The sequence below is a fragment of the Uranotaenia lowii genome, chromosome 3 (genome assembly GCF_029784155.1).
Source record: "Uranotaenia lowii strain MFRU-FL chromosome 3, ASM2978415v1, whole genome shotgun sequence".
NCBI lineage: Eukaryota > Metazoa > Arthropoda > Insecta > Diptera > Culicidae > Uranotaenia > Uranotaenia lowii.
Genome location: NC_073693.1, coordinates 1,332,852 through 1,396,956, shown reverse-complemented (window position 1 = coordinate 1,396,956; position 64,105 = coordinate 1,332,852). Strand labels below are relative to the sequence as shown.

General features: G+C 36.6%; 3 protein-coding genes and 1 non-coding gene across 4 annotated transcripts; 3 read left to right on the top strand and 1 right to left on the bottom strand.

Annotated features, from left to right (window-relative positions):
- Positions 1–8,930: 8,930 nt before the first annotated feature.
- Trnay-gua (transfer RNA tyrosine (anticodon GUA)) lies at positions 8,931–9,046 on the top strand. Its single transcript has 2 exons — positions 8,931–8,967; positions 9,011–9,046. It is a non-coding gene; the product is annotated as a tRNA-Tyr (tRNA).
- Positions 9,047–13,529: 4,483 nt separating this feature from the next.
- On the top strand, positions 13,530–15,959 carry LOC129754365 (acylglycerol kinase, mitochondrial). Its single transcript, XM_055750380.1, has 3 exons — positions 13,530–13,761; positions 14,656–14,791; positions 14,856–15,959. Exons 1-3 carry the CDS (start codon positions 13,652–13,654, stop codon positions 15,921–15,923), a joined length of 1,314 nt encoding a protein of 437 aa, XP_055606355.1. The 5' UTR covers positions 13,530–13,651; the 3' UTR covers positions 15,924–15,959.
- Positions 15,955–17,420, bottom strand: LOC129754366 (polyisoprenoid diphosphate/phosphate phosphohydrolase PLPP6). Its single transcript, XM_055750381.1, has 4 exons — positions 17,317–17,420; positions 17,163–17,239; positions 16,861–17,100; positions 15,955–16,504 (listed from the first exon to the last, which is right to left on the bottom strand). Exons 2-4 carry the CDS (start codon positions 17,184–17,186, stop codon positions 16,094–16,096), a joined length of 675 nt encoding a protein of 224 aa, XP_055606356.1. The 5' UTR covers positions 17,187–17,239; positions 17,317–17,420; the 3' UTR covers positions 15,955–16,093.
- Positions 17,421–17,759: 339 nt separating this feature from the next.
- Positions 17,760–36,508, top strand: LOC129757359 (ubiquitin-related modifier 1 homolog). The gene is made up of 5 exons (XM_055754560.1): positions 17,760–17,892; positions 30,356–30,552; positions 31,020–31,087; positions 36,192–36,322; positions 36,390–36,508. The coding sequence occupies exons 2-5, from the start codon at positions 30,491–30,493 to the stop codon at positions 36,456–36,458; spliced, it is 330 nt and encodes a 109-aa protein (XP_055610535.1). The 5' UTR covers positions 17,760–17,892; positions 30,356–30,490; the 3' UTR covers positions 36,459–36,508.
- The last annotated feature ends 27,597 nt before the right edge of the window (positions 36,509–64,105 follow it).

Below are 64,105 nucleotides of genomic sequence, written 5' to 3'. Positions count from 1 at the left end.
GTTCTGGTAGTTTCCGTAGGAGTTATTGAACAGCAACGATTGTCGCGGCTGCGGTTGCTGCTGATGTACCAGAGCCTGCATGTGCTGCTCCTCATTACCCACCGAGGTCGAACAATTAAGCAGCGTAATCTCGGTGTCATTCGAGAGGTCTGGCTGCGGTTGGTTTGGGTTTTGTTGCTGATTTTGTTGCTGTTGATCAGCCGCTTGTTGCATATTATTGATGGCGCCAATGTTATAGTAAGGTCTATCGTCAACTGTCTGGGTTTCCTGCAAGTTGCAAACCTGACAGATACAGTTTACCCAACCCCTCATATCGTCCTCGGTATCTGCGGCCAAATAATACGTCCGAGTGGGAGTTTTCACATCGAACATATGTGCGTATTTCTCCTTCTGCCGATCCAACCGCAGCCCAGCATCCACCTGCTCGCACTGATCCAGATCGATGATTCCCTTCAGCTTGCGGCACTTCCGATCCGTGTAATACTCGAGAAAAAACTGTCCGGGCAGTTCGCCCTGCTTCAGTGTGAACCATCGTCTTCGCCAGCGCTAGAATGAGAAGTAAGAAAACGAAACCGATGAGAAACAGGAAGAGGAACAGTTTTAATTACGAGACCGGGGGGGGGGGGGGGGGGGGGAGGGTGTTGGGTGCCTTATTGGTGGACAACGACAACAACAATAGGCCAAACTGGGAAAGGTGAGGAGGATGAGCCAAGAGCCGGGCCATGGTCACCGCATAAGGGGCGAAAGTAGGCAGGTTACAATACATAAAGTCTCGCCGCTTGCTTAGAGCCGTGAAGCAAAAAGCGTTCGCTTATCCAAAGCTAATCGAGAATAATAGAAGTGAGGTGAATCGCCGACCACTTGTATGGGTGCAGTATTTTTTTCAAGTACGTGCTTTGCTTTGTTATTTATGAATGAAACCCTGAATCGTTACAAACAGTTAGCACTTGAGCAAGTGACTCTAAACAACTGTTTTCCGTTCAGTCAATCATGTTCAATGTTTTCCGATTTTCGAGTAAATTCTTAAGGAGTTATGAACAAGAAATTTATGATTTGAACCGAGGACATTATCTACATTCCTCTCTAAGTAGTTCACACTTCTGAGAAAGGAGTGGATAGTTAAGAAACCACACCTTCAATAGACAACATCAGTCCACCGATTAAAAAAACAAGGAAAAGAAATGATGACACAGGTCCACCAAGACTCAGTGTGATAAAGAACATTGGCAAAACGTCTCCAGCCCGGCGAAGAAGCGCTCGTAAATAAATAATGAACACACATAAAAAAGCGTGCAAAATAAATATATCGCCAAGCTGAAGACACTCTCCTTTCCTTCTTCTTCATGATTCTATTCCTTGCAGTCGGGTAGTTGCAGAAATGTCCCGCGTGCGTGGAATCTGGAATGAGTAATTGCGAAAACATATACTCAACTTATACCTACTGCTGCAGCTACTGATTGTGATGAGATTTGTCTAGTTGGTTGGAGCTTGAGTGTTATTATTGCTTTGCGGATAACGCAGGGTGTGACTAACTAATGTAATTTAATTGCAATATGCTGCTAGAGTTATAGCTCACACGAATACTATACAGAAGAGAAAGGTCTGGTATTTATTTATATCTTGACGGAAATTATTACATAATCCAGGGAAGTTCGTGTTTCAAGTTATCCTTACGTAAGCACATTGAAACATACTTTTGTACGTATTACAACTTTTGCACTGCGATTACAGGAATATAGACGCCAAGTTCAAGTAAACATTGTTCAATCTTTTGACAAATTTTTTATGTCATGTTTGTTTTGTCACTTTAGTCATTTTAGTTATTTTTTAATATTTGTCAGTTGTGTCATTTTTATAATTTGTGTTATCATTTTTGACAGTAGTTTCTCATAATTTTTGTCATTTTCGTAATTATGTATAGTCATTTTTATTGCTTTTATCAATTTTGATCTTTTTTATAATTTTTATTTATCATTTTTAAAATTTTGTAATTTTTGTCACTTTAACAATTTTTTTTTGTCATTTTTATCATTTTAAATCATTTTTATAATTTTTGGGCTATTTTTACATTAATATCATTTTGAAGTTTTCATTTGACATTTTCATAATTTTTATTATTATTATTTTTTAAAGTTTTAATCAGAGTTTTAATAAACAGGAAGAAATAAAACACCTTTGGTAATAGCTCTCCCAGCTCAAGACATAAAACGCTTAGTTAGACACAGAATAAGAGCTGAATGGGAAAAATTAGGAACTTTTCTTAAAATTTCCTGAGAAGGATTAGGAAATGTGCCACTAAGTGGAATGACCGCAGGAACGCATCTGAACAGAATGTTTTGAGTAGGTTAAAATAGGACATACTCGTTTAACTCTTTCATTCCTTTTCAACAAACACTCGCCAGCTGTCAGTCAATTTTGTAGAATACGGATTACTGTTCAACATATTCTCGTTCATTGTGATGGATTCGATCAAGCCAGACGAGATAATCGAATAATCGGAGATGTTTGTGGAATTCTATACAACCATTCATCAAATGAAACAGCGGTTTTAAGCTTTATGAACGTCATTATAATGTTCAACAAAAATAAAAATTAGGATATCATTATGTTAATTACCTTTTAAGAAACTTTAAGACATGAATGCCATGAAAATATTAAAGTTTATTTAATAAAACTTTAATAAAAATAGTTTTAATAATTTTTTTTTTCAATTTTCATTATTTTATCTCTTTCATATAAAACTCAAATCATTTTGTCATTTATTTTATTTTATTTTTTTAATTCTATCATTTTTGTTATTTTTACTTATCTATGAAACTTCAATATCAAGAAAAAATCTCTATGTATTTATCAAAATTTCAACTTCCTACAATTCTTTTTTTTAGAAGTTAGATTGTGCTATTTGACGATTTCAGTTGAAAAGTGACAAAGTTACGTGCATTTGTTGATATATGAGTATTTTTTCCAAGTAAAAATCAGATTTTTGCCAAAATTTCAAACTTCAACCATATTTCAAATACACGTAACGTTACTGGAAGTATTATGATATTTTTTCCCCTATTTTCTTATTTTTGTCAGTTTTTCAGGGTGGCCAGCGAAGTTGAAATTTTCAAATTCCTGGTTTTACCTGTTTTGGCGATCGAGATTTTATGATTTTTCAAGGAAAAATACACATAGGAATAATTACGTTTATCAGGTTTTTCGACCAAGTACGACATTTTGATATTTTAATTGATATTTTAACTTTATTTTTTCCTTTGTAATGTTGAAAACAGTTTGCTACTACTGAACCGATTTACGAGAAACGTAGCATGTGGAGACTTCTAAGGCTTAAGTAACAAGTCTTCATAACACGAGAAATGATCATGCGAATAGAACTAAATTTGGAACGGGGGTGTATTTCTTTACGAGGAATGTTTTTATGAACCCCTTTCTTTTTCCAGTAGGGAAATAGGAAGGGGGATGTGGCTCTACTAAATTTTTTTACATAACTCGAGACATGACCGTAGAAACGAGGGGGGGGTCCTCCATGAGGGTCCAAAATGTTTTCCTCTAAACGAAAAAAATTCCTTATTCCAAATCAAATTTTAAATGAATGACTAAAATGATTCAAGAGTAACAATCTCGACTCAAAGCCTTGAAATCTTATTCCAGGTCAATAATTCTACTGCAGTTTTTCAAAAAATGTCTAACTTGTTGATAGAAATTTAGTCCCAAATATCGAATTCCAATATCATTAGACTAAGCCCTCTAAATCGCCCAGATTATGTCTAAATTTTTGCGCTTTATTTGCGAAATCAAACAAAAGTTTCAATTGAGACATAAAAGTTATGTAGTTTGAGCCTGAATTTTTTGAGTAAATTTTATCAAAATTAATGTGAAAAATTTTATTAAGCTAAAAATATGATTTTAAATTGACTGATACAATTCGATAATCAAAAGTCAAGTGTTTTTCTTCATGAATTTTATTTAATAAATTTGATATTGGCGGATTTAAAAAAAAAATCCCGGATTTACACGGCCCGTATACTTGGGGAAAAATATCTAGAAAGCTTAAGCTAGAATAGTTCTAGCTTATCCTTTCGGAATATGAAAAAAAATAGTTAAAATTACAAACCATTTTTAAGATTTGAAATTTGGATTTTTGATTCTTCTGCAGAACTGGATCTAAAAAAACTTTCATGATGATCCAGATTTGAAATATCTGAATTCAAATATGAGATTTCTGGTTGAGAGATCTGATTCAAGTTTCGCTTTTTGGATCATAATTAGTAAGAATTATTATCCGTAACTTAGATTCCAAAATCGTTTTCTAATTCGGAATTTAGATTTTGAACTTAGGTTCAAAATGCAGTATTAAAATTTAAATTTGAAAATTTTACTATGAATTTAAATTACAGGCGATCGCAGTTTCATAATTATGATTCTGGATTCAAAACTAAAATTTTACATTCAATCAGATTTAGTTTGAAGCACAAACCAGTAGAAATCACAAATACAAAAAAAAAAGTTTTTGATTTTAAAGAAAACAAAATATTTTATTTTTTTAATTCAACTGAAAACATAATTTACTGGTTTTTTGTTTAACATTATTCAGATTCTTATTAAACAAAGTTTTAAACTAAAATCTAACATTTTGGTAGAGTTTACAAGAGTAGAAAATAAATCTGATTTGAACCGCAAACCTTATCTCTTTCATTTATTCCCAAATATTTGAAGTTTTTTACCAATGCTTCAAATTGTCATGCTTTTAGTAAAAAATAACCAGCTTACTACTTTCTTATTTAAGAAAATATAAAAAAATTCTTTTTTTTTTTAAATGAAATCTTTAAATCCAAAATTTATTTTCTAAAACTTCTTGAAAAAATGGCTACTTCTAGGACTTATTTTCGAAAGTTAGAAATTAAAATAAATACCTTGCTATTTATATCAACTCAATCCTGAATAATTAAAAAGAACCTTCATTTTTTTACTATTCTTTATGTATGCATTGTTAAAGTAAAAGAGAGCTAATCAAGCAAATGGAACCAAACTTAGCGTATAGGTTTAATTGGATACGAGGAATGTTTCTATAATTTTTTGAGGCACTCACTGATTTAAGGGGAAAAGAAGGGTTTTCATAAACATTGGAGTCATTTTTTTTTTCTTAAAACCATGTTCAGTAACAAATATATTATAATATAAAACTTGTTACATGCATTGTAAACCTAAATATTAAAAGATCAGAGTTTATCGAAAAAATAAATAAATTGGGTGCCAGGCGCGGATCTAGAGATTGCTTTTAGGGGGGGTGATTTAGTAAATTTTCAAAAAAAAATTGACCAAAATTTTTTGAGTGATTGGGAAAAATAAAAACTGTGACAGGAAAAATGTTGATGATACAGATGAAGAGAATTCTGCAGCATGTAAATAATGTTAACAACAATTTAAAAAAAAGTTTGTTCAAAGAATTATGTACATCTGTTTGTGGCTGGCTTAGTCTTAGGCAAAACGCAGAAAAATGTTTTTTTCACTAGAATGAAGTTGATTTTACGTTTATTTATCTAGTTGAGGATATGGAAAGACCATTTGTTTATTTTTATCAGATTAGAAATCCATAAGCAATTTAATTTTGACAATCATAATTTATTTATTTTCGGTGATAAATAAATCTGTTGGTTTAAACTTACTCAAATGAGCATCTCTGGTTTTATGGTTAAAACTACGTCTTATTAAATTTGAAACCATTACAATATTCGGGTAAAAAAGTCATTTACACAAGTTTCAATTAAATTTAATCGAAATATTTTCTCTTTTGAGTTCCAATTTCAAACCGTATGCTACTTCATCACTTATCGAAACCCGTCAATGTATTTATTCAATAATATTACTTATTTTTCACTTAAAGTTTTATCAAAATATCAATTTAAAGATGTGAATCAAAAACCAATCTAAAACAAATAAACATTCAAAACACAAATAAGCACGTATCCAGACAAATGAAATATAGATTGCTAATCATTATATTTGATTTTATTCGTCTCTTTATATTTTATCGAATACTTCCAGCGTTTTTTTTTTTTTGCTGTGAGTTTAGAAAAATGAGTCAGTGGCTTAGTAAAAGCAAACGCACCAATACGGAAGTAAACGCGGCCCAGTTTGCTCATTTTAGCGGACCGGTTTTTGGAAAATAATCTCCAGAATTTTAGTTAACAAAACGTTAAAGTCCGTTCAAGGACATGATCGCTTGTGAGGTTATTTTACCCCAGTTAAAAACTGTTACTGAAAATGTCAGAATTGTGTCACAAATATTTTTAGTCGTAAACTGCCGTTCTAAGCCAGAATGTCCCATGTGACTTTTGGGTCATTCTCACTTTTTTGCTGGAAACGGTCTCTTTTAGTGTTAACTTTCGAATAAAAACACAAACAAGTATACTTTGTTCTGAACTTATACGAAATTTTCATGAAGGTCTCTATGTTGATAGTTCTACGCAAGAATGTCACACTAGAGTTTTCTCTAGTTTAGTTCTATGAAAAATGCAAATTTTATCAAAAAATTGTCTTAAGATGAGTTCAAACTGTTCAATTTAATGTTATTCATTGAAAAGAACACTAAAATCGAGGGCAGAGGAGGAGCGAGATACCTTGAGTGTTTTATTCAAAGAAATTTTAAGTAAACACTTTTCGGTAGGCACTACTTACAGGATCAATACTCAACTATACATTTTTATAAACAAAAAGGAACGTATTTTTCAAACTACGGTTTAGCATGAGTTTTTGGGAAAAAAATAAACTACGCAAGCTTTTAAAATGATAGAAAAATTGTAGCCGTGTGACAGTTTTTCGTAGAACTAGCATCGGCATGCGTTCTGATTCTACGCAAAAGTGTCACACTGAGCATTTTTGGCTCTAATTTGCTGTTTTTCTGTAGGAAATGTAATTTTTTTGGCAGAAAACATTGTAAAATGATTAACTTGAACTGTTCACTACGAAAAAACTGTCGGTGAATTTTTAGTTTGAGAGAAAAATTGGAAATATAGCTGATATTTCAATCGCGTTTTTCTCGTTTGCACGTTTTTCCACATGGGACAATCTTGCTTAGAACGGCAGTAAATAGAACAATAATTGAAAATTTTCATTTATGGACCCAATAATTTTTTTTTTTTAGAAAACCGTTAAGCTTGGTAAACATGCATAAATTAGAAATCACTTTATGATCAACTTGAAAATAGATGTTGACTTCTTTCAGGCCCTTTCAAGGAATCATTCAGAATTAGTCACTATCAACCGACGCTTACAACAACTCTGGATATCGGATAATAAACACAACCAATCTGCTGTCATGCTTATAGAAATTAATTAAAGAGTGAGGTGCAAGCTTTATCCTTTTCGCACGGCCGAAGTTTATACTCAATTCAAGCTTATTTTTAAACAGCTATTGAATTCTTATGCACGCGTAAAAATGGTAATGTCAATGTAAAGAAATTTTGACAGTTGAAAAGTTATATTTCATCTAAATTGATTTAAAAAATTTGTGACCATTTTACTGATGATTTATTTTTTGCCGCTTGGGTTGGGGGGGGGGGGTTGATCACCCCCCACCCCCCCCCCCCCCGTAGATCCGCGCATGTTGGGTGCTGTTCAATTGTACTTCATAAATTACTTCGTTATTTGTAACTAACTTTTAGAGATTTATTGATATATGATACTTTTTCTAACATTAAAAAATAAAACTGGAAAATACAGTACAGGCAAGCTTAAGGTTCACAAATTTTTATTTGTATAAAGCAAGGACATAAAACTAAATTGATTGAGATAGCCTAATGGTCGTATGATAATTTTTTTTTTCTAAAATTTGTTTGTTTATATGATGAAATGGAAACTTTTCTTCCAGTAGCAAGGTGAATTAAGGCGGATTAATTGCCTGTTTTCCGATGGAGCTATCTAAAGGATGTAGGACAGTTTTTCATTATTTGAAACTCTAAATAAATAATAATTCTATGCAGAACTTCAACGGATACGAAGTAAACATATTTTTGAGGAATAAGAACCTAATTTTGCTTTCGTTTTAAATTCTTCATTAAATTATGCTATAACTTTGCCGTTGATATTCAATTTTGGTCTCCACATGCAATCAAATGAAAATACAAGATGAATTCCTAATGATGATGCCTAATTTTGCTATCGTTTTAAAAGCAGCAGCAAAAGATGCTTTGGTTTGGTTTGGTATTTTGGTCTTAGTTTTCTATCGATTTAGCCATCAAAGTCGGCTCGGGTGTGTATTGACAGTGAACATGACAAGTTTAAAAAATTCAAGGAAATTTGTGGTTAAGTGGTTTAGAAGATTTTTACTTGCCGGCTGATGTATTTGTGACTCATTGCAACTGAGATACAATGAGTCTTGAAAATTTTTAATTCCTTTTTCATAGAATTACAAATTGAAAAATGTAGAGATTTTAAATGAGTTAAAATTGTATATCAAAGCAACACGACGTGAACGAAAGGGCACAACTTAAAAATAGACCAACAATTGTTCGTTTGGAAGCCCCACCATAATAATTCAATGATTTCTGGGGCCAGCGAGCAGAGCATACACTTCGCCGTTATGTTGTGTTTTTATTTTGCATTCGAAGCAAAATAACGCTGCTATCGTCGTCGACGTTGTTGCTGACTTTCGCTTTCTTGAGACAACCGCGTCAAGTGGCCCGATCGGTTTGCTTCGGCTTGAAAAATCCCCACTCAGCGTTATCTTTAAAAACATGCTGCTGAGCCGCTGCTAGCTAGTTGGTTTGTTTTTTTTTCACCCATCGGAATGCTTCATCGAGCAGCTAAGCTAGGCTAGCTGGTTGGTCGACCGAAAGCTGAGGGGTGTGCTTTTCTTGTTTCTGTTTCGGTTGAAGTGAGCGGATTTTCTGATTGTCTTACAGGTTCCAACCTACCCCTACAACTCACCTTCGATAGCTCAGTTGGTAGAGCGGTGGACTGTAGACGGTAACAAATAGTAGATTCAGCGAATCTACTACAAGCAGTAATCCATAGGTCACTGGTTCAAATCCGGTTCGAAGGATAATTTTTTTTTAATTTTTTGACCATACTCGTCGATCTTAGTTAATTATGAGAATCAAGATCTAGTTCATCTGCACGCGAAAAAAAAACATTTTTGATTATTTTTAATTTATGGAAAACTTAATACGTACATCGAAAATAAAAGAGGACTTAGAAGAGACCCTTAAGGAAACAAGGAGCCGTCATAGTAAACTTAGGCCTTAAATACTGCATATAATTTTATTTTATGGAATAACAGAAATCATTCGTTTCCTGGTTCGGAAGAAAGCTTAAATTACATGATGCAGGATTTGTCTCTTAGGATGAAAACAAAACCTTGAGACCACGCCCCAATTTTGCTTGTTTGTGAGATTTCAGAAATAAGGAGATCATCGCTGTAATTATGTTTATTTAATGGAGAGGTGGCATTTATCGGGTTGCCCACGTTTATCACTTAGACATTATCAAAAAAATAACACTCTCCCATTTCTTTACTGATTGGGACTGATAAAAACGTAAAGATAAATAAAATACCAATACAAGCATTGAGCCAGAATGATGCAAATCGACACTCGTTTGGAAAAAAAGACTTGTTAAATATTTTGAGGTATATCAAATTTATGATTGACTAAGCGTCGGTCTGGAGAATTAGAATAATTCTTCTTCAATTAAAGTAAACGAAAGAGAGATCCGTTTGTTCGTTTGTGAACCATATCTTTCCAAGAAATCATTTAGTTCTGCGTAATGTAATTAAACGACCCTTTGGGAGGTACTTCCATGAAGCAAAAAAACTGAAACAGAAATCAATGTTTATACACCAGCTGCTATGCCAAAAAACTTTTCCAACTAACAACATACATGAGAAGAAGGAGAGCTTCAAACTTAATGAAGCGGAAGAATCAGTAAATAAAAACTAATAAACACACGATGGAAAGGAGACATATCACATCGCCAAAGTCTCGGCAACTTGAGTAGAGAAGTCGAGACTTCTAACCCCTTGAGAGGAGACATAGAGAAAGAAGAAGAAACAGCGAATGGGAAAATATGATTTGGATCCATAAACAAAATGAGCGGTTAGTTTAGTTAATTTTACGGTGGTTGATGGTAGGATGATTCTATCGACTTTTTCTGTTTAATCTCACTGAGATTAATTAAAACAGAGAATATCTTTGAATGGAGGAATCAAGGGATACGAAATGTCAGCAGAGGTACTTGAATATTCCAAAAGGTATTGGGTCAATCAAGATCTGGAGAAGTTCCAGGGCATTATTGGAACCTCTACCATGAACCAGAAGATGTTTTTAACTTGTTGAGTGACTCACCGCTCGCCAGATTCGCTTCGTCGGTGGCGATTTGATCAGCCAGCCCTCGTGATAAACCTCCTTGTTGGTCGTCATCTGGCTGCTACTTTTCTCCCGCTTCAAATGAACGAACTCAGCTCAGCTCAGCTACCAACAACGCGCGCTGCGCTATCTGTTCGTTTTCTCACTCGGCAGCAGTCTTGTTTGTATACATTTAATAATACTCTGGACCGGCTATGGCAGCGCCGCACTTCTCGATTCTTCGACGCACTTCCCAACAACACCCCCTGCGTCACACCACTACAGCACACAACATCGATCGGATCGCGTTCAATCGTTTTGCGTGATTCTTCTCCCGGGCAGATTCCGCACACTGGTTTTACATGATGTTGTTGATGATGATTGGCTCTTGAGGTTTGGCACTGTTTTTCTAGGCGAGGAACGCGACTCTATGTAGATATTATATAGGAGGCTGTCATGGGGAGGAAATCTAGATAGATGAAAAACCCTGGCCTCGGTTGGAAAATTAGGCGTTGTTCTGAGAAACGACTTCCAAACTGGCAGTGCACTGTTTCAAGTGAGCTGAATTCCTAAATCACGATGAACTTGAACGCTTGGTGAGATTACTGCTGCACTTGAACTATCACTATTTATGTATTAGAAAAGCCTCTATATTTGTTAGTATATTTATATCAAAATCTAATTGAAACTTCAAAACTATGATTTGGTAAAAACTACTTGAATATTCTTTTTAAATTTATTTTTGGTGGAATAACATTGATAAACCTATACGAAAACACTGTGTTGGAAGTTAATTCTTTTGAGCTTGAACTTGTTAAGCACTTTTTTGGCTTTTTGGCTTCAAACCACAATGAGACACTTGAATTATGTTATGTATAAAATCTGGCGTGCTATTTCAACGAGATGAAGCAAACAGGCTTTATTTTAAATTCAATGCTGACTTGGGTGAACTGCTGAACAATGATGATGGTTTTACAAATAAGTCCATTAAATGATCTATAAAAAAATATCTTAAAGGATCGGCAGCTTTTATCATCCATACTCTCTAGTAATTTAGCAATTGAGTGTTCAAATGTTAGATTACTCAACGTCAATGTTTCCTAAAAAATACGTTTAACAATTATAGAATATTGCCCGCGAATTCGAGCCTAAGAGTAAACATCGAGCACAGTAGTACCGGATGAGTTTTTCAATAGCTGTCCACCAACTGCAACGTTGATATAAAGTCGCGAATGCCATAAAGATGGTTAAACGACTATAATCGAAACAAACAAACATGATTGAACAAAGTTCAACTAGAATTGTACTGCTAGAATCTTTGTGTTCAATTACAAAAGGCAACTGAAATGATATTTTTGGAAAAAAACAAAGAATTTAAAATCTGATTATGACTTGTTTCAGGTCGCTAAGTCCAAATATAAAATTTGTTTTTCTAGCTTTTTCAGCTCTTGTTTTCCAGATATTTTTGAATAAGGTAAACATGCATTTCACAAATTCGTGCATTTTCTCTCCTACGAGTTATTTTGACTCCTGAATCAAAAGTTATAGATGCCTTCTTTTTGTTTATTTTCCCTGTTGTGTAAAAGAGAAAAAATTGAAAAAAAATTTTTATTTCTTTATGCATAATTAAAAACGGCTTACTTACTTCAGCTAAATTATAAAAAAAAAAATTATCAAAACGTGTTTTTGTCATCACCAAAAAAGACGCGATAGACAAAAACTGACCAAATAATTTGAATTCAGGAAGCGAAAAACATTAAATTCAGTTTTTAAAATATAGGCACCAAAATGCAGTTCCCCCGTTATTGATTCAAAGTCATTGTTTTATAACAGAAATTAAGTAAAGGTTTTAATACTAACATATTTATGCAAATAAATCATATCAATTCCAAGTTGTTGAACGGACTTTAAAAATGTATTACAGACATTTAAATTGCAATAAATTCGCTGATTCTGAAATGTGATGTTGATTATCTTATCTATCTAGTGCTTTCATCCTAATGTGAAAATTTTAAGCATCAGTACGTTTAAAGTAGTTCATTAGGAAATTGACGAAACAACATCACGAATAAATCTAAAGAGAAATCTTCTGGTAATATTATAATGCAATTCCATACATAACGGTTATTTTCTATAAAAAAAACCCCTTTTCTGTCCGTAAATATTAATCAAAGTATGCAATGTTGATAGAACATAGTAATTTTGATAAACCATCCAAGTAATCTATACAATCTACATTAGGAATGCTTCGAATGACCTAAATATAATGTCGACTATTCAAGTAGGCATAGATATTAATTTCGAATTACGGAATACGTTTAGTTCACTTGTTACTTTTATCAATAAAATGAACAAACACAGCAATCCAATTTCCAGGCCCCAACCTCTAGCCGACAATTTTGTCGATATCGATGTCTTTCCTCTCGTTGTATGACTCAACCCTGCCCGCAACCAAAAAGTTGGACGGCCGATCGAGACAACTTGTTTTTCTTCTTTTCTTCTGAGAAGAACCCATTACAGTTCACACAGCAGAGTCCAGAGTCCAGCCAGCAGCTTAGGGTTATTACTTCGACTTGGACTTGGAGGAGATCGCGAATCCAAACGGGAAATTCTCGTCTTTGCGCAGCACTTACACCTTTCACACTTCCGGCCCGGCAAAACCGAAATCGACAATGCACAAAAGAAATAAAACAAACCAACACTGAACGGACACAAAATGTCTCTTTTCAGAACATGAATTTGACCGAAATACCGAAACGAACGAACAAAACTTCCGTCCGACCCGAGACAAACGAATGCGAAGATGGCGAAGAGATTTCTGATCCGATGATTTCCTCGCAGCAAGCAGACAAGCTGCCAAGCGGAGTGAAGGAATCTCTAGAGTGCTTCATCGGAGAAAAGACATCTAAAGCTTTTGGTAGATTTTTGATCATATTTTTTTAACGAGACAAAATTTAATTTACTAATTTCGTTAAAAAAAGCAAAAAAAAATTAATTTTTAAAATTTACAAGGGAAACAAACTTTTCTCTTATGAAAAAGCTTTCAAACCCAAACCCGATTGTTGATTTTCAACAAACCGATGACGATGATTACGGGAACTGTCAAATATGCGCGAGTCAGTGGCTTCAGTGGTGCCCAAGACTTTCGTTTCTGAAGGGCACAAACATCGCAAAACAGTGTAATCATCATCATCGATCGTGCGGACCAAAACATGCCGACCGTGTGAGAAGCTTGTGCAACATTTTTTTCCCTTAAATCTGATGCTCGATGGTGTAATTTGTTGAAATAAAAACCCGATAAAACAATGGCATTTGTGATACGGTTTGCCAAAGGTGTGCGAAACCACTGGAAAAAGTCGACTGTGTTAGCCGGTGCCGTCTCGTATGGGGTGTCCTACTACAAGGAGAAATATGAGTAAGTCCTTGCTGAGTTTCTTATACAAAATAATAATTTATCGATTCTATTGATTTTAGCAAAGTATTGAAAGTTTTTTAAATGACATTGCTGGACCAATAAATTTGAACAAAATCTTTATATTCAGAAACATATTCAATTTTCAGATACTCAATAAAATTTAGGGTTTCTATCAAATTTCTGATTTCAGATTCTTAAATGATTTCAAATCTAAAAATTGCAATTTTTGAATTTTTTCAACTTCAGATTCCGGAGTTCATTCAAATCGCAGATTCATGTTTGAATTTCAGTTTCAATTTCGAACTTCAGATTCATACTTTAATTTTAAATACGAATTCAGATTTAGGATTCCCAAAAAACTAAAATTCATAAAATTAAGATTTACTTCAGCTTTACATTCAAATTTGAGATTTCCATTTCAGATTCTTTTTCATATCTCAGATTTACATTTAAGATTTTTGAAACTTTCATTCTAAGTTTAGATTCTCATTCATACCTACATATTTGAGATTCTTATTTGATTTCCAGATTCTCATTCAAATTTTAGGTTCTCATTCAAATTTAAAGAATCTTTTTTAAATTCCATGTTTTCATTCAAGTTTTAGATTCACATTAAAATTTTAAATTCGTATTCAAATTTAGGATTCACATTCAGATTAAAATTTCAGATTTTCTTTGGAACAAAAATTTACATTCCAATTTCAGATTCACATTTAAATTTTAGGTTCACATTCATTTTTTTTAGATTAAAATTTAAAATTCTCATTCAAATTAAGGATTCGCATTGATTCTTAATCAAATTCCAGGTTCTGATTCAATTTCATCGAATTTCATCATTCGGAAATCATCGATCATAAAAGATTACTTATACAACTTCTTTACTCCACATTCCAGGATCAAACAGCTCATGCGACACTACTGTTCGGAGGCTTCCAAATATGGCGATGTCACGACCACGTTGGATAAAAAGCTGCAGAAGACGTTGGTTCTGCTGAATCCTGCCGCCAATCGCAAATCCTCCGAAGAGGATGTAAGTTGGTGAATAGAATATCTTAATCCCTAGTTTGAAAATTTTTCCTCTCATTCGTTTACAGTTCCATGACTACTGTGAGCCGATTCTACACCTAGCAGGTTTCGAGGTGGACATTGTGAAAACCGACTCCGAGGGTCACGCGAGACGATACATTGAAGAACTATCTACATTGCCGGACGCAATTTTGGTTGCCGGTGGTGATGGAACGGTTTCGGAGACCATTTCCGGTTTGAAGCGTCGCACGGATGGAGCCCAATGTCCGGTGGGTGTGCTTCCGGTTGGCAGGACCAATACGATTGCTCGAGCATTGTTCCGCTCTAGTGAAGAAACAAGCAAGCTAGAGGATGTACGAAGTATGGCAAATGCTGCCTATGCTGTGGTCGCCGGAAAGAAAGAAAAGATGGATATCATGAAGATTGAAGTGCTTGCAAATGAAGCTGATGAAAAAGTCCCGGAGAAACCGGTTTACGCCCTGGCAAATTTGCAATGGGGTGCCTTCCGGGACATCCTCACCCTGAGAGATAAATATTGGTACACCGGAGGTTTCAGGGATTACACAGCATTTTTGTTTAATGCGTTTGATGGGAAGCATTCGTGGAACTGCAAAGCTCGAATCAAATTTACGGAACCTTGCTCGGGATGTAACCAATGCTATAAAGATTATCATCATCAGGATGGTCCCAAGAAGGAGCAAACTAAAAGATGGTGGTCAGTCTTTCTGCCAAAGTCGAACGTTCAGGGTACCGACTACAGCAAAATTTTCAACGTTCAATGTTCGGTTGCACACGAGGTTGAAGTGGATCCATCGGAATTGATTCTCCACACGAACAACATCGTTCAAGAAGATGGTCAAGCAAGCATTCCAAAACTACAGCTGAAAATTGGTCCTTCGGTAGATTCCGCTTTCAGTTTCCTGGGAGACAGTTGGTCGAGGCTTTGGAACCGAAATTACAATGATTGTCAAACGGAAAAACTCATCGAGGCTCGCACAGTTGAACTGGTACCTGCCAAACTCAAAATCGAAGACGACCAGCCAGATCTGTACTACTCGATAGACAATGAAGCGTACGAAGTTCGACCCGTTCGAGTTACGCTGATTCCCAAAGCAGTGGAAGTGTTCACCTTTTAGTAAATAAATCTCTATGTAAATAGGCTCAAGATTGCAGTTAGGCTTACTTATTTCATGAAAAGAAAGAAAAACAAAATATTTATTAACGTTCTTTTAGACAATTCAAATCTTAACGTAAACCACAGTTCAATAAAGCAAAATCAAATAGACTTATCTCTTTGGTCACTTTTCTAGACGCCATATTCGGCACCGGATATTTTCTCATCGGTCATGTAGCTGATCAACCACTGGCAACTCTCCTGGTCTAGCCAAAGAATAGAAATCAAGAAAGCATTTGTCAACCCAACGATTATTCCTCCGAAGACATCCAGAATGTGGTGACGGTACAGCAGCAAACGGGACAGGCACAGAGCGACGCACCAAGCCAACAGCGGAGGCCACAGGACAAATGTTACCGGGTCGAGCCAGGTCAGGAAGGTTACGATGAAAACACCACGCGAAACGTGTCCCGAGGGGAAACTAAACTTGTCCGGACCGATGCAGAAGGGATCGTCGTTGACAGCTGGGCGACGCCGACGGGTGGCCGCTTTAATGACGGCAACGACGACTATGTCCGTTAGAAGACCGATGAATAAGTTGACCTGCAATTAGAAATCGAAGAAATTTAAATTTAAGGTGTACCTAAGTCATGTAGTACGACTTGAATACTGATACTGATAAACGTTCGTATTATACGTATACACGTGTTATGTGCGACGTGATCGTTTCATATAATTTTCTTCTAATTTATGTTAATCGTTACGTTCGATCTAACGCAAGTAGGTACTTATCAATCGATTTCTTCGTTTCACAGATATTATCTGATAATAAGCACAAGTATTTGGCATCATCGTCAAGTTACTGTGATACGATTTTATTAAAGCGACTGTGTCTGTAATCGGTTCCATTTTTTTCATCTCGAACATTATAAATTTGGAATTATCTCCCTTCAATTCACCTGCATCTGATACCAGTCGGATTTGTCGATCATCCAGCAGAAGGCCAACCATCCGGCCAGCCAGGCAATGCCATGGCACGAATATTCCAGGACTTTGCAGTGGGTCCGGAGTGAGCGGAACGGCACGAAGTTGAGCATGAAGCTGACGAAACGTTTGGTAGCGATGACATCCCATTCGAGCAACTTCCGCAGCGCCGGTGGGATGTCACGGCCCTCATCCAGGCGCGTTTTGCTATCCATCTGCATAGAAAGAGATTTTTATTTAGCGATGAATCACATTGGCAAATATTGCTTCCACTTACCTTATCCTGCTGATCCGTCTTCATTGAGAGGCAGCAGTTTCAAGAATTTGATGGAGTGAACTTTTTATCTTGTGCTTCTAAAAATACAACTAACTTTAGTCAAATGGATACTTGTTTGTGAGCCACGCTTCGCTATTTACAACCAGTTATTTACCTTTTGTGATACGCGTTTAATACTTTCAATCGCACCGTAACTATTTCCGATCAATTCTGCCGATGACTGTTGATTTTCCCGTTTCAATCGCACCGTCATCAATTACCCTTCAGAAACAAGCGTTCAATGTCAGCTGTCCGCGATACCGCTGATACCGTTATAAAAGATCGTAACGGTCTAACGGGAAAATGTGTAACGCTTCCATTTTGACGTTGATTGAATCGCCATCATCTGAAGCGCTAACATAGATAACGGTTATCACAATTGTTTTGGAATAAACTTTCTCGAGTTTTAAACAAAATTATTCGTAAAACTACTTTTGAAAACTGATTTAAAAATCTTTTGTTTCTAATGTTTACTCTACTCAACAGTTTGATCAACTTCAACAAACCAATATACCACTTGGCTACTCTCTGATGAAATAGCTCCAGTCATTAAACCCTGATGATTGTTTTGTTTTCAAAAATATTCACACGTGTGTGATTTGCTGCATAAGCCGGTGGTATTGCTTGCGGGATTTTATTTTTGTATTATTTCGTAATAATTGCGTTGGTTGTTGTTAATTTTTCATTTCAGGTGAGTAATTTGATGAATAACAATTTATTTTAAACCATGATGTAAATTTATTCTATTAACAACAGGTGTACTTGGCTTAAACTGTAATACCAAGATTTCCAATTTGTTAAAATGTTAGAAATTGAGATTCTATTGTTTATGTCGTATTTTATATTACAATAAATACGTTGAAAATTGTAAGTAATTTAAGACAAATTTTGTGTAGAAGCTTTACTTTTAAAAAATGGGGGGGGGGGGGGTCCAACCCCCCTTTTTTAGACCTTTTTCTTTACGATGCTTACTGTACCGTTTTTTTTTTTAATATTAAGTCAAATTAATATGGAATGGAAAGCCGGAATACTCGCAGTGTCTCGAGCTTAAAAGTTAAGTTCCTCCAAATTAGCCTTCTTCGTGTAGAGATAAAGATCAGTATGTTCAATAAATCAGTATTTAACTATAATAATTAGTTTAAAAAAATGTTTAGAAAACATTTCTAAGAAAGAAATTCAAATTAAAAGTTATCGAATGGTATGATTTGTTTTCCCGTTTGCTTCTTGCCCCTCACTACCCATGATTCGCTGAGTTCCCTGTCAGAATTCCCCTACGCTGTTTCCCCTTTTTGATTGATTCTGATTGGTCGAAGCATGAAAGCCGTATGAAGCATGAAAGCTATAAAAGAAACCAACAATCCACGCGCGAGCTCATTCAGTTGTCGAAAGCCGAGAAGAACGGAGCAAAAAAAGCATCCAAGCAGCAGCAGCCGAGACGAATGGAGCAAAAGACATCCAAACAGCAGCAGCCGAGAAGAATGGAGCAAAAAGCATCCAAACAGCAGCAGCAGCAGTCCGCAGCAGGGCCGAGTGCAGAACGGCAGCAGCGAGCCGAGTTGGGAGAGGCCATTACCCGCTTCATGCGGCGTTTGCCGGAGGCGGGCAAATTTGTGAAACCGCGTCCACCGGCAATTCACGACAATGGCGCAGCCAGTAGTGGAACCAAAACTCCGGAAAAATTAAAAAAGTAAGTATGTTAAACAAAATCATTGAACCCCGATAGGAAAGGCGGTGGTTTCAATAAGAATAGACCCCGATTGAAAAGGCGGTGGTTATTTGAGAAATTGACCCCGATTGGAAAGGCGGTGGTTACAAACGAAATGGACCCCGATTGGAAAGGCGGAGGTCAGGAGATAGAAATAATTTCTACTGAAAGAGAAATAGTTTTGTTGAGAAAATTGAACTTTTTGAACTGAATTGAAACTAAGACGAAATATTCTTATATTGTTTGACAGGATCTCAAAACGGGTTACAAAAGAGCAACTCAACGAGGAGTTGTCCAAACTTAGAGAGGAACTCGAAAGGACCCGCAAGGAGAAAGAAGAACTGAGCCAGATGGTAGTCTCCATGGATAATGTAGGATTCAGCCAGGCGAGATCGAGTACGGTACGGGAGGAACCAGCCAGCTCAAACGAGTCACTGCTGATGACAGTGAACAACATGTCACTCAGCAGTGTCAACATACCTGGCTGCCTACCGTCTGATGGGGAGATTGAAATAAATTCTCGGGCTTTTCAACATTGGAAGCAAGTTTTTGAAGCTTCAATGAGCTTGATCCAGGTTGAAGACGAGCTAACCCGAATTAACATTTTCCGCATCAAAGCTGGCCCTTCGCTACTCGACCTGCTTGACGGCACTACCACGAAGCCAGGAATGCCCGATGAAAAGCAGTTCCCGTACGCAAATGCAATCGCGCGACTCGATGCTCACTTCGGCTCAAGGGCATACATATTATCGCAACGTAGTAAGTTGGCTAATATGGTGCAAAGAAGCGGTGAGTCAAACATGGAGTACGTGAAACGGGTGGCGGCAGCATCGAAGCTGTGTAACTACAGGCAAGAAGAGGAATTCGAAGCCATCTCTCGAACAGTGACCCGAGGATCGGTAGATAGCCACGTGCGGACGCTTGCCTATCGAGTTTTGATAGACGGAGGCTCCTTGAACGAGTTGATGGATCGTGTGCGCATCCGAGAAGTAGAGATGGAGAACGAAAACGACTACCACAGACTACACCAACAGCAAGTCGCTACTGTAGCAGCCGTTTCACGCTATCCGAACGCTCAAGTTGGGCCAAGAGCATACAACAACAGTCGTGGAAGAGGATCTTTCCGACGTGGACAAATGAGAAGGCAACAGGATGTCCAATCATGTTGGAGGTGCTTGAGCGCATTTCACTCTGCCGACAAATGCTTCCATGCCGACAAGGTATGTCGCAATTGTAATATTCGAGGACACCTTGTTCGCGCGTGTCCAACTCCGGTGAAGCAAGAACCTACCAGACGTCGTTGGACTGGAGAAGAAATGGAACCGCCAACAAAGATCGCAAAAGTTCAGGAGGTGGATCAAAAATCGGAACCTGTGGAGGTAAATGAAATTGATCTTTAAGACTACCTTGTGTGGAAATTCAACTTTATTTTTCTTTAACAAGAATAAAAATCAATTTTGTTTGACTGTTGAGTTCATAAATAAAATAGAAATTTGCAATAAAAGAAAATTAAGTGTTGTATTATTTTGATGCGTTCATTACAGGTAGCCCAAAATGCACCAAGAAAGCAAGAAAATATGGTTGTTGACAAAGTGGGATCTTATGTACCAGATGATAGAGCAGCATATATCGTTGCTTATGTTGCTGGTGTCAAAGTGAACTTTTTTATTGACTCAGGGGCACAAGTCAATACAATCACGTCAGAATGTTTCAACGCAATCCTCCAAGATCAAACTGCTAAAAACAAAGTGCACGAACTTATTTACGGGTCGGATAAAGTGCTCCGAGGGTACGCATCACAAGGAAATATTGACGTGGTGGCCACTTTCTCAGCAGAGCTTTTTGTATCCAAAGAAAGACCGATAATGATAGAGAAGTTTTATGTAGTGTCCGAGTCACGGGCATTATTAGGTTACAATACCGCTGTTCGATACAGTTTACTGACAGTAGGTCTGGATGTGCCTGTTAAAGAAAACAACGATCCCGATTGGCGATGTGAATTTAACATTAATGAAGTACATGCAAGCCCACTTAATGAGTTTCCAAAATTCAATATACCGGCAGTGAAGTTGAGTTACAACAAATCCATGCCCCCGTCCAGGAATGTTTATACGCATATCCCGGCAGCCTTTAAGGCGTTGACTAACCAAAAACTGCATGAACTGCGGCAAACTGGCATAATTGAAAAGGTTACAAAAGATATGGACAGAAGTTTTTGCTCTTCCTTGCTGGTAATACCGAAAGGTAAATCTGACATCCGCCTCGTAATCGACCTACGGGGTCCAAACAAGTGTATCTTTAGAACACCTTTCAAGATGCCAACGTTTGAGTCGATATTGTTGCAGCTACACGGAGCAACATATTTTTCCACGTTGGACTTAAAGAACGCGTTCTTTCATATTGAACTGGAAGAAGGTTCAAGGCACCTCACGAATTTTTTCGCTGGTGAAGCGCTCTACAGATGTTGTCGACTACCATTTGGGCTCACGAACGCACCGGATATCTTCCAAGAAGCGATGCAAACCATAATTTTGTCGGATTGTGAAGGTACCGTCAACTACTTGGACGATATCATGGTATATGGACGAACGAAGAAAGAACACGACCAAAACCTCCAAAAGGTAATGAAGAAGCTTGAAAACCATAATGTGAGAATCAACCATGCAAAATGTTTCTTTGGCAAGGAAGAAGTGAAATTTCTTGGCTTCAAAGTGTCAAAAGACGGCTGGCAAATCGAAAACGAAAAAATAAGAGCAATACAGGAAGCTCGCAGACCTATTTCTACAGCAGAGGTAAAAAGTTTCTTAGGGCTTATTACGTTCATTGACCGATTTATCCCACAAAGAGCGGACAAGACACGTCATTTGCGAGAACTATCCAATGCAAAGGAATTCTACTGGAGCCATGTGCACGAAGTAGAGTTTGATTACCTGAAGACTGAGGCCTGGAAACATATCAAAACTTTAGGGTTTTTCAACCGTGATGATGAAACCGAACTTTTCGTTGATGCCTCACCTTACGGGTTGGGAGCTGTTTTAATCCAGTATGATGCCGACTCCAAGCCACGAATAATTTCCTGTGCATCGAAAGCGTTGTCAGCGGCTGAAAAAAAGTATCCGCACACACAGAAGGAAGCCCTAGCCATGGTTTGGGGCGTTGAGCGGTTTTCTATTTATTTACTGAATATCAGCTTCACTATACGCACAGATGCGGAATCCAATGAGTTTATTTTTGGAGGCCTGCACCGGATCGGTAAGAGAGCGGTATCACGCGCCGAGGCATGGGCGCTTAGATTACAGCCTTACGATTTTAAGGTTGTTCGTGTCCCTGGAGAAATTAATATGGCCGATGCTCTGTCTCGACTTGTATCAGAAACACAATCCGCTGAACCATTTGATGAATCAAATGAAAAACATCTTTTGTACTTTCTGGATACGGGTACATTGGAGATTACATGGGGGGAAATTGAAGTCGAGGCAGAAAAAGACTGTGAACAAATTATGGTTCGAGAAGCTATCAAAAGTAATCGCTGGAGTAAAGCTCTAAAGCGGTTCGAATCAGAAGCTAAGAACTTGAGAGTACTAGGAGCTCTTATATTCTTGAATGACCGAGTTATTTTGCCACAAGATCTTCGCGAAAGAGTTCTAAGCTCAGCTCATCAAGGACACATGGGCGCATCTTCAATGAAGAGAATTTTAAGAAACTATTTCTGGTGGCCCGGCATGGCAAAACAAGTGGAAACTTTTGTTAAAAGCTGTGAGACATGTTTCCGAATGTCTAAGAAAAATCCACCCGTACCCTTAACCAGCCGAAAATTACCTGAGGGACCGTGGGAAATTCTCCAGATAGATTTTTTCTCGTTCAAAGATTGCGGTACAGGAGAATTTTTAGTTGTGGTAGATACTTACTCACGATACTTGCATGTAGTAGAGATCAAAAACACAGATGCGAACAGCACTAACGCAGCATTAAGTAGAATCTTCGAAGTATGGGGTTATCCCATCGCCATTCACAGCGACAACGGACCACCTTTTCAAGGGGAAAAGTTTGTTAAGACCTGGGAAGACAGAGGTGTCAAAATCAGGAAAGCAATCCCTCTAAGCGCTCAGTCAAACGGAGCGGTTGAGCGTCAAAACAAAGGACTCAAAGATGCCCTAACAGCTGCCAAAATGGACAACGTCAATTGGAAACTTGCTCTTGAGCAGTATTTGTATATGCACAACAAGGTAAGATACTAATTAAGTTATAACGTTCCAACTTGTTCAATGAGCATTTGATACGATTAGGTACGACCACTGTCAAGACTCGGTGTCACGCCTTTCGAACTACTTGTGGGATGGAGGTTTCGTGGGACGTTTCCGTTTTTGTGGGAATCACTTTCGACAGATCAAGTTGACCGCACAGACATTCGAGAAAAGGACGCTACGTCCAAGCTCGACAGTAAGCAGTACGCAGATTTAACCAGAGGGGCAAAAGAGTCGGAAATAAAGGTTGGAGATAAGGTTGTTCTGGCAAAACATCAGAGGCAAAAAGGAGACCCAACGTTTTCGGAAGATCGTTACACAGTTTTGACAAGAGAAGGTGCAAAAGTCGTGATAATAAGTAACAGAGGTGTACAATACTCAAGAAATGTACAAGATATCAAGAAGGTTCCCATTACGGTGGCAGAGAGTCAGACAAATGTTGACTATGGCGCAAACAGCGACGATACATTTTCATCAACTGTTCAACTACCAGATCATTCTTCAGATGTTGAAGAAGGAACTGAAGAAGAATCGAGACGACCAAATCGAGTAAGGAGGATGCCTTCTCGTTTTAACGAAATGATTCTATTTACCGTATTTGACTAAAGAGTAGAGACGCGGAGTATTGTAGAGATAAAGATCAGTATGTTCAATAAATCAGTATTTAACTATAATAATTAGTTTAAAAAAATGTTTAGAAAACATTTCTAAGAAAGAAATTCAAATTAAAAGTTATCGAATGGTATGATTTGTTTTCCCGTTTGCTTCTTGCCCCTCACTACCCATGATTCGCTGAGTTCCCTGTCAGAATTCCCCTACGCTGTTTCCCCTTTTTGATTGATTCTGATTGGTCGAAGCATGAAAGCCGTATGAAGCATGAAAGCTATAAAAGAAACCAACAATCCACGCGCGAGCTCATTCAGTTGTCGAAAGCCGAGAAGAACGGAGCAAAAAAAGCATCCAAGCAGCAGCAGCCGAGACGAATGGAGCAAAAGACATCCAAACAGCAGCAGCCGAGAAGAATGGAGCAAAAAGCATCCAAACAGCAGCAGCAGCAGTCCGCAGCAGGGCCGAGTGCAGAACGGCAGCAGCGAGCCGAGTTGGGAGAGGCCATTACCCGCTTCATGCGGCGTTTGCCGGAGGCGGGCAAATTTGTGAAACCGCGTCCACCGGCAATTCACGACACTTCGCACAAGCGCAAATGAAAAAAAAATCAGAAATTTGTATGGAAGCTTCTTTTTAAAACAGTGATAGCGCTCTTCCTATATAATAAATTATTTTATTTCCTTGACCCTAACTATGATTTTATATCGATGGGCTGACGTTAAATAAATAAAGCACAATTACAATTACAATATGAAAGCATTTACCTAATATGATAAAAATAAATTAAATATTATTCGAGTTGAGTCATATTCAAGGTTTTCATTGATTTTTCATGGAAGACATCCTTTTGAAAAGTATGAGTGCTCATTCTTCACAATAAATCGATTTAAGAAAATGGAGAAAGCATCTGGAATTGCTTTTTATAAACATCGCGAACAAAAAGGCGGAAGTTTTGTGTTCCACGTAGGACTACAACAAAATTTGCCAAAATTTGCTAATTCTAACGTAATAATTTTTCTGAATTTTCAAAGATCTGCATTTATACCGATTTTTTTGTTATGCTTCTTTTTTGAATTATTCAAAGGACTCAAAGTGAAATAAAAGTCCTGGAATGAATAAAGGCGATTGCATTTGAGCAAAAAGACAAAAGCAAAAGGGCACAAAATGATACCTAGTGTGGTGTTCATGGTTTAGACATTATCACAGTAAGCCGGTGTCTGACTTGTAAAATAAAGTTTATTATAAATTATACTTCTAAAAGAAACGGGTGTTATTTCTCGGTTCCCACATCTGGCGACGAAGGTAAAATTCTGGAAGGAGTTCTTTAAAGGTAGGAACCAATTCAATTTATTTAAAAAAAAAAAAGAGAACCTAGTTCGAATTTCGATTTTTTTTATCAGGCAACAGCCGCTGCTATACGCAGAAAAGAAAGGCATAAGCCGCTGCTTTTCGCAGAAACCGAGGCACCAGCCGCTGCAATTCGCAGAAACCGAGGCACCAGCCGCTGCAATTCGCAGAAACCGAGGCACCAGCCGCTGCAATTAGCAGAAACCGAGGCACAAGCCGCTGCATAACGCAGAAACCGGAATCGCTGGAGTTCACAACGTGATCTGTGATTCGTAAAGAAAAACCTGGTCCAACAATCCAACTTTAGTGGAAGACATATCCAACCACCGGTTGCTAACGTATATTATTTTTCACCAACAACCCGTATCCAAGGTAATGTTTTTAATATATAAAATTTATGAGTCACCAAGTAGAACCAAGTAGAGTTTATTATGGAAATTTCAACGATTTTCTTTTTGTATTCGATTCAATTCAAGAATGGAAAGTTGGAATATTTCACCATTTAAATTTAATCATCTTTCTGATACAAAAGTAAAAAAAGAATGGTTACGCTGGCGTAGAAATTTTGAAGTAATCGTTGCTGCTAGTGGAGAAAAGGATAAAAGAAGGAGAATTCGATGAAGCAAATGGTTTTGAAGATGGAATGAATTCTACCTACATAGGACCACCACTCTCGCAGCATAGGATTTCGACAGATCCTGAAAATGATCAACCCGAATCTATTAACCACAATCCGGAAGAACCAATAGAAGATCCAGTGAATACTACTTCTGGTGTTGATACCAGAGAGGGTTTGCAAGATGGAGCAACAGCTAGTTCAGACGAAGAATTCAAAGGATTTGAAGAACCAAAAGAAAAGCGAAGTCGAATTAGGAAAAAGCCAAACAGATATGATAACTTTATATTGTAATTGTTTCAAACAAAAGGAGAGATGTGGTGTTCATGGTTTAGACATTATCACAGTAAGCCGGTGTCTGACTTGTAAAATAAAGTTTATTATAAATTATACTTCTAAAAGAAACGGGTGTTATTTCTCGGTTCCCACACCTAGTCATTTTTTTGACGATCTTCGTCACACAAATCCAGTATAAAACAGCGCCGAAGTAAGTGACTTGTTTCACTTTTACTGCGAACAAGGTAAATTCTCTTCTAAAAATATTGGTTTTTCAAAACATGAAAGTAGCTTAGCTTAGCTTAGCTTGATTGACTACTCACATCCACCTTAAATCATTGAACTCGAAATGAATCATAAATAGTTGTACAGTACAGCATTATTTAATTCAACGCAACAAAATTGTCTCATTGTAATTTAAGCACATTCATTTTCTCATTGTAATCAAAACACTTTTAAAACATTTCGAATTCCATGATCGCAGGCGTGGCTCAGTAGAACAAGTTCCACATCGCCAATGGTTGCTACTCCGTGATTGACCGAGGCCATCAATTTTGTCCAGAGGTCAAAAGAATGGTGTCTGGGATTGACAGCACACTCACAATGAACAAAACTGATGCTCTCTCTTTAAACATCAATAACGGCGCCGGCCACGTCCTAGTAGTCAATAATGGATAGTTGGGAAAAGGTAGAAAGGGATGAAAGATCAATCTTGTGCTTTAGGACCGAGGTCACCTCTGCATCCTAGCAAAACAATTTTGGTTTGAAGGTTTGGGTTAAAGGATATGATCGGAAGACACTTTTGACTAGTGTGATCAAAATTATCAAGACTATTCCGCCGCTCAAAGCAAGTCCGTCCCATTTACGTTTTTGTTGAAATGAGAAAAACGGCAATGAAAAATCGTAAAACGGCTCAACGATAATTCGGCACTTATATGCTTTTTAAATCAATGTAATCAACCAAATCTGTCACTGCAACGGCAATCAAATGTTTTTCGCTTTATAAGGTTTATCTTTTCGTTTTAATTCTGTTGAAAAACATTTGCTGGGCCCTTCTGGTAGAGAGACCGACTGGCGATCATTTGTGAAATGGGATAAATTGACTTTTTTTCAATGTGCATCAGAAAAAGAACATACTAAAAATACAGTTTTCTCTTGATACTACAGGTAAAATTAAAGTGTTTCCAGCGATAAACTAAAAAATGATAAAAACGCAAATGAAACGGTCCCTTTCCAACATATTTTATGTAGAAAATAACGAAAATACTTAGCTTCCATATTTCCCAGAGTTTCTTCCCCGCTTAGTGTGAACGGCCGGCAGCATTCAAGAAATTTAGAGATGTTATATCAAGCTACACCGTCTGGATCACGCTCTGGTTGTCTGATGATTTCTTGATATTAAATCGAAATGGAAATGTGTTTCTTGTCACATTTCATAACTTTAAAGCACAAATGAAACTTTTATATTTATGGTTTGAGAGTCTTGAAAATTTTCCACCAAAACAAAACACAACCGTCATCGACGGCCACAGCCTACTCCGATCAAAGTGTCGTTTATTTGTTTCTATTGGTTTTCCAAAACATGAAAGTAAAAGATAAAGTAAAAGGTGTTGTTTTGAATTTTTTGAAAATTTTTAATTTTTCTTTCTCCTTTTCTTTTTTGTATTTTATGTTTTGTTCCTTTTTTTAATCTCCATGATTTATTATTTTTGTGGATTTTTGTTTTTAATTTTTTGTTTCTTATTTGGTATTTTTAATGTTTGTCATTTTTGTTATGTCTGTCATACTTATTCACGTTTTTTTGTCACCTTTAGGTTATTTTTTAGATGTATGTTTTTGTTAATTATATGGATTTTTTTCTTGTTTTTCAAAGACTTTTGTCTATTTAGATGATATTTTGGCAATTTTTTTTTATTTTCGTTATTTTTTGTTAATAATTTATTTCGTTTAGTTATTTTTACACGTAGCGAAAAGATTTTTCATTTCAAACGAAAGTGCCGCAAAAACAAAGGAAAATTTTCTTTGGGATAAATACATTTCATAAATAAATGAAACACTGGGTCACAAACTGGTTCACTTTAATCGAATCATCCGGTTTTAACTTTCGTGGACCTGATTGCTGGATTCGAACGGTGTCACCCCGGTTGAGGCATCCAGGGACTCTTAAAAACCATCCATCGACTGTGGTCCTGTAAAATTGCAAGCACTTATTGAAAATCTCCAATATTCATTCTTTAATTAACATACACTTACCATACTTTATCTTGAATCCTCCTAACTAAGCTAACTCTGTTCCTCATTTTCACACGACCAGCCAAACTTGAACCGAATTTTCGTTTTAAATTCAGGAGGAGGAGATTGAATCGAAAAAATGAATTTTTTTAATCAAAGTCAATTTTGTTTTGTTTCAAAATCCAAGTTTTCTCTGCGTGTAGTTTTTTTTTTAAATTTAGGTTTTTAACATTCAAAACAATTTTATCTTTATATATTTTGTTTCAATCTTGACTTTTTAGTGAATTCTGCATTTTTTTCTATTAACCTTCCAAACCTGTTCAGTTAAATGTAACCTGATACGAACATTAAGATCATCTTAATCTTAATTCAATTATACTGAAGAACTGAAATTTTTAAGAGAAAATGAAAATGGTGATCAAATTAACGAAAAAAAAACACTAAAACATTAGTTCAAAGAATCTGTTCATTGAGAAATGAGGTACAGCGAAACAAAGCTTAAAGTGAATATCATTTTCAAGTAATATTTGTTTCTAGCAGAAAATCCGGGATAGTGGTCAAAATTTTCATTGGACCCCAACATCCATCGCCGAATGGATTCATTCTTGACAATTCCTAAGATCAAAGGAACATTTTAATACAGCAAACTTTGCTGAGCAAAGCTTTAAAAAATTACGAATAATTTAAAAAAAAAAAAAAAATCGTGACTTTTTCGTTTGGACGAACTACTAAAACTTAGTGAAACATATCTACTTTGTTTTAAAATATCAAAAATAAGAATAAATTTCGTACACAATGACTCTAATATCATCAAAATCGGTCAACATTTACGGTCAGGGGAACGCCAACAAACTACAGGTCAAATTTTCCCGAAACATATTTTGCGAACAGCTTTGGAGGGTTAATCACTTCAACACCTACTTGTTGAAAATTTTTTTGTTTCATTTTTTTTTTGTCATTGAATTTTATTTAATTTTCGAAGTTATGTTTTTTTATCTTGGTAGTTTATTTGTGTCTTTATGAATTTTAGCGTTCATTTTTAGTTATGTTTATATTTTATCGATATCTTATCTATATTTTATGCAATTTGAATCATTTGTATTGCATTTGTTTTTTAAATTTTCTACACGTCAGTGTCTCAAGCATATTTTCTATTGCAACACTATTGCTAAACTAAACTTTCAAATTATAAATTTCGAAACATAAACTAATTTTATTTGTTAAGATTTCTTTGTTAAAGTCAGCGTAAATTATTTTAAATCATCCCAAATTCGTTCATTCCCCAGTAATCAATCTTCGTCAAAGAATAATAATTATTTACACAGGTATTTTTAGAATTAATTGAATTTATACATTCGACTGTTTTTAAAATACCTTTATTTTTTAATTAGAAACAACTAATAAACGTTTTGAACCTCATCCCACAAAACAGCTTTAGTTCGTGTCACCCTAAAATATGACACAACATGTCATTTAAAAAAAAGGTTATTAATCTATGAACTCAGCAGAGTAAAACGCACGTTTGTTAACAGAAGAATCAGTGGGAAAACCCCTCTGTGAGGATCCATCATGGGTTGTTGGACATGTTGCCTGCGTTTCCGAAAGCTTCTGACAGGTTATGATTTCCGTTTGCCGTCGAATAATAAATGATATTTTTTCCATGTCATAGTCGAAGAACGATGGATAGTCCGCACTACAGCACAACCAAACAGAATTCGTGACACGATCACACTATGCACACTTGTATGAGCCGTTCGGTTTCCTTAAAACCGTCTTTTCTTACCTGGCGTCGTTCACGATCGCGTTCTCGTCTCGCTGCTTCTTCGTGACACGATCGTGACGTCCGGCCGGCTTGGCGGCTCTGAAGCAGAACGGTTTAAAAAGCCAGTCCGGATCGGCCGCCCATTCCCAGTCTGTTTCGGGCGTGTGGCCAAGTAGCTAGCAAAGCCGGAAAAGAGATTCGCGGGACCGTTTTTCGGTTTCTCCGAGAGTGTTTTTAGTTTGCTCTAAAATAATCTTTGGCCCAGAATTTACCTGCCTGTGGGTTTTTTTCTTCGGTGGAACAGAACATCTAACATAAAGTACTCGAGAAAGCCGTTGTGTGACAGTAATTGGACTATATTCGCAGATCAGTGATTAGCAGATTCGCGTAGACGTTGATCGAGGCCGTGATCAAGTGCTCGTGAAGATCATCCCAAGTGGGGATTAATTAACAGTGGCTACCTTGGTGCATCTGAATCAACGTTTCCAGAGTCATCCGGCCATGGACGACACAATCGATGAGGAGGTGATCTCGGCGGGATCGACAATAACGGTGGAGTTTAGGTGAGCCATTTTTAGCACCACTCGAGATCGAGTCCGGCTCGTAACATTTCAGCTCGCTCCGGAAAATTTGTGTGAAATGAGGTGTGATCTTTTCAACATGTTTGGAAAAGTGGAAAGTAATGACGCCCACCGGCGACCTCCCAAATCAGTCAAAAAAAAAAAAAAAAGAAGAACAACATGAATGGTGGAAGATCGAATTGACGTAATACCTTCGAGCGGATTCCTAGCCGCGAAAAGTAGAAAACTGTGCTTTGTTGTTGATCCCACACGCAGAAAACTCAAAAACAAAACCTGTTGTAAGGAAGAAGCGTGAAATGTTACAGCTGACTTTTGCCTTATGATGCCGTTGTTCGTGGGGATATACGGTTTGAGTTTAATTTTAATCCTCGATTTTTGTGTGTTTTTTTTCTTCCTGCCTTTTTCTATTTCTTCTCACCGATCGCGCATCGATGCTGTCTGTGTTGCAGTGGAGGCGCCGAAACGCTCTTTGGCGGCGTTAAGGAACATGTGGTCCCACTTGATGGGTCGAAAATCGGTAAGTGCTTTTCAAGTTTCTAATAAGGTGAAGAGGAATTTTCCATAAACCATATCTATGGGAGAGTGGGGAATCATGGGCCACTTTTTTTCGTTGTTCCATAACTTCTTTATTATAAAAGTTAAAATGAAAATAAAAAATGGAATGGTTTTCTACATTTTCAAGGTATCATAAGGTATTTTTTTTGAATTTTAATAAGTTATTTTCCTCAAATTCTGACTGTTTGAAAAATAGCAATATTTTTTGGATTTTGAAAAATGGTGGGGAATCGTGGGCCACCAAATCCAAATTGACCAAATAACATGCAAAGTTTATGAGTTGACCCAAAACTATGATTTCCTTATTCATTTCGTTATTTTAAAGCAATTTCAGATGATGAAATAAAAAATAGAGCTGTGTATGATCGCATGAATTCCAAAACCTGGCTCGCGAATGTTTTGGCCAAATTTCTTATAGGATGGACAAAATATTTTTCATAACTCTTCATTTGGCATAAGAAAATTTTACAGATAGGTAAAACGTATTTTAAGTTCTGAATGTGAATAAAAACATAAAAATATAGGTGATTCAAGATGTGTGGCCCACGATTCCCCACAAGCTATGATTTGCAAATTGGTTGCGTTTGTGTGACTTATTGATGTTTCATTAAAAAATCCCTTTCCATGTGAAAGATCATGACAAAACTAAGATCACAAGCGTATGAGCATATTTTTGTTATGCACCTTAGGTTCCCCATCGATGAAATTAGCGGGTGTTTTTTTAATTATGTAAGTAAATTTTTCTAACTTTTTTTAGCTTGATAAATAAAAGAAGCATATGATGCGTATTTCAGTAAACAACGTATAGGAATATATACTCACGCAAAACGGCGGCGATAACAGTTGGTTTGAGATTTTTATCTCAACACACATCTGAGATATTAAAAGTGGCCCACGTTTCCCCATGGCCCACGATACCCCACTCTCCCCTACATATTTTAACTAATCAAAATCGACAATTTATTATTTCATGTGAAAAACTGTTAATCAGGACTATCAAATTTATTAAATTTCCTATTTCTTTGTCAGCCTGATAAAAACACAAAATCATAATCAATTGTAGGTATAGCTATTTTTTTTACCGATGAATACCGATTTCACATTTGATCAGTTTTGAGACCATACTGTGACCCTAATGCCGCTTTTTTTTAAACGAACACACACACACATATAGGATCTCAGTGAAACTTCATGTTTCTTTGAAGAGATCTAAATTCTACTTAAGACTAAGCGTACATCTTTCAAGGATACTAATGCTAACACAACCAGCCCACAGAAAGAGTACTATGTATGCCGTGACTAAGAATTGATCTCATGACCTCTGGCTTAGAAGACTTAAACGCTATCCTCTAGACCACGGTCGGCGTCAAGTCCTCATAACGCCAAATCCGTGTCTTACGCTTGAGGAAACCCGTTATTGTCCATCGCACACTGTTTCAGTAAATCGCGAGTATAAAGCCTGATTGTGAGGCTCTTGAAGTATTTCTTCATGATTATTTTCAGATTTCTCAAATCATTCTTGATTATCCATCTAAAGTTGGTTGATAATGTTTGAAATTTTCTTAATATCATACAGCACAGTTTATGAAGCTTGCAGGAATTTTATCAACAAGGGTGATTTGCCAATCATTGCACTGCTATGCACATGAATTTGGTTTTTATGCAGTTTTTTAGTCATTTCAACCGAATTTGCTCGATTTTTTTGTCGATTGTATTCATGTAGGTTTGAGCGATAAAATCCAAAAGTTCAAATGTTCGAAAAAGTGAGATAAAAATTTGAAAAAATCATTAAAACATGTTGTCTGTGTCATTTTAAGTCATTAAAACTCCATAAAACGTACTAGAGGCTTTTCAACACTCAGAATACTTTAAAAGGGACGATATACTGATGAAAAGTTAATAGGATGCTATCCATTTTGCCCCTCTTTATCCCTATGAAAAAAATGTTATTTTATGAAATTATTGCTATAATTTATGTCTCACTTGGAAGATGATCGATTTAAACATCATGAATATCAATTTAAAGCTTAAAAATGTATTCAACAACGCTCAAAACTTCAATTAGTTTGACTGTTTTATGCTCAAGATATGCACTTCGTATAAGAATTTATCTTTTCAAAAAGTATTTGATTAAAATACTTTTTTTCACGAATGTAGGATTATTTCTAATGAATGTAACCTTTTCGGTCGGATTTGCCCGGTTTTTGAGATTGATTTTAAAAACCCCATTTCTGGATTTTGCAAGGTTTTTATGTTAAAATAAGCGGATTTCCCCTGGCATTTATACAGAAAAACCTGACAAAGTCCGAGCATTGGTTTTCAAAATTTCCATCTCAAAAACTAGGCAATATCCGGGTAAATCTAACCCAAGTCCAGGTATTTCACATTAAAAATCGAAGAAAACGTGAAAAAAATTAATTTTTTTTTTCGACACACAACAGCGGCATTCAATTTCAACTACACAATCCAGAAATTCATTTGCAAATCCATTTCGATGGAAAAAGCTACAAAACTTTGTTTTTGACGCAAAAATCATAAATAATGTAAAATAGATTCAAGTTTTTGGTTAAGATTCTGCAGATATTGTGAATAAATTCGGACAACATCCGAGCTTTTTCGCTTTATTTCCGGACTAGTTGTCATGTCATGATACGAATAGGTTGTCATGGACATGAGAATTATTGAAAAATAATTTTTTTGCTGCACTTTTCATCTATAAAGAAAATTCTTGCTAAGGCTGCTCAGAGAATAGACAGGTTGCCATAGATGCAGAAGTTGTTGATTAAATTTATTTATTTTTTTAAATGTGCCTGTGTTCAAAGAACATTTTAGTTCAAATAATAGACTTTCACTACGTATCCCTTAAGATTCTTTTATCCGTTTCCTTTTTTTTAAACCTTTATTTAACGTTTCTTTTGAGACTGCTCTGAGCTCTCCTTTGAAACTACTTTGAAGCTAAGGTCTCCTTTGAGACTTTTTAAAGCTCTCCTTTGAGACTATTTTGAGCTTCCTTTTGAGGCATTGAAATGTCTCCTTTGAGATTATTTGGTTGAATCTTTTTCAAGATTCATGTGTATCATTGTCTTACTCAGTATTATTACTTACTCAGCAAAGACATTCTTGGAGCACTCCGTGCCCAGGTTTCACCTTGTCGCCAATGTTGTGATCTGTATTCTCCAGATAAACTAAATTAAACAATTCTTTAAATTTAATTTGAAGGACTTGCTTTTATTAATTTCAGTCTGACCACTTTGACTGACTAAGAGCAAGTTCACCCGTGTTAGGAAATAGAGGTAGATATTTTGACACTTGAAGCACATTTTGAAAATTTTACAATACACAGAAATTTTCAAGATCTGCGGCCGTAAATTTTTTTTACAATACTAGTTAAAAAGTGGTAGAAATTTCGATACTTGTAGCAGATTTTGAAAATTTTACCATGCAAAAATGTTTTCAAGATTTTTGGGCGTTGTATTTTTTTACAGCACTGTTTCTCTTTGAGCCGTATGTGATAGAAATCGAGCTATTTTTGCATCACAGCATGCGAAAATAGAACAAAAGTTGTAAAAAAAATTGAAGGTCGAACTGAATTGAGGATCTGAAATTGAAATTTTTACCACTTTTTCCCAACACCAATGAACTTGCTCTTAGCATACTGTGATGCAAAAATAGTTGGATTTGTATCACATACAACTGAAAGATAAACAGTGTTGTAAAAAAATTTGACGGCCAAAGATCTTGAAAAAAATTGCTTGGAAAAATTTTCAAAATCTGCTACAAGTGTCGAAATTTCTACCACTTTTTCCCAACACGGGTGAACTTGCTCTAACAAAATTATTTTTATCTAGACTTCTCCGATTACTTCGAAAATTGGAATCTACCACACCTAGTATTTCTCAATAGGGCGGAACTGGGGGCAGTTGGGTGGATTAAGGTTTTTCCGAAAAAGAACGATCCCTTTCTCTGCATACCATTCTTGAACGACTTTGCTGTGATGACAGCTTGCCAAATCTGGCCAAAACATTACGGGATGGTCGTGGGATCGAATGAACGGCAAAATTTGTTTTTGGAGACACTCTTTTTGGTATAGTTCCGACATCAATGTCTTATTTGTAAAGAAAATTTTCTTTTTTTTTGCCGCAGCTGCAAATGCTCTGCCAAATCATAAATTTCCGTGCAGATTTGTCGACAACAAGAAATTAAAATGTGGCTGGAACATCCCCCGAGCCTTCGCCAAATAAAATTTTTGACCTGGGATTTGCCCGAAGTCAGCCTCAACATAGGTTTCAACAGAAGACACCCGTCGAACTTGATCAGCACTTGTTCGTATAGCTTCTGAGCACGGATTTTGGCCGCAATATTCTGTATTATGGTCCGATTTGGCTGTTTGCTAGCTCGATACGACTTGATTCCTTCCCGGAGTCGAATTCTCCTCACGGTACTACGGGCAGCACCGAATTTTCTGGCCGAATCACAGTCCGAGAGATTGGAGTTCCTCTTAATTGTCTTCAAAATCCTACCACACAGTTTCCGGTCGACAGTTTAATTCCGACGTGCCATACGCTATTTCTGGGCAATTTCAGCTGTTTAGCTAGCCTAGATGCAGACCACAATATATTTTCCAAATAACTGTGCACAAAACACATGTGGAAAACACTACCTGGGCTCACTTTGATCCCTTCTTGTGTTGTAAACATTGTCACAGCAATGGTCGATTTCGTTATTTGGCATTTAATACCTCCCGTAGATATATACTCCCTGGCCAAGCCCCCAGAATCCCAGACATTGTGCAATTTTTGGTAACCCTAATACATATTAGATCGGTGCATTAATTGATTTTGGCTCTCATATAATTAGTAATATAAATTTGTTGAGCAGATTTTCATAGTATTCACAGTATTTTCATAGTTAAAAAAGATAAAGTTAAAATAGGAAAAATCGATCAAACCTCAGCCTACTTACTTCACGAATTTTTACATGCCTATTTTGGTTTATGGAAAATTTTATGTTCTCTTCTATTCAACGCAAAATGATATTCTAACCAAAAGCTTTTAAACAAATTACAGTACTGCTGGAGGAGATGCTGCGGTGGCTTCGGGACAATCTGCTAACCGGCGATCCAAACCTATTCCTCCAGGAGAACTCGGTCCGACCGGGCATCCTGGTCATGATCAACGATACCGATTGGGATCTGATGGTATTATTTCTGTGACTGATTTTTTATCTTAAATTTCTAATTTCAATTTTTTTTTCTAACTCAACAGGGCGAAACCGAATACATTCTGCAACCCGGCGATCATGTGCTGTTCATTTCCACCCTCCACGGAGGATAAGGCTGACTCCCGGGGGAACCGGAATCTGTGATACAATTCGAAGTTTGGGTCGAACAAAAAAAATCCAAACTACGATCATCTTCGCCAATCTTTTATTGCATTATTGTTTCTGTTCTGGTCTTCGGTTCAGAGAGAGATTGTTTTTTTGAGTAAACATTACTTCTAGAAGAAAGAGAATAGTTAGCTTATGTTAAGGCAGGGTTCATACTTCAATCGATTTTTTTTTGCTTTCATCACCAATTCATTTACAATTTTCGATTATTTGATGTTTCAAAAATAATTCAAGGGTGTTTTTACTAGTTTATTGATAATCTTTTTTCTGCAAAGATTAAGTAAGGACAAATATAAAATGGAAGAAAAAACTAAATACTAATTAAGCTCGGCGGTATCTTTTTAAAGAAAGACTACGTACGATAAAATAATGAACAAAAATGTATAAAAAAAAAAGAAAAAAATGTCATAAATATACTAATGAAAGTGTTGATCTATTTGTTTGCGTTTTCTCGTTTCAATGTTTTGAAGAAAAACAAGCCATAGTTCAAGTTACAGCTAGCTGCCAAAGAAAACACTTAGATACGACGAGTATGTACGAGACAGTCTCGAAGCGCAAATCGGCCACAAACCGATTTGAGGAGTAACGAAAACGACGATAATTTTTCGCGTCAGTCTGCCTTGCCTAGCTGTCATCATATTTAAGCAGAAATCTCATCGACGGATGCTCGTTTATTTTGCTTTCTTTTTTTTTTTGTGCTTCTCATTTCGGTTATCAGTAAGTGTGGAGAGTTTTCTAGACGGATTTTTTTTTCGCTATCCGACTGCTTTTCAATCTGTAAATTTGGGATTCAATGGTGTTTTTTTGGTTCTGTTTCTTGACCCAAGTCAGGGTCGGATATTTTTGGAAAATTTCCCCCCGATGCGAGTTGCAATTCTTCACTTACGTCATTCAATCTTTCGCGATTTGGTTTGAAAAATTTATCTTTTGTAAACACCTTCGTTCGACTAGACAAGTGTATTCGATTCAGATTAACGACTGAATCCAATACATTGTTGTTCTGATTGTAGCGTTTCTCGATGTTCAATCAGAAAATTCAACCGGAGATTAGGTCATGATAGATTTTGTATGAATTCTAAATGTATGTACCTCGCGCTGAGCAACATTATTTGAAATTTGTTGCAGAATTGATGTGCATAAAACAATAAAATGCAGGACCACTCGAGGAAAAAACAGAAAACAACATCGAGATCTGGTGTTGTTTCGAAACAAAATTCTAGCCGAAAATCGACTTTCTGGTGTCGTGATTTGAAACAATCGTAAAATTTTGTACATAAATTCATGGATTGGCCTCTAAAATGACTCGAATTTCTCGTCATTTAATCTAAATAATATAAATTGATAAAAGTGATAAAAATAACAATCACGATGAAAAGGACTAAAATTTCAAAAATAACAAATGAAAAATAGTTTAAAAATAACAAAATTCACAATAATATTCAAAAAGACTAAATCCTAAAATTTATACCATCGATCAAGTACTAAAACGAAAAAAGACAAAAATTAATGACTTGATCAAATCGGCAAAAAATACGTTTATGAAAATTTGCCAAAAAAACAGTTATGTCAAAATAAAAAATCACCAAAATTTTAAGATAAAAAACTTATTTAAAAAAATATACAATAACCGAAATTACAAAAATAGACAAAATATGACGGAAATTTGAAAAATAATAAAAATGGCAAATTTAAAACTAATAGACACGACTGAAAGAAATCAACTGACAAAAATAAGCTAAAAGAAAAACATCACAAAAATTATACAACAGACAATAGAAAACTTCAAAAATATAGAAATATCAAATAGAAAACTACCCAAATGTGGTTCTTGTCTCAGGTCTCAGATCTCAGATCTCATGCCTCATGTCTCATGTCTCATTTCTCAGGTCTCAAGTTTCAGGTCTCATGTGTGATGTTTCATGTGTGATGTTTCATGTGTGATGTCTCATGTCTCAGGTCTCAAGCCTCAGGTCTCAAATCTCATGTCTCAGGTCTCATGTCTCATTTCTCATGTCTCAGGTCTCCATTCTCATGTGTCTTGTCTCAGATTCATCCAGTTTTAAAAAAAAATCCAAGTATTTTCCTTTAAATGTTTTTCTCAAATACCGCGTTGAAAAATCGCGTAAAAAAATCTTACTGTAAAATGAAAAAAAAAAAATGACAAACAGGACCAAAATATTTAAAAATAACACAAATGAAAATCACGAAAATTACCAAAATGGCTGAAACCTTTAAAACGACAAACACAGTATGGATTAAAAAGTAAAAATAATCACGAAAGTAAAACAATACAATAGCCAAAATGAAAATGACTATGAAAACTTTGAAAATGACAAAAAAATACCTAGCAAAATGAACAAAATGTCAAAAAATACAAGAACGACTGAAATGAAAAAAAGGCAAAATTATAAAAATTGCACGAAAGGATAAAAATGACAAAACCGACAAAAAATTACATTACCGAAAAACGATTTTTTTTTTAAATCACAAAATTGACATAAATGATATGAAGAACGAAACAACCAAAATGTCAGGAATGACAAAATAAAAAAAATTGAAATGATGAATATGACAGATGGATCAATATAAGTTAAAAATATAAAGAAAAAAATAAATTAACTGAAATATTGAGAGCGAGAAATTTATGACAAAAACTAAAAACTTGGATACAGAATGGCAAATTCCCAAAAACTACATAATGATCATAAAGACGAAAATAGTTTTTTTTTGTTATTTGTATAATAGTTGTTAACTCATAAAATTTTTTTCCAAGTACTATCCCAGATTTTTTTTTTCAAAAAATGTAGTTCATGGAGCCATTTTAGTTTTTTTTTTCATAATGACGACCATTAAAAAATTCGTTGAACGAAATGGATTTTTTTTTTGCTTTCGACTGTGAAATTTTGATAGTGGGTATATTTTCATCGGCTTTTTCAGTCTACTGGGCTGTGAAAACGAACATTGTTTTTACTCTCGACGTTTCGGTGATTTATTTCACCTTTATCAAGGATTGAGAACAGTGTTTTCTTGTCTGAATTAGGTTTTTCAAAATAGTGAAACTGTCCATTTGGGTGAAAAACGTCGGCTTTGTACTGTCGGAAAATTTGGTTTTTGTACGCCAATAGTTAAGACAATTTTCGAAACGACCAGTACAGTTCAGTTTCAAACTACCCGTTAGAATATCCAACAAAAAATAGTGAAATAACCAAATTTTCCGACAACACAAAGCCGATGTTCTTCACCCAAAATGACAGTTTAACCATTTTGAAAAACCCAATTCAGACAAGAAAACACCGTTCTTAATCCTTGATAAAGGTGAAATAAATCACTGAAACGTCGGAAGTAAGAACAATATTCGTTTTCACTGCCCAGTAGACTGAAAAAGCCGACATGGATTTTGCGATTTCTTTATGTTTTCAAACTCCAAGAAGTCATTCGCCGGGCAAAATGGCCTTGAGAAGGTCATTTTAGTCACGATTGATCGCAATTTGAAGTTCTTTTTATTGTTGATTCTTTACGAATTTGATGCAGTTCGATGAGCTCATCGTTCCTGGAAAAAAGTTAGCAAACAGTTTTTCTACCAAAACGAGCCTCTGGTCTATCCTAACCAACAAAATAACCAACCCAAATAACTTAGACTTTGGCCCCTCGAGAGCATGCAAAACAACGAAAGATTCGCTGGGAAAACCATCCCATTTTCCCACATCACGATCATGCGAGACATAAACAAACACTTCCGCCTGAATTGGCCCCATAAAATTTTGCAATTAACCTTCGGGCGGTTCGATTTCCAAATCAATCTATTTTCGGCCGGCCATTAGGCGTACAGACTTCTAGAAATAAACATTTTCTGTTGAGCGTGACTGTAGGATGGATGAAAATTTTTCTATATTTAATAGGGTTTTAGGGGTAACAATCCATAAATTGGGTTAAGTTCCTCAAAAAACAAAATAAAGTGCATTATGGTGCAGGTTATATTTTTGTTATAGGTGCATTTGCTCGGTTCGCCCACCGGCCGGCTGGGATTTTTATTTAGGTTCCCCAAGCTGATCCTATTTTAGTGCGGAGAACCCTTTTATTTTTGAACCTATTGTGATTGTTTGCCAATACTTCACCCTTTGAATTGCTGATTCTTGAACTTGTAAGAAAGGGCCACGAAAAAAAAGTTTTCGTTGGAGTTAAAAAAAAGGGTTTTTAATAGTAAACAAATCTTGTGTCTAAAATAGAAAACAAAAATTTGTATTAGAATTAATGGTTTATAATTGTCACAGAAAAAAAATCAAAGGAAAAAACGACAAATTTCTCTCCGTGTTCGCGATTTTATCTGGGCCATGCAGGTGTGGTCAATTTGGCAAAGGGATTTTTTTTTCTCTTTGCCAATGCTTCATTAACTCGTCCATTCGGCTTCATTAAACTAGTAGGCGTTGCGAAACGAACCTGTGATTTATTTTACTGCATAAAACTTTTCTCAAGGATTCGTCGTCAAGGTTCATGACAAGCCTCCTGAGATCACACTTGTGGCTTGCAATCAAAATTTTTCCTGAACTTTTTGCTGTTTTCACTGTTATTTTGAAATTGTTTAATTAATGATAAATACCAGTTTATCAAAAAATATATTAGAGAACATTATTTTTTTTATTTTAATTTATTTCATTTTTAAATTTCAAAAAGGGCATTATGCCGTTAGGCCAAAAATTAAAAAAAAAAACAATGTTGATAAATTATTAATATTACTAACACCCTGAGGTCAAAGTGATTTCTTCATAATCAGTGGTAAAATAAGCAGTCGAGAGTGTTTACCAACAAATAAGTGAGTTTGCAAAAATAGATAAACATGATTGACATTTTGACAATGTATTTCCGAGTTGTCTGTTCCTAACTATTTTTAACAACGGTGAAGTTCCTTAATGATATACTTTTTCAAAACAAACTGGCAACCTTGAAGCCGGTCGGCGTTTCAATCGCACGTGTGCATCCACCTCAAAAATCTAAACAACAACCACCACGCCTTTTCGACTCTCGCCGAATTGATCAATTGGCCAAACAACAAGACACGCGTAAATTGTGTCGGGATTTGAAATGTTTACATTACAACGGCGCGAGTCGAAGATAATTTGGATGGGAATTAGCCGGTCGGTGCGTTATATTTAGCCCCAGAAGAGTAGTGTTTGCGAAAATTGGCAAAGTTTACTACTACGCTACGCTTCGAATTTGTGCTAACACTACAGCAGCACAAGCTAGTAGATACAAGAAGTGTGTTCCGCATAATGTCAGTTGCTTTTCCTCCAAGCTACACCTACAGGACGAGTGATGGAGTTTTGTTGGTGAAAAAAAGGAAAACAATTTCACGTAAACAAGCGTGAGCGTCGGAAAAGCAGCAGATCTCGCAATTTAGTCCGAAAACGTTGCGCACGGGTTTTTGTTCTGAACCATTTGGGTGTCAACGTCGTTCCTTTACACGCCATCTATGGAGAGAGAGAGAGAGAGAGAGTGGGTGGATGGTTTACGCAGATTCAAGGGCAAGCAGACACTGTTCGGGGTTTTCCGAGAAAACCCTCTGCGTCTGCCGTGCTTCCGTATTTTCTGCGTGTTATTGGCACCGAAAAAAAAACAATCGGTTGAATTCGAATCGTAGCAACCCGGACGAGACTTATTGTCTGTCATGTCATGGCTGACTTTGCTGTTGTTGCCACATGCCCGTGATTGAAAAATTGAAAAATGTTTACTACCTTGTGGGAGTATATTGGAAAAGCATGTGGTCAGTGTCGTTCAAAGCTCTGTGTTGAATATTTGAAGAAGATTGTAACTGTTTCATGTCTTTGATGCTTCATCATTTTATTAAGCTTAACTTTACTAAGGTTTTAAAATCACATTAAATTACGAATATCTAAACGAATACACACTTAAAAGATCTCAGTGAAATTTCATGTTTCTTTGAAGAGATATAAATTTTACTTATCACCTTTCAAGGATATAACGGCTAGCATAGAAAGGCATACCATGTTTGCCGTGACCAAGAATCAATCTCATGATTTCTGGTTTTTTTTAGATGGAGTTTTTAGTTCAGGTGGTAAATTCCGGTTTAAGAATGGTATATCAAAGTAAAACGAGTCACCGCGTCCTACCAGTTTGCTACTCTGAGTCCGTGGGTACAATGGTTGTAAGACTTTTTTTTATTAGTTGATCCCCCAGGTGGTAAATCCTTTTTACGGATTGCATTCCAAGGCGCGGCGAGCCACCGCGTCCCCCCAGTTTGCTACCCTGGGTCCATGGGTGCAATTGGTGACTCATGATACTATGTACCCCTACACCATAAAGTCCACCTGAGGCCTCTGTCCATATTTCCCATCCGGACCTGCAACAAAGGCTATACTCATGATGGGAAGACCATACTCGCGCTAAGCGCTCCACGGCAATACTCGTTTATTACGTTCTACTCCAGCAATCGTCATCCACTCTGCTGTAACGATTCACGGCTCACGGGTTGGCAGTCCGTTCGCCACTACTCGTGACTCGAGTCCCACATTCGGTCTCTTGCCACAATTCGAGACGTCTAGACCCGTCTCTCCTCGTGACTCGAGACCTTCTCACGCTTATCCTCTTGACACAATTTGAAGCGTCTATACCCACCTCTCCTCGTGTGTTGAGGGTCCTCACTCAAATCGTCTCTTGACCCAATTCGAGACGAGAACAACTCGCCTCTCCTCGGGTCTGGAGATATCCACACATCCAACTATTTCTCCGTCTCGACTCTTCGAGACTCAACCTGAGGCCCATTCACTGGGCGCCACATGTTACGGCACAAGGCCCCTCTGTCCGTCGTGAGTCGATCGTATCCGCGAATCGGGGCTAGGAACCTCCTCAAAAGGCAGATCGATCAAAACCCGCTCGAACATTTGGTTGTCCCGCATATCGGGGTCGCGACTACCCGATACACGTTACGATCCTTCCCTCTTGCAACTGAGCACTGGTACCAAGGTACCCAGTCGCACCACGTTTGTGCCACACTCGGCACGCAGCTCGTCGGCGGGCTGGCTGCACCAAGTGTGACGTGTAGTTCTCTTGGCCGTACGCCTACAGGTGACAATAGTCTGTAGACACGTTTCCACCCGGCACCACGGGGAGGTGGAACTACATCGCAGAGGTTGTATATTGTTTATTGTTTAAAACATCAACGGATCACATGTTGATCCTAATGACTACACTATAACTAACAAATTAAAATTAATATCAACATAAAACTACACAATACTAGGGTAGGTGCACCATCCTCCGTCGTATCCCTCTGATTCGTCTTAATTCATGAATGCATGTTTTAGAGCCGAAAAATCACTTTCCACCTTAATTAGCTACTCCACATGATAAACTTACGCCTGGGAGTTTATTTTCTATCACAAATTTGTCACTTTTAAAACTATTTTTTGAGATATTTGATTTTGAAATCGCGAAGTGAAATGAATTATTGGCGCACTCCGCCATATTGAAAGACGAACTTATAGTGATCCTTCCAACGTGTTTCTTTGCTTCAATGCTTCCTGTCATTGCCTGTGACGATCAAAATCATAAAATCCAACAGAAAAATGTTTAAATAAAATTAGAAAAATGATCTCAGACTAATCTGATTTCTATAAATTTGTTAATTTTCGATTAAAATCGAATCGCTCGGACCCCATAGTTCGTCGTAATGCGTTTGCGACAAGCATAGGAAACCGTTTTGCAATAATTGGAATTAGACCGGTTCATTTTTAATATTTTTTGCTGACCACAGTCGGACTCATAAAGAATGAACATAACTGATTTCCAAGTAATTTTGTTTATTTTGAACTCATTCAAGCTAGGAACTTGTGCGCTGGGAGATAAGTGCAAAAAGTCTATTTATATTAAAAAATAACTTGAATGTGTTCAGCATTGCTTATAATGCATGGTTTTAAATGAACAAAGAATTGATGGCTTTTTTAGCTAAGTGGTTGGTGTTTTACAAATTATTTACTACCAGTACAGTGCATAATTTAGTAGACGTTGAGGTGCACGCAAGAATATCTCATACTTTACACATATGTATTTAACGTTCAACTCCAATGACATTGTTTCTTTAAAATTTTATATTTTGAGATTTGATTTTTTTTTTATTCTACTATCTGATAACATTAAACATTTTCTTAAATATTCGATACATAAGACACATCAATTCTATGAAAATAAGACTGTTTGAACTTCTTTCATTCAAACTGCAATATCTCACATACGACCAAACGCTTTGCTCTACAGAACGGTCACTGAGAAATCCTTGAAAACTAAAACTAAAACTTCTCCAGTTTTCAGAGATTCTTTGAATTGGAATCAATACTACTCGAGGAAAACATCTCAATTCCTGCACAGAAAACCTCGATTTCTATTTAATTTTAACGATGCATGGAAAAACAATGCAATTAATTTCCGTTGAAAGTCAAAATAACCAGAAAATTTGGATAAATGTATCATTAAAATTTTGAAATTAGAATTCATGAGTCTCTGGTTTGGTTTTCAATACAAGATGAGATAAAAAATCGATAAATATGATTTTTTGTACATAAAGTCGTTCAAAATCCAACAAAATTGAACCTGCTTATATTCTGATTCCTACCATATAAGTTTTGAAAATTGACTCATGTTTGTTTCATTTTTATAAATTCTCAGTGAATTTGCAACAAAAGATGTTTTGTCGTTTTTGAAATATTACAGATTGAATGGAAAAAGTCGAAAAGTTTAATTTTAGTGGAATTACTTTACGTCATTTCCCAAAAATTTGAATCCAAAAACTTGCATTTAACTGACTTAAATGCAAACTTATTTGCAACTTTGACAACAACAAAATTTTAGAATAACGAAGCGTCAATTTCCGAAAAAAAACCTTTTTGCAAAAACTTTTATCGCTCGTAAAAAAACACGAATAGATGAGCTGAACCAGTCTAATGCGCATTACACGCATCAACGTGGTGTTGCTTTGTTTCGATATCCTTCGCCAGGGTTCCCACATGGATAAGAATACACATGTTGACAAAACGCAAGTGTGATTCTCCCTCTCCTCGAATGTCTTACTATTCAGTCTCATTACGTAAAAAAAACATATAGAACTATTAAAAATGTTGATGTTCTTTCAATATGTGCAGTTTCTGTGTAAATTTGTGCATTGTAATTTGTGGAAAATTTATGTATGAATGTTATACAATCTTATTTTACAGACAAATCTTGGATCATGGCAGCCCTGTCCGTTGGAGAGTGTGTTGGTAGAAAATACATTTGCAGGGTCGATTTAATTTGTGAGGTCTTATATTGTGCTGCCTGCAATTGCCTTAGCCAAGCAATGGTACCTAGCTACAATAACCCAAGTAACAATTTTAGTTTTATACTTATCTGCAAGCCCGCTATGAAACTTCGTTATAAAACAGTTACGAGCTATATAAACCGCATTAAAACATTTACAAAACACTTATCAGAGTAAAAAGGCCCACCTACAGGAGGTTCTGAAGAACAAATTTCAAGTACTTTATAAAACCTTATTGGGGGTTTCTTTCAGTTGTCAACTTTAACTTCGAGTGAAAAATTTTCGGCGTGAATGTTTATTTTCCGAGAAGTGGTTTTAAAATTGAATAGTTCAAGAAAAAATATTCTGGCCGAACTACTCACGTGATAAGATGGTTCCATTTGGCCATGAATAGTAAAATATATAAGAAAATATTAAAAACTTTGATCTTTTTCGACATCTACTGGCATAAATTTGATGCGCATCAAAGTTTATCGGTTGATTTTTCGGAAAACTTGTCAAAAATACGTGCGCCAGTATAGTTTTGCATAGTTTAAGAGTTTAATGCATAAATTCACAATAACAATCATCCAAAAACATATTTCGATTCCTGTATGGATGCCCATATCGTGTATAAATGATAATTAAATAGAATTTTTGTGCAAATAATGAGTTAATTTTAGGTTTTCATGCGATTTTTTTTTAAATAAAATGCCCGATTTCTATTAAAAAAAATATGGCGTTTCATCTTAAACACCTTTTTGACTTGTAGAAACTATTTACACGTCAAGCTTGTCTCGAAAAATGCTATTATAGGAACAGTTTTTTGAATATAATTATCAAAGCAAATTTTCTTTTAAAAATTCATGATTCCATTAAATAAAAGAAAAAAAGCAGATTGCAATACACTTTTTATTGTTATCTAATTCATTTGACTCACTACACTTACACCACATAACACGAAAAACTTTTAAACCGGATTCGACCGTAGAATTCACAAGATTCTCTTTCGGGATTCGTTGGCGGATCATTTCAGCTTCCTTTGTCCCAGCAACTCCGACTCCTAATACGACGGTTCTTCCGGGTATATCGCTCGAGAAAAAAATATCTTCCGGCACACACTCCCTTAGTCACAGCCATGAAGCAGCTCTGACGGTATATACAGGATGGTTTTCCACTTGTGTTGCTGTTGCTGTTGAATTGTGAACGTCCAGGCTAGGCAGGGGATGTAAGTTTCCGGATATTACCTGCAGCTGAAAAAAAGATTAGATACAGCATAGAAGGATTATCAAGCAATGAGAAAAGTACCTTTTGATTGTGAAAACCGGGCACAAAATTTTCGTTGATAAACATTTTGTTGATATTTCCCTCTTGTTTTTTTCTTGTTCTTCTTCTGTTTCTCAATCTGTTGACACTTGACGTTTTATGGCATTTTGACTGGGTTTTATAGCGAGGTTTTAAATTTGCTTTATAGCGGCCTTCAAAACCGCTATATACACGGAAGATAAAATATTCTCAAAATTGAATGAAGTTTTTTTAAATAGGTTTTATAATCGTTGTGTAGATACCCTGAGGATAGTTTTGTAATGGTCTTGTCGAAATACGCTTCACAGCTATCAAGACTTTTGCAATTCCATTATAAAACTTTCACATTTGTCTATAAAACCATCAGGAGTTTAAAATGTTGCTTGGGTAACGCTACCTTGAGATTTCTTGGCAAGACCATTTTATTGCGACTTAGATTTCATTCGAACTTTGCAGTTATCCTGCGCGGTTGATCCGTGCAAAGTAAATTATAGCATTTGCATGAACCGCAACCGCAAAATTTCAAATCTATCCCTCATGAGGGAGGAATAGTTTGAGACAATTTCGGTAGAATTCAATTGAAGGTATCATATTTTGCTGCCTGCAGATGCATTAGCCAAGCAATGGTAGACCTTTTTACAATAAAGCTATCCTAGTTTCATGGCTTATTGCGACTGGTTACTTGAGAGAAAATTTGCTATTATCCTGCGCGGTTGATCCATTTGAAGTAAGCTAATGCCAATTGCATGAACCGCAACCGCAATTTTTTTAATTTATTCCTAAAGAGGGTGGAATAAATTGAGACAACTTCGGTCTCCTTGTACGACGGAAGTAAGGACCTGGTACGACAATGAGGGAACTTGAATGTGGAAAATAAATCATTAATTGGCTCAAAAGTACCTAATGGATTTATCTATTTCCTGCATAATTTCATAACACTATATTGAAATTATAGTTCAATGAATGAATGACAGTTTTTAAACAACATAGAAGGCAGTTATGTTGAACTAATGAAAAAAGCTTCCTTAAGCCGTTGTCTTAGGGGCCCCTACCCTAGATACACTTAAAATTTTTCTTCGGAATACGTTCCTTGAGACGTCGAAGTCGAAATGTTCGGAAAACCGATTACAAGTTTTTAGAATGCCGATGAAAGCGCTGTTAGCACCGTAATTGTTCAGGCGAATAGGTACGTAGAGCTGCAGGTTCTGGTTTCGTAATCCTCGTGGTCGTACGCTGAGAGGTATGGCCTCCAACAGTTCGGGGCAGTCGATTCTAGATGTGAGAAGGTTCGCTACAACTAGAGCACGTGTAGCATTTCGGCGTACTTGAAGCGTATCTAAGCATATGAGACGGCAGCGGTTTTCATAGCTTGGTAAACGAAACGGATCTGAGATCTGAGAGATGCCGCTGAATAGCCTCGATTCTTTCAGCTCCATTCTGGTAGAAAGGGCACCAAACAGCTGAAGCGTACTCGAGAATAAAACTCGAGAATAGAGGTTGTAAGACTTGTGATTGTGATACTCCGTGTATACCTCCTACTCCCTAAACTCCACCTGGGGCCGCAGACTTAGTTCCCACCTCGAACTATTTAACACACCGTCCTTCTATTCGGTCTATTCAGGTCTATTCGCACTAGTGCGTTCCAAGGCTATACTCGTAGACGAGACCACTTTCAGCAAAACTTCTCATCATTACGACTCAAAGTCTGAACTTTCTTCTAACGACTTGAGAACCGACATTTCCTCGCAATGACTCGAGGTTCCCACATAAACCTCTCCTCTTTGCTTCTCGAGGCCTGATCTCTCCTTTCACGACTCGAGCTCAGACCCCTCCTCGCATCGACTTGAGATTGACGTACACATACCTCTCCTTTGCACAACTCAAGGCCCCATCTCTGCTTCAGCGGCTTGAACTCTGAGCTCTCCTCGTAATGGTTCGAGGTAAAAAGCTATACCCCTCCTTTTGTTGATTAAAGGCCTAATCTCTCCACTTGCGACTCGAGTCCCGATCTCTTAAAAGACATACACCGTCTTAGCCGATTTAGGCTCTACAGAACGAATAAAGGTGGACAACTTAAAATAAACAATTAACACCCAGTACCGAGATGGGAATCGAACCCATGCCATTATTGGACCAGCGATTACCGTGTTACCACGCTAACCGCTTGTCCACCGAGACGTACTATTCTAATCATAAATACTCGTGGTTGACCACATATACCTCTCCTTCTGTAGACTTGAAGCTCGACCTCTTATCTCCAGGATTCGAGGTTTTCAACTTTTAGGTACGTCGTGTGACGATCGAGATCAGCTTATCCTTGACTCGCGCCTGTCACTGCTCAAGCGCGGGACTTAACGCAACTACTGGGATGATTCCCGACAAAGACGTCATCCTACACAGATTCGAATGGCTCACCCGGCGTCGAGAACCACTCTATCCGTGTGTATTCCCCGCTCGTGGAACAATTTCCACTGCGAAGAAGGTAAAGTTTTATCTCCGCGGCTTCGATCGTTGGGAACCGCGCTACTCAGATACACCCGGAAGGTAGAGCATCCTACGAATGACCCCGGCGCACCTACGGCATCTTCGTGGGGTCACCCTTCGTCGCCCAGTCTACTTTGACCGTTGTCCGGTCTTCCTGTGTCCCTTCCTACGAGGTCCGCTACTAGGAAGGTATTGTCTTATCCCCGCAGTTTCCCCCGTACGAAGCGGTACTACTCGGATACTCCCCGGCTGTGGGGTATTCTACACCGTTCGCGGACTGCCGATGACTCCAGCTCCTCTGCAGGGCAGTCATGACCCATCGCTGATCGCATGTCAAACCGGTAGTGGTACCTTACCAGTGGTGGTACTTCATGAAGCATCCACGAGTAGTCAGGGATTGCGTCTTACGGAAGTCCACTTCACCGTGTTTTCTTCCGATCCAGACCCATATTTGCAGGATCAGACGATGGTGTCGAAACCGACCGAATATTTTTTCATTCGTTCCACACGATGGGAGCCACAAACCGAACCTCTCTTCGTGAAATTCGTCTTTAAACTGACTCGTTTTTCTTTCCAACACGCGTTCATCAGATTTGCTAAACTTCACCACTCCATCAGGATTTCTCTCCGTTTAGCGCCTTTTAACGGCGGGTCCTGTCAATAGGAAGGTTGATCAATTTGCTTAGTCATTATCAAATAGGGGTGCCTATGAATATTATTAATTTTGTGTCTGTTTTATTCCGATATTTATTCATCCTCGTCTTATTTCCTACATTCGCCTCCGCCTCTATACTATGCTTAGGTTTCAAACAAAAGTGCTCTTGTTTGTCTTGAAATTTCTCCTGTTTTTGTTAACTAAATTTGTATTGAATTAGTTTAATACATTTTTTACTTTTATTGAAACTAGCCCACAACATTAATTTCAAAACAAATCTTTCTTTTCATAACATGTACTTATTTTATTTTGAAATATAAATGTTCTATTGGAAAAAAACGAACTTCTCCAATTTCAAAACTCTTGTCTATTTGATTACAACTAATTCAAGGTTGTGTATGTAATTATACCTCATTTTTGACTATTTATGTCTCTAGGGTGCCATTTATTGTTCTCTTCTTTCCATTCTTTCTTTTTTTTTCATATGCCCGCTTTTATACTCCTTTTTCCACATCCTCCATTTCTCTCATTCCACCTTCTTTTCTTCTTTCTGTTCATTCGCTTTTTCTGATTTCATTTTTTTTTTATTTGCATTCCTATTTTTACAGTTTTATTTTACTCTATCTTCCTTCAATCCATCTTGTTTATATCTAATTTTTTCAGAAGTCCATTTTTTCAGTAATTTTTTGTTCCATTCAATTCTGCTTTCCTTTTACGTTTTTTTTTTTGAAAACTCTTTACTTCACTCCTACATTCCCTTTTCTTACGCCATTTTTTATTCTGTTTTTGTTTTTAAATTAAATTTCCCTTTTGGAATAATGTGCATTTTTACTCTTAACTTGTCCAATTATTATTTTCCATTTTTGTGTGCTCAATGTTTTTCCTCATCTATCACTATTATACTACAGTGTTAATTTTCAACTTTCGTTTCCCTTTTTACAATTTTATTAATACTTCCTTATCTATTTCCTTTATTTTAGTTTGTTGTTTTTTCTTCTTCATTTTCTTCTTTTTTTAATGCATGCGGTTATACGCCCTTTTCACATTCTCCGTTATTTAAATTTTCTTTTTTTTTCTCTGTTTTTTTAATTTTTCTCCATGTTTTTTTTTAATAATATTAAGTTTTACTTTCCATTTGTCCAATTTTCATCCTCACTTTTTCTGTGCCTAATTTTTCTTCACTGTATTTTACTCCCTTTTCCAATATCTTCTATGATTTTATTTCTTTTGCTCTCTCCTTTCCATACTCTCTATTCACACTCTTCGTTTTTTACACTGTATGTTCTTTTTTTCCTTCTCTCTGTTCATTCCCTTCCCCTTCTCTATTTCTATTCTGTTCGTTTTTTTTTATCCCCAATCACATAATCGTTCTTGGGTAATCTATGTTTCCATTTGCCCCTTTATATTCTCGTTTTCTCGTGCTCAATTCTCACCTTTTATCATTCTTCTTGTTTACTCTCAATCATGATCAATGAAACCGTTTTCTATTGCTCATTTCTCATTCGTCTTTTTTATTTCCCTTTTCCATAGTTTCCCTCGTTTAAGTTCTTCATTTTGTTCCTAATTCCACAGTTTTAGCTTTTACTTCTAAAAATCTTTCTTTCTTCTTACTCCATTTTTATTTTTTTGTAACACTACCTTACTCAGTGTCCTTTTTCTTGTTCTTTTCATGCTTTTAAATTCCTACTTCTCTAAAACATTTATTTCACATTCACACTAACCTTCGTTTTTGGTTTAATCTAACTCTTTTTCATGCTCCTGATTGTACTTTGAATTCTTACTCAATCCATCTGGTTTACATGGATGTCTTTTTATATTACTCATTTTTTAGTATCTTTTGTACCAATTTTTCTGTCATTCCCATTTCTTACGTTATTTTCTGTTCTGTATTTTTTCAATTAAATAGTCCTTTTGGAATAACCTTAACTTGTCCAATTTTCATTCTCCATTTTTGAGTGCTTAATGTTTTTTTCTTCTATCACTATTATATTACAAAGTAAATTTTCCACTTTCGTTTTCCCTTTTATGCCTACCGCCATACTCCCTTTTCAAATACCTTCTATTGATAAATTTCTTTTGCTCTCTCCTTTCCATACTCTCATATGCACACTCTTCGTTTTTTAACACTGAATTTTCTTTTTTTTCTTTCTCTCTGTTCATTCCCTTTCCCTATTCTATTTCTATTCTGTTATTTTTTTTTTAATCCTCCAATCACATAATCGTTCTTGGGTAATCTTTATTTCCATTTGCCCCGTTTCCATTCTCTTTTTCTCGAGCTCAATTTCCTTATTCTATTTCTATTCTGTTATTTTTTTTTTTAATCCTCCAATCACATAATCGTTCTTGGGTAATCTTTATTTCCATTTGCCCCGTTTCCATTCTTCTTTTCTCGAGCTCAATTTTTCTTCTTTTATTATTCTATATTTTTACTCTCAATCACGATTCTTGATCAATGATACCGTTTTCTATTGTTCATTTTTCATTCGTCTTTTTTCTTTCTCTTTTTCATAATTTCTCTCTTTTTAGTTATTCATTTTTGTTCTCACAGTTTAAGCTTTTATTTCTACAATTCTTTTTCTTCTTATTCCTTTTTTTAATAAGACTTCCTTCCCCTATATCCTTTATCTTGTTTTATTCACGCTTTTAAATTCCTCCTTCTCTTAAACTTTTATTTCACGTTCACATAAACCTTTGGTTTTGGTTTAATCTAACACTCTTTTTCATGCTCCTGATTTGTACTTTGAATTCTTACTCAAATTGAACTTCGAGATCCAGATCGTCTAGATTTCCTAGAAAAAAAACTTTTTCAAACCACCACAAATGATCAGCCTCCGCGGTGCCCTCTCAGGGGTTTCCAATCTAACCCCAAAATCTTGTACTGTCCCTCTCAGGGATTTGTAACTTCCATCAAAATATGAATTCTGGTGCTGCTCCTCTCAGGAGTTTGTACCTTCCATTCAAACGGGTATTCATCCTGCTGCCCCTCTCAGGGGTTTGCACATCTTATTTCGAATCTTAATACTGCTCCTCTCAGGAGTTTGTATTCTCTTGCCTCTCAAGAGTTCTACCTCCAACATCTGATGCTGCCCCTCTCAGGGGTTTGCACCTTTAATCAAAGTTCTGATACTGCTCCTCTCAGGAGTTTGTATCTTCCATCCATTTTTTTGAGTTTTGATACTGCCCCTCTCAGGGGTTTGTATCCTCTTGCTCAAAAACTCAAGACTTATCCTGCTGCCCCTCACAGGGGTTTGCATTTTTGAATTAAATTTGAATACTGCTCCTCTCAGGAGTTTGTATTCCACTCTATCATTTCCATACAACAAGTAGAAAAACATTATCTGAAAATTCACAAACATACATTCCATTAAACAACAAATCAAAAGGCAAGTTTTCAAAGTTGCCCAAGCCATCCACCACGGGGGTTTCAATATCACACCACACCACTTTCTCAAATAGATTTCACTTCCACCAGTAAATTATTCTTATTAAAACTCAATCGCAAAAAAAATCGCATCGTACCGACCGTGCCATTGTCGAAACCGACCGAATATTTTTTCATTCGTTCCACACGATGGGAGCCACAAACCGAACCTCTCTTCGTGAAATTCGTCTTTAAACTGACTCGTTTTTCTTTCCAACACGCGTTCATCAGATTTGCTAAACTTCACCACTCCATCAGGATTTCTCTCCGTTTAGCGCCTTTTAACGGCGGGTCCTGTCAATAGGAAGGTTGATCAATTTGCTTAGTCATTATCAAATAGGGGTGCCTATGAATATTATTAATTTTGTGTCTGTTTTATTCCGATATTTATTCATCCTCGTCTTATTTCCTACAGATGGGTCCACCTTCCTCTCGTTAAGCTGTCCCACAGCTGCTGCCAGTTGGACATCGAGTCCTCATTGGCGAGGTCTCGTACTTTGGGCGTGTCTTTATTTTCGTAACAATAGATATCCTCTATCATCTAAAAAACCGAGATGGTCATGATCATGACGCCCGTCACTACGCTGGCAGCTTCGGACAGGATGGTCAAGTATCCACTGATAACCCGCAGGCTCATCAGGGCCTGCCTCCAGGCCGCCGCTCCGTACCACAAGATTGACTTAATCACGCTTGGCAGTATCCTCCTCTTTCTACTTCGGATTGCCGAGCAGTGCGACATAATCCGTGTGATTGTGGTCGTGGCCATTGCCGCTCTCTTACACACGTAATCGACATGCCTCGTTAAGCTGAGTATGTCGTCAATTACCACCGCTAGGTTCTCAATTGCGCGTTTGGACACGATATAACACGGTTACCTGTTTGGGGTGACATCAGGTTGATGATCAGCACCATTTCGGTTTGGTGATGGGCTAGATGCAGGCACTTGGAGTGCATCAGACGCTCTCCTCTAGGCCACGGTATCAGAGTATAAGGGTGGCAAATGATGTATAGGAAAAATTTCTTCATCGAATTTCTCAAACCGACCATATACATTTTATACAATGGTCTAACAAATGGACCTGTGCAAAGTTTCAGTTCAAGCGGACTTGACTTAGGGCTGCCTTGGAACACTCAGCGTTTCGATTTGTTCACCCACAAAAATCATCCAAGGAGGGGTGAATTGTTAATTTTGCCTTTATTGTCATTTTTATCAATGTTTTCTAAAATTGATAATTGTTTTTTGTGATTAATTTTTTTTTAAATGTTGTATTTTTTTTATTTTATGATTTTATCATTTTTGTCAATTTTAACATTTCTTATATCTTTGTAGATTTTTTTGTCATTTATGTATTTCATGTTATTTTTATCGTTTTTGTTGCTTAGTCAATTTGTTATTTTTTTTTTGTTATTTAAAATTATTTTATCTTTTTTGTCATTTTTGATATTTTTTGGTATTTTGTAATATTTGTCATTATTATCAATTTTTCCTTTTTTGCCATTTTTGCCAATTCTGCCTTTTTTATTTGTTAAATCTTTTTTGTGATTTTTGTCTTTTTTGGGAATTTGCAATTTTTCGAAGGTGACGGAAAGTATTGGAGAAACATTGTGACAAGGGAGAAAGAACATAAGCCGTAAGCATCATGAATTTTTCCAAAAAGATGAAACGGCTCATCGACAAGATTTTAACCTACAATTTCCGCTTCAGTATAACAGCGTGTTAGTCCACTTCACCACGGTGAAGGTGACAAAATACATTCCGGCATGTGTGGCAAATTTAGTCTTTTTCACTATTCTTTTCAGTTTTTAAATTTTAGCATTTTTATTTCTTTTTTTTAACTTTTGCTTGATGCTTGATGCTTGATTTTTTAAATTTTTTAATCTCCGTCATTTTTGCCCGTTTGTTGTATTTATTTTTATTGCCATTTTTTTGTAATCTTTTTGTCTTTTTAAAGATATTTTTAATCTAATATGTGTTGTGAGCCTACTTGGCCTGCTTTGATTCAGAAGAAATTTTTCACCATATTTTCACCTTTTTCGTTATTTTTGACATTTTAGAAATCTTTGATTTTTTGTTTTAATTTTTGTTATTTTCTTCATTTTTACCATTTTGTCAATTTTCTCATATTTGCCTTTTTCGTCTCATTTTATTAATTTTTCGTAATTTTTGTCTATCGTTTATTTTTTGATGTTTTATATAAAAAATGTTAATCAGGCTATTTTTAGCATGATTATAGTTTTTGTAATTTTTGGTAAATTTTTTTTCACTTTCTTTATTTTGTACAACATTGAAATTTTTAAAAATTGTTAAACGCTTAATTTTTTAACTTATGTATTTTTTTAAATTTTGTAAAAAATTGCCGTTTATGTTACTTTTGTCATTTTTTTGTTATTTTTGTTATATTTGGTCATTTTTATAGTTCCTGCAATTTTTGTAATTAGAAATATTTGAAATTTTTTAATGTTTATATTTAATGTAATGTAGATCGTTTTCGTTATAGTTGAATTAAAAATCTCAAACCAACTGTCATCGTCGTCGCTTCGCGTAAGCATATTTTTCTCTGGGGGAGGAAGACTGAAATTCGCTGTTTCGTTTTCTGTATAGTTTTTTTACTGTTCGTCAAAAAGCCAGCAATTGTTGAAAAGATTTGTAATCGTTCAAATTTTAACTTTAAATGATCCGTTTCGTGTAGCGAGTCATGTAACTCAGTTGTTTAGGTGCTAAATTTAAGTCTTCTGAGTTGATTGCTGCCGATTCAAAAGTAAACATCGAAATCGAATACACCAGCTAGATTATCCAATACCAGTCTGTCAACTCTATCGTAAATATAAACTTTGAACTATATAAAAATGTTGTTCGGTCCATGAGAACTACCCAAAATCTAAATCTGTTGTTTAAGCTATTTTTAGAACAACCATTAATCAAACAATTTTTATTTATCAATTTCAAAAACTTCGACGAAATTTGAGCGACTCAATACGCCTGATCATGAAAGAATTTGCCAGAGCAAAACAAAACGTAATAAAAACCTTGTTTTATGCAAAACAAGTGCTTTTCAGCATCAAAAAAGTTTTATTGAAAATCGTTAAATAAGAAAATAAAATTTTGAACCTTCGCACTGGTCGGTAGATTGATGAGAGAAATTTGACGTTTGAAAGATTTTTTTCTTTTTTTATTCAGTCTTCCTCCCCCAGATTTTTCTATATGTTGTTAACTTAAATACTCATCATATGCCTCTTTTATTTATCAAGCTTAAAAAGTTAGAAAAGTTTACTTAAATAATTACAAAAGCACCCGCTAATTGCAAAAGTTCATAGCAAAAATACGCTCAAACGCTTATGATCTTAGTTTTGTCATGTTCTTTCACGTGGAAAAGGAATTTTTAATGAAACATCAATAAGTTACACAAACGCAACCAATTTGCAGATCATAGCTTGTGGGGAATCGTGGGCCACACATCTTGGGCCACTTATAATTTTATGTTTTTTTACACATTTAGAACTTAAAATACGATTTCCCTAACTAAAGTTTTCTTATGCCAAATGAAGAGTTATGAAAAATATTTTGTCGATCCTATATAAGGAATTTTGCCAAAACGTTCGTGAGCCAGGTTTTTGAATCTATTCGATCATACACATGTCTCTTTTTGATTTGATCATCTGAAATTTCCTTAAAATAACGGAATGAATTCAATTTTCATTTTATCTTTTATAATAGCGAAGTTATGGAACAAAGAAAAAATGTGGTCCATGATTCCCCACTCTCCTATATACAATCTGTTAATTTTGTTACTTTGGCATAATTGTAACTTATGTCATTTTTTTTTTAATTTTTGCAATGTTTCTTATATTTGTAACTTTTGTGTTATCATGTTAGACATTTTTGTCAATTCCTCTAATCTTATATATAAAAATGGAGGCGTTTTTTTTTGTAACGCCATCACATATAAACTGACGGTCGGAATGAGCTGAAATTGAGTATCCGAGGGTTTGGTTTGTATAATATCCTCAAGAATATAGTTTTTTTATGGAAGGAGCTCATATACAAAATCATTCTGAAATGGGACACAACTCGAACAATTTCATGACAATTTTCATGAAAGTTGATTCACGAGCACGATGAAGTTAAAGACGTTTAGATGAAGTGAAACATTTTCTACCGATTTACTAAGTGAAAGGTATAACAAAGTTTACCTGGTCAGCTAGTTTTTATAATATTTGTGATTTTTGTAATTTTTTTCATTTTGTCATTTTTGTGGCCCTGAAAAAAAATAGAAAAATATTTTTTTGCTGAATGTCTGTCAACAGTCGAAGAACAGTGGTGTGGAATCAAGAATGCCTTTATCTCGACGAGCCATGGTACTCTCGGTAAAGTTTGTGGAAGACGAAGTGAATGGATGTCGGATGAAACCTGGAGGATGATCGATGATCGGAGAAAGGCGAAAGTCGGAATTGAGCAGGCATGTACCGGGTCAGCCAAAGCAGCCGCCCGCTTACGATATGCGGAGCTGGAAAAGGCAGTTAAACGAGCTCGTAGACGAGACAAGAGAGCCTGGACAAACTCCCTAGCCGAAGAGGGAGAAAGAGCCGCCGCCATTGGAGATATCCGATTATTATATGATATTTCTCGCCGCCTTAGTGGTGCAAGGACTAATGCAAGAATGCCGCTGAAAAACCGAGCAGGTCAGCTGCTGACAGATCGAACAGATCAGCTCAAGCGTTGGACTGAGCATTTTGATGAACTTTTCCGAGTTACAAATAGCAATGGCCAACAGAACCCGCAGCTCGAGGCGCCCACAGTAAGTCGCATTAATGGCGTCAACTCGGAAGCGCCCTCGCTGGCTGAAATAGAAGCGGCAATCAAGGACATGAAATCCAACAAAGCGCCTGGAATCGATTGCATTCCTGCTGAAATGCTCAAAGCCGACCCTGCCTTGTCAGCACAAATGTTGCACCGTCTTTTCGCTGACATTTGGGATACTGCAACATTCCCGGCCGACTGGATGCAGGGTATCCTCGTAAAGGTCCCAAAGAAAGGAGACCTTACAGAGTGCGGTAACTGGCGTGGCATAACTTTGATCTGTACAACCCTTAAAGTACTCTGCAAAGTGATCCTGAACAGGATCCAGGAGAAAATCGACGCTACACTCCGACGGCAACAAGCTGGATTCCGATCCGGACGATCATGTGTGGACCACATCACAACGCTACGAATAATACTGGAACAAATCAACGAATTCCAGGACTCTCTTCTGCTGGTGTTCGTTGATTTCGAAAAAGCATTTGACCGACTGAACCACGAAAACATCTGGGCTGCTCTTAGACGACGAGGGGTCCCAGAGAAACTAGTCCATCTCATCGAAGCACAGTACGAGGCATTTTCGTGCAAGGTCTTACACGACGGTGTCTTGTCCGAACCAATCCCGGTAACTGCTGGAGTGAGACAAGGATGTATTTTGTCACCGCTGCTTTTTCTCATCGTAATAGATGAGATCTTGACTGGATCGATTGACTGTAGACCAAACCGAGGATTGCCGTGGAATCCTTCAACCATGGAGCAACTGAACGACCTTGACCTGGCAGACGATATTGTTTTGCTCGCCCAAACACAACAGGACATGCAGAGCAAACTCGGCGACCTCACCGAAAGCTCCAAGGCAGCAGGTCTCAAAATCAATGTCGGAAAGACCAAGTCGATGGAGATCAACACAGAAAATCGTTCCAATTTCGTGGTAGCTGGACAACAGGTTGAGACAGTGGAGTGCTTCCAGTATTTTGGTAGTCAGATTACGCCTGATGGTGATACCAAGAAGGACACCGAAACCCGGATCAGAAAAGCCCGATTTGCGTTTGCGGCTGTGTGGCAGCGGCCAAAAGAATACTGCCACTGGGATACTGGTCCATGTCGTACGAGGCGACTTATCCAGTACTTCCCAGATTCGTTTATCTCATATTTCTGTCAATTGGAAATCAATGAGGCTGTATCTGGGCGGGGGAGAAAATAGGTCAAGGTCAATTATTGCATGCAGAGTTCAGAAGTTTTTCGAGTTCAAAACATTGGAAGAAAATGTTTTGAATCTGAATCAGTTTTAAATTCTTGCTAGTATTTTTGAACTTTTGTACGTATTCTCTCTCGAGAAGGGTATGCCAATAGTGCATATGTAGTACATGCAAGCTGTATTCTTCTATATTTTCTTGTTTTGCCAATTTGGAATATGATTTTTCATATAACTAATCTTTTTGCTCTCCTAGTAACTCAGTTTTATAAAATCTCTTCACATGTGTTTAAATGTGAATCGCAAACGCATCGCTTACGGTCCCATTTCTTTTGGCTTTCTGTTAATATTAACCGATTTGAAATCATAGAAGAATATAATCTAAATAACAACAGTTATATCTGTTACATCAAGCGCAAAATTAGTGTATTTTCCTTATTATGGACAAGTGTTCAGTCCCTTCTTTCTTTGGATTGGTAACAGAATTTTGTGGAGGTAAATGTCCTTTCATATAAAGATATTAAATTTTTAAAATTGCGTCATGGTTATTCAATCATTCAAGCCGTACAAATATCGTTTGCATGGAAAAAGTGTTCAAAAAAATGTCTTTTAGGTTGCCAAAAGGCTTTAAAATTCCCTATTAAATCAAGCTTTCGATCAAAATTTGTATCGCATGTCGACAGTCATATCTGTTTCACCTAATTTATGTCATTTCTCTTGTATTGACACATATTCCCTTAGCTTTAGAATGGCTATAATGCTCCTCTAGTATCGTACTCTGATATTTCGTTATCAAACGTCAATCCTGGTTCTAGAATCCACTGTTACAGCTATCGCTTGTTTCAAATTTGTTGTCACAGGAACTCTTTGTAGTCGTCTAACCAGAGCGCTAACTGGTCAGTTAAATAAAAATATATAAAATCAAGACTTTGTGCTCTGAATCTCCTGTATGGTTAAGCTATGATTCAGAGGTACTACCGTACCTATATTTAACTTTCACTTAGTGTGTACATGTCCCTCTTTTGCCCGACTTCTTTTTTTTTTTTAATGTATGTTAGAATTTAACAGAGAAAGTTTAAAAAAAAGTCCTTATTTCAGATATTATGATTTGAAAAAAAGCTTCATTGCTTAAAAATCCCTAAATGCCAACTTTGCCATTATAAAATCGTTTATTTGCCCTTATTGTAGTTGTAGCATCCTGGTTAGAACACTTTCTGATCATTGTAAACTCAAATCTTCTGAATTTTGTAGTTGTGAATCAAAAATGTGTGATTCATTTTAACTCATATATGCCTGTATTTCGTTTGCTAGAAAGCTTTTATGTACTCTCGCCTATCTTGTTATAAGTGTATCTTAATCTAATAATTTAAACTTAAATAACAATCTGTCATTTTTCACCCAATGTGGTTATAAGCTTCATTGCTTTCAAATCCCTACGTGGATCGGCTTTATGCCCTAAATATTTATTTATTTTCTAATCCTTTTATGGTTTGCGGTTTCTCAGGTATATGATGAAATCTGTAAAAAAAAGGCTAGGCACAATTTTCCCGTTTGTTTGGATAACGTGCCGCTATCAAGCCTACCCCTTTTCTGATACCTGATACCTGAGGACACCGAAACCCGGATCAGAAAAGCCCGATTTGCGTTTGCGAGTTTCCGAAACATCTGGCGGTCACGCCAGATCTCTCTACGAACTAAGATCCGAATCTTTAACTCAAACGTCAAATCCGTTTTGCTGTACGGGTGTGAAACTTGGTGCACATATGCGGTGACGACGCGAAAACTGCAAGTTTTTGTGAATCGCTGCCTGCGGAACATCATCCGCGCTTGGTGGCCTGGCAACTGGATCTCAAACGTTGAACTGTATCGCCGGTGTCATCAAAAGGCGCTAGAAATCGAGATTCGGGAACGTAAGTGGAGATGGATTGGGCACACGCTGCGAAGAGATGAAAACGAGATTTGCAGAGAGGCGCTTGACTGGAATCCAGATGGGCATCGAAGAAGAGGCAGGCCCAAAAGCTCGTGGCGGCGAAGTCTAGCCGCTGAAATCCGCACAGTTGACGAGAACCTTGGCTGGCAGCAAGTGAAGACGCTGGCTCCGGATAGCCAGCAGTGGAGATCTTTTATCTCAGCCCTATGCGCCGGTCAATCGGCGCTGGACCCTTAGGTAGGTAGGGAATGTCTGTCAAGGACCAAAGTCAATGAAAAGGGTCAAATTTTGGTATCGAAATTTCTGAATGATTCATACACTCTAAGCTATCACTTAGAGATGTAGCCATCAGATGTTAAGACTTTATATAATTTTTATCATCCTGACACAGACGCGTATGTAAGGAAATACCAAATTCTTTTGAGTAATTAATATTTTTGAATACGTATTCCGCAACAACTTGGCAACAACAACAATGATAGATGTAATACCTTTTTTTCAGAAGAAAGAAGTATTTCATTTTATAAATACTTCAACATGGGAAGTTTTACATTCAGTGTATCCATAAATGTTCTAGTAGTAGAATATTTTAACTTTAATAAAAAATTACACACAAATTTCATGTTGAAGATGATATTATATAAATTGTATAATAATTTAAAATGTTAACAAATTACAGTAAAAATATTGGCCTTCCCTATCGATACATCGATCATCCAGTTGTAGTTTTCCCAGAAATGATCGCACTTCGCAGCTGTTTCTGCACATTTCGGAAAAGTTTTCCGTTTCTTCCTCTTTGCCTAACCATATGACGCCAGCACTTGTTTCATCTATACGAGAACAATAAATCTTTCAGTCAAACGACTTTCCAAACGATCGAGGATTTGCGCGGACGATTTCACACCTACGCTTTTTTTTCCTCTGGCGATCTCTCTCTGCCGCTTGGCTTCGCGCATGATTTGTGAAAAACTGATGGTGTGGAAGGTCGTTTGCCTTACAGTGAATTAGCACCAATTACTTCTAGAAAGTTGTAGTGATAGTTTATTTTTTTTTGAAAGGATCAAACAAACAGTTTTAATCCTTTAGAAGATCAAGAAAAGTTGTAAAGTTGGTTTTATTTCTCAGATCGTCGTCCAGCAAAAGGTAGTTGACCTTAAATAAAAAACCAGCCAAAATACTGTCTATGTCCATAACAGATCATTGCCATCAACAGTCAATGTTTCCAGGACTATCAAAAGGTTAATTGCCAACACAGACTCTCAAATTTATCCCATGTGCACTTAATTTCAAAGCGACGCGCATTTAATTAATTATATTTACTAGAAGTCAATCCAAACGCACCTGTTACTCGCTAAGCGATTTTGACTGACTTTAAAGATGGAATACGAAGGCAATTGTCCGTGACCATCATCGTTATTGGTTCATCCAAGTTGGCCTTGAACCAGTTGGCATCCTTCCGAGCAGCAGTCGAGCAGTCACGGCAACAATCCGAAGTTGTTGCCCGGGGTTACGGAAATGACATTCAGTCGAGTATGACTTCCGGCTGTGATGACAGATTGGCGTACACGAGTTCAGCACCCGCAAGCAATCATCATCATCTTCGTGCGGTTAAGACAGAGCACAGTCAAAACAGGAAACGCCTATTCTCGATGGCGCGTTCGTCGCTGCCAAGGAACAGCATGAGTCGATGATGAGTGACGATCCTGACCTACTGCGATTGGCTACTGCTTTAGAAACGTGTAAAAGTGTGTAGTACGCCAAGCCAACTTTTAATGAGGAAAATTTGCAAAGACGCGAAATACTTTTACGCTCGTTGTGCTGCTATTGTTATGCGACCAATTACTGAATGCCGTTGACCGATGCCAAGAATTTAAGATTGCAAATATGTTGCATATGCACTAAGCATAGGTGTAGTACGTGCCGAAACCTATAGGACGTGAACGCCGATATGCACTGATAGCAAGTGGGAATTTAAGGAGGAATTCATCACCGGCAACAACACTTTGAATGAGCATTGGTTGTTATGGTTGCCTCGCAAGAGTTTAAGGAAGGAAACTAGAAATTTCAAGAATTTTCATTGGGATTTTAATGTGCTAAATTTGATTGTTTCTTCTGAAACATCTGTTCAGATTTTCCATAAATATCTTATAAAAAAGTGATAATTGTTCAATTTTGTACAGTTTGTGCAACTATAGTTACTAGTTATCATTTTAAACTCTCACCGTTATTCTTAAAAACTCAAAATGTCAATCAAAAACATTAATGTTTTTTAATTGGTTTGTCATAGTTTTTCTAAACATTCTAAACATCTAAACAGTTAAACATTGATTAAATATTAAAGTTTTTATTATTTAAAAAAATAGCGTATCTTTAACCCGGATCTCTCCCGTTTTTCCTTTAAGATTGTGAGAAAAAGAAAATAGTGATTTGCTACTGCAAAATCTCATGTATGTTTTAAACGTAATTCTACATCATTAAAAATTTTTTTCAAATCTTTAGTTCCTTACGAAAGGTAGATAACTTG

Bases quoted from the DNA above. Each gene is read 5' to 3' on its own strand.
- LOC129754365 (XM_055750380.1), top strand. From the start codon at position 13,652: ATGGCATTTGTGATACGGTTTGCCAAAGGTGTGCGAAACCACTGGAAA. The intron at 13,762-14,655 runs GTAAGTCCTTGC...TCCACATTCCAG, and splicing joins TACTACAAGGAGAAATATGA to GATCAAACAGCTCATGCGAC. The intron at 14,792-14,855 runs GTAAGTTGGTGA...ATTCGTTTACAG, and splicing joins GCAAATCCTCCGAAGAGGAT to TTCCATGACTACTGTGAGCC.
- LOC129754366 (XM_055750381.1), bottom strand. From the start codon at position 17,186: ATGAAGACGGATCAGCAGGATAAG. The intron at 17,101-17,162 runs GTAAGTGGAAGC...CTTTCTATGCAG, and splicing joins AGACGGATCAGCAGGATAAG to ATGGATAGCAAAACGCGCCT. The intron at 16,505-16,860 runs GTGAATTGAAGG...TTCTAATTGCAG, and splicing joins CCGACTGGTATCAGATGCAG to GTCAACTTATTCATCGGTCT.
- LOC129757359 (XM_055754560.1), top strand. From the start codon at position 30,491: ATGGACGACACAATCGATGAGGAGGTGATCTCGGCGGGATCGACAATA. The intron at 30,553-31,019 runs GTGAGCCATTTT...TCTGTGTTGCAG, and splicing joins ACAATAACGGTGGAGTTTAG to TGGAGGCGCCGAAACGCTCT. The intron at 31,088-36,191 runs GTAAGTGCTTTT...AACAAATTACAG, and splicing joins ACTTGATGGGTCGAAAATCG to TACTGCTGGAGGAGATGCTG.